Source organism: Ylistrum balloti, unplaced genomic scaffold, assembly GCF_031769215.1.
Source record: "Ylistrum balloti isolate Yb309-2 unplaced genomic scaffold, AGI_CSIRO_Ybal_v1 Utg371506, whole genome shotgun sequence".
In the NCBI taxonomy this organism is placed as follows: domain Eukaryota; kingdom Metazoa; phylum Mollusca; class Bivalvia; order Pectinida; family Pectinidae; genus Ylistrum; species Ylistrum balloti.
In genome coordinates, this window is record NW_026782778.1 from 515,571 (window position 1) to 582,500 (window position 66,930).

Sequence of the window (66,930 nt, forward strand, 5' to 3'; positions counted from 1 at the left end):
CAACGAAACGCAATAAATTTGATTTTTATATTGTGAAATTTTATTTTCTAGTTTCCACAGCCAAAGACGTTTATTCATTGGCTAGTTTCCAATATCTTTATTTTCGTGCTCGATGACAGCTGGCAGATCAAACCACGACACAGGGTTCCAATTGATACAGGTTGATGCAGGTTATTCGGAAATTTTCGGGTCGTTAAAGATATAACATTTGGGATTTTTTTCAGTGACCTGTGCAAAATTGTATTGGCCATGTATGATACTCTTTAGTATGTCTGATGATTTCATTGTTTCTAACCTTGTTCACGTTTGGAAACATGAAATAAATTGTTTGGATTTCCCAAGATTTATTATATAATATATAAATCAGAATACGCTCAACCATCCGGAACACCTGATCGTACTATTGTTATTCTTAAATGGTTTCCGGTGAACATTCTCTTCTCCAATTTCATCAGATTTGGGGTTGAATTAAAATCTTATTGGCATGTCGGTACTTTCGTCGTTGTCTTTAAGGCGAATTTATCAGGGGTCTGTAATTTAGGATCTTTGTTCTAATGTTATACTCGGTAATACACCGAATTTTTCGTGTGCTGTGAGGGTTATTGGTGGTGTCCACTAAAAATCCAAAGTCATTAAACAGGATAATCCGATAAAAACTGGTCCCATAGCCATACGGCTATATATTCTCTGATGGTGACTACGTGCTGGAACTAATTCTTGACTAAACAGAATCTTACAGAAAAACAGAAAATGATGTCAGCGTTGTTATGGCAAATAAATCTTGTGGATGATTACCGTTAAGTGGTGCCTTATTACTATTTAATCGCATCAGGCGATACCATTTATTCTGTGACATTTAATTATTTAATTACATTTGAATGTGAATGGATTAAGTGTCATTTATCTTATCTGCTAGGCTTGCATGCGTCTTCTCCAGTGCAAGTGAACCCATGTTACAAGTAAAAATTAACTCCGGTTTACTTAAGATGAAGTCAGTACCCGGTGACAAGAAGTATAGGAAACTGGCTAATTAAGGTGAGGCATTGTCCAAAAATGATTTGTTATTTTAATGGGTTAACGTTTTTGTAGGAGCTACGGTCACGAGGACAGTTGTCGTGACAACGAGAACCTGAGCCGACTTTCCGACGCTACCACACTATAGTATACTGCATAAGGCCTCTAACAGGATACCTTATTCTGACAACGAACAAATCAGTCGTTGCACTACCACGGTTCTAAACGTTAAGCAGGAGGTAGTAGTAGAAGACTGGTATTTCTCGGCCTGCCGAAAACCTTTTTCACAGGGGCGAACAGTCGACTAAAGCTCAAGAGATCTTAAGGAAAAAGTGAAAATACAAAAATACTAAGTTCAGTCACCTCATTTGATTAGAGACGAAACATATCCAGATTCACGTGTCGCTATTAGGGTAGCAGAATTTCATTGGTCTCTTCAATGTCCTCTCAATAGATGACCTCGAAGAAATCCTTCGACTCAAGGCTCCATCTCATACAGTGTTTGTCACTTGAGTCCCATTTTCCAATGACAAGGTCAAAAAACCAAATGTTTATCAGGGTCAAGTGTAGATCCCAAATAAGATAAAGTGCCCCGCCCCCGCCGTCATTAAATAACCTTGGAAGTAACGATCAAACAAATCTACAATCATAACAAAGGGACAACAGATATTCTTGTTCTGACGCTTGGGTCACTGTTAGAGAAGAAATTTGGTCTCATTTTACGATCGCACTCAGCGGGATACAACATGCCGATTCTTGGTTTCGGTGGTATCGTTTAGATTCTAATGCAGATCTCGCAAATAGTCTTCTCTTGAGAATACAATGATATGCAACAGATGCATCCTTTCCTTGATACTACACTGGTTCAACATTGCCTTCAATAGATCAATATAGAGATAATTTGGCATGTTAGACTGATATTACAAAACTTTGAGCCTTAACACGACCGCAAATATGCATTATGTTGAAAGCATTTTTTGTTTTTTTGTTTTTTTGAGAATTTAAACGGATAACGTCAAAAGTGAATCCGGAATTTACATTTTAGTTAAAATACTAGTTATCTGTCCTACATTTCAAAAAATGAATCTTGTTAGTAGCTTCTTTTCTATCAGTGTCCATCATTGTCATACTTGTTGTTCCTGTATGCGCTTTCTTTTACAACCTTAATCATTGCGACGCTTGCAGTCAAGTTCAATGTCTCGCCGCCGACAAATTCTGGTTTACACGAATCCAGGCTAGAGACATAGCATGACGTCACACATGATATAAAAATGCAATGATCAATTATTTCCTTTATTTACAATGATAATTTTATTTTTATAGAAAGTTTGTTGCCGTCATTCACAGCAGTTCTAGACTACCGCGTGAAATGATGACGATGTATGCACATTAACGGATTACTGTAGAGTAACTGCAATGTCACTGACAGAAGAATATTCTTCATAGATCAGTAACCATTTTCATCAAGATAAAGCGCTATATATAAAAGATGCTAGATTTTCATTTAGATAATCTGGATAATTCCTGCGGCGTTAATCCTGTTAATCCCCTTTACAGTAATTTTGTTCTTACCACAGGCATTGCTTTGGCCTTGTTGCTTCAGGTATCTCGACGCTACCTAAGAAGAAGCGAATTCATGTCGGTGTATTGGCGTAAAATTGTGTGAGGTATGTTATACGGCGTAGCAAAGATGTATGGGTTCTGCAATACAATGGTTTATAATGGTAAAAATTCGGTCAATACATCCAGGTCATTAAGTGTAAATATCAAACATTTAGCGATCTCCCCTGGATATATCATTATATGTGTATTGATCGGAGAAAGGGCTGCACATATAACTGTGTCTGAAGATAAGAGTCTTTATCTTACCGGGACACAACATCTGTTGTGTGGAAGGAAATAAATACTTGGTTATTAATCTAAAAATACATTTTCCAGTAAATATTATAGCGATAACACTTTACATCAATATCATATTAACATACAACTGTAGGATATAAATTTAGATACGGTCAGTCGTTAAAAATAAATAAAATTTAGAAGATATTGATTAGTTTGTGGTTTATCTACATATCCCGATAACCCGCAGATTATACTATCTGTTCCTCATTCTGAGTCTTCGTTATCTAAATTTGTATTAAATAATGCTTTCACTTGCATGTCTTTTGTACAATCTTCACGATAGCAGGTGGTAGACACTGCCGAAGGACTATTATGCCCCGCAGTTTTCGATAGCCTGTATAACACGTTTGAATTCATTCGGATAGTTCCATGGTTCAGAACATACGCATGGTCGATCATTACCATCATAGGTTTATAATTTAGGCGCTTAGCACTACTGATGAGTCCTAGGAGGACATAGCATCTTCTGTATGATATAGTTCAATTCATTGTTTGGAAATACTGTATCTTACGAGGGCTAATTGATGAGTTGTGAGCCTCATATTTAAGGATTTTACTTTGGCGGACATTCTGCGTTATTAACACAACCCCCTTCAGTATCTATATTGTCTGCCAGCGATATTTAAGGGCATCAATCCCACTTTTAAAGAAGTCCTTTTTTTGACTGTGCAGAAAGTCTTCCACTAAATGTTTGACGTCATCATTTGGTCTTTTTTCAATTTTGAGAATAGATGAAATTTTGATAAGGCAAGATCAGGCGAATAAAGTTAAGATAGTTCTCATTCTTTTTTATCGTCCTGTTTTCACTAACCAAAGACAATTCCTTTTTACTTCTCTTACTGATCTGAGAGATCGTATTCCTCGAAACATTTCTAATTAAATTAATATTTTCTCTTTTCCGCTTATGAAGTGATGCAAAATTTATGCCATTTATTGTTTGTCGCTTTTGCAGATAATCTACTTCAGAATACCATCAGCATCCAGGAAAACCGAGGCCATAACCTTTCCAGCTGACGGAACAGTCTTTTCCTTCTTTGCTATCAGGATCTGTCTCAACATGATTCAGATAAGCTTGCAACAAAGTCCGCCTGTGTACTTCTGAACAACTGTCAGTTGGTACCAAACGGGTTGAGAGCTTTCTCACTGCAAGATCTTCCGTAAGAATGGAATGTACTCTTTCCTGTAGAATCCCAACTATACTGGTTATATCTCTCTCTGTTACTCGCCTGTCAGCATTGACAATTAATTGATTTTATTTACCATTTCCGGAGTTGCAATAGGGACCGGCCTTCAAGGACGGGCGTCATCCCCAATGCTCTGTCTGCCTTGCATAAATTCTGCCACGTACCTTTTTCACTGTATCATATGAAGGGGCATTTTTTCCTATTGATGCTACCATATCAGTAAGGTGCTAGACCTTTCTGATGCAAATATGAATCACTGGTCTCTTTCAGCGTTTTTTTTTTTTTTGTTTTTTTTTTCCCATTTTGCAAAAGTCAATAGCCTTATTTATTTTAGAGTGCTGCTTCTTCGACATACCCTTAACCAAATAACACCTATTTTTGGATACAGAGCCTTTACTAGGTAGGGAATAATAGAGCTGAAACAGGACATCCGTGCTTAACTTCTTCAATACAAGACTCACAATTTATTAATCAGCCCTCGTATCTAAGTTTTCAGTAAACGATGGTATTCACTTGTGTGTCTTTTGTGCAATTTTCAGTGCAGTATATGAAAATGCCTTTTAATGTCGAGGTTTAATACTTGATAAACAAGATTACCTTCCTAACACGGTGCGAAATTATGATATTAAACAAGGAAGATTTTTACAGCACATAGCAGCATATAGGTTCAAGTAAGACCTGAATTGGTTTGATCGTTTGCTTTAATTGTATCATTCAAAGTACAAAAATACATCAGTAAATAGCTTCTTTCAATACAAATTTAGAAATGGACACAACAGCGATGTCATAATATAATTATTTTGACATGGAATTGCTGCGCTCACACATGTACTTTAAGAAAATGGGAAACTTGTCGCAACAGTACATATTTCCAAGGACATCAATTTCATCGTTTTTGTCGTATGTCAATAAGAAAACAATGCCAAACATTTCACATATTCACTTTGTTCGCCAAGATTGATATCTAGAGATACAGGAATGCATTAGACTCTTCTGATTGTAACCGTATAATCTTATCGGAGACGAGGCCATCGTAACCTGGCAACAAAATAAATACGATATAAAAATATATTTCTCACGATGTAGTGAAGTATAGAAGATTGTTTCACTATTGTGTGTTAAGTTAAGATACAATGATTTGAATATGACAAAACATTACATGAGGTTTGCTATCGAGAATAAAACCGAATGTTGAGTATCAATATACATTAAAGACTTAATATCATTGTCGTTACTTACGTTTTTCCTGTTCTTTTATAATTGCATTTCGTTTGTCAATAATGCCGTCCATTTTACAGAGTTGCGTAGAATATTGCCATTGCGTTGGATAAAGTGAACCATCCACTATAACTATACAAACACATAAAACAACAAAAGAAAATTCTATCATGTCAGTCATAAGCCAAACTCAAAAGATGAGACACATGATAAAGAAAAGGCAAAATAAGAGCAGGTGTTCCGGAATAGTAAGCGTAATCTGCTTCATCGGCGACACCAAGCATGCAAATCCTTCTAAATATAATTCCAAAGCGTCTGCATCAGTCAGTGGCATCGATCTTTCCCGATGGACGCATCAGAGATAATAAGCTCGAGCGAAAATTTAAGATAATTAAGATTTAAGATAATAATTGTCATATCGGATAATATCATATACTTCTGTATTGTTGAATGGCACATCTTAATAATATAGAGTAAGATACAATAGATCCACACAATGATATGAGCTGCATCATACCACTTCTTAGTCCTTACAGGGTTCATCAGGGATGCAAAGGACCTAAATTTTAAAGCCTATGAGACGACTAGGGAAAATCCAAAGTGATCGAACGAAATATCGAAATCTAGGTTTGGAGATTCACTAGCCCCATAATTCAATAACTTCGAAATTTCCATATATCTGATTATTTTTAATGAGGAGAACGTGGAGTACAATGTTTCTTCTGAACCGCTCCAAAATTCAAATGGACATATCGCAACACTTGCACTTACTCTGTACACATAGGAAGGCTGTCTTTAACTGATTATATCTGCTGATAAAACGTCAAACAAAGTACACCTACATAGCCAGGCGCCTGCACGTGGTCGCATTGCCTGTATTCAAATTGATCACAGACATTCTGACAACCTTTTATTCACTCAACTTTGTTCTTTTGGAATTACACGTCGGCCTCACGTTTCGAGGAAACCTATGATAAACCCGGATTATCGAAACGTCCGACCGGGGGACCTTGGTTTCATGGCGGCATTACCTCTGCGTCATCCGATCATGAAATGATAGACTCCAGAAAATTCCTTAGATAATTTGGCTAAAGTCAACAGCTTTTGGCATGTTGGGATGTCCCCCATATGTATGCGTGGTTAGTGTATGTGATGGGTCGTGTATTTTACGGAGGCTGCGATTATTTCGTATTAGTGCAGAACTTAAACTGACTTAATAGCGCTACCACATTTAAATATACTGCCGAAGGCATCAACAAGAGACCACACCCGGTCACATTACGATTGTTGTTGCGATTCCAGATTACTGATCGACTTAAAACCGATGGCAAACAGAGGTGCTTGAATACAGACTATGATACTCGCGGGATGCTAATAGATATGGATCTTGACTCTTTAAATAGCCATAACAGATTCATGAGCATTTATATGTAGATAAAATCTTTAATTGACGTATTTACTTAAACACTTAATTCTCTTTAGTTCCTAATTAATTCAGGAATGTTGCAATTTGTTCTACATTTTGATATATATTTGGTATTTAAGTTCAGGAGAAGAAAAGAGAAAAACGATTTATTGCAAAGAGTACAATACTGTTATTTAGGTCGTTTTTGTTTTGTCTCGGCTCAACGAGAGCCATGAAAGGCATAACAAACAGCGAAGACACTTACCTGAAGTGTCGTTATGAACCTTAAATTGATCATGTCCTCATGTTAAACAAAAGCAGTTTCCTGCTGGACAAGGGGAGCGACAAGTCTTAAATTTTCAATTAAACGTCTCATAATTGGTTTCAAATAAACTATGAAATATTATTTATCGTCTAATGTACCACGTCAGTAACAATTCCCAGAAGGACGAAACACCCGTATTATACAGTTTAATTCATTATTTGTCTATTTGTGTATGAATTGCCTTCTCATAAGGATTGCTACCGTCAAAATTACGCCAAGTCAAAAAACAAGAACCGTTCCCACTGGACAGTGCTGTCGTTGATTGGTAATCAGATTACCAGTAATTCGATCGTGTAATAACTTCCACTACCGGATTGTTAATTCTGTTAAAGATAAATTTATTCTTTGGTAGCTCAATTAAACTACTGTGTAAAGGAAAAAAAATTGTGGCCTCAAGATGATATAACTGAAAATAGAACTCAAACCCTTTGTCTAATATATTAGGCGCATTTCAATAGACTGGATCAGCAGTACGCAAACAACGTAACAACAAAGGGCACATTTTAAGGTGTGTATTGTTGATTTTAACGTTTCTGCTCGAATGGCTTTTAATGAGCAAAACTTCATACTTTGCTCAGGATGACACAAATAAAACAACAACCATCAGTAAAGGGTGGAAACATTGCCAAAGATTCAAAGTGTACTGCGATAGGTACTGCTGAATAATATCAGATGGTAATATCAAGGTAGACTATTCTAAAGATTGAACAAAAGACACATATGTGAGAAGGACCTTTTAGAATTATACAAACATTGCAAAACAATTAATTAAACTGCATCATACATCGGTTTCGTCCTTCTGAGACTCCTCAGTGATACTAAAAGCCTTAGGTTGACTTATATAATGCACGTCTTTAAATAATCTGAAACCGTTATCGTGAAAAAGTCTAGACCCGTTACTGTTAATGAAAGCATCGTTCTCATTCCTTCGGTCGTACATGATGAAATATGGTGCCACAAGTTTGTGTCAGTTACAGTATAGTCGCCGACTACGGTCTACATATACCTGCATAATTTGTTAAATATTTTATATATGATTATATTATATTGTTAATGTTGTGCACAGTTTAAGAATTCCAATTTTGAGATCTTGTTGGATAAATATGAGTGTATGTAACACCTAAAGAAGTATCTAACCCTTTCTAGACACGCCCTACATTGTGACTATTCAAACATCTTTTGCGTAATACCTCTCTTTTGGCCTTGTGATAAGGTTTGGCGAGGAGTTTTCGAGCTCTGTTCTGACAATTAAACCATCGTTTTAAAAAATCCACATGAGACCGTCTGTTTCAAGTGAAACGTTAATGAGTTAAACAGTAAGGACCGGTTAGCCCTTTATCAATATAAAGTGACACGACGTAATGTCACTCTCCTGTTTCGAGGTCATGACATTTAAGAATGATGGTGCTTTGATGTGACCTTTTCATGGCCACATCATCAATAGAAATCTTTAGGAACATGACCCACAAAGACACAAGCCTATTTCGCTACTTTTTATGTTCGTTTTATTTCGGAAGTTTTGTCTTCGATGTTCTATCGAAAATAAAAATATGGATGCAACATACTTGAAATAATAGTGAACATCCCTAGCAGAACAGCGAGGGACATCTTATATATAGCATACACATAGATACACTGTACAGATATAGATATATTCAAACGAGCATATCTTATCTTATAAATGCCAAAGATCAGTACTAATCATTTTTCCAACTGGAGGGTGGATTAATTGTTTTACATTGGTTGACGTCCTATCAACAGCTTTCGTCATTTAAGAATAGTCTCCCTGTGTTCGGATGTAGATGAGGTGAGTGAATATACTGAATGAACATGCTTGTCTCCTTGAGATAGTAGAGAACTGAAGCCAGTTTTATAGTGCTATCTCACTGACTCAAACTGTTGAAGGCCTTCAGCATTAGCGAACATTAAGTAGAGATACGTTTACGGGAATCAAGGAAACTAAATAAAGCACGTTGGGTTTATTTTGCATTTCACTTTATCTAATGACATGATGAAAGTTTTAAGTGGAAGACGAATTCTGCATATGGAAAGACATATACAATCGCTTTAAGCTCTGGTGATATGTGATGACTAATAACGGGAAAACCAAAAGATGACGATAAAGTACAATTGATTAGTTTGTTTGTATCATCTTCTCATTTTAGAGAAGACGATCTTCAACTCGATCCTGCGTTAATACTGATTGTTGTTTCTATTGAATTAGCCAAAAAACATACTAAAGTCATATTACATTTCTGTTTTGGTACGGTTTGCTGCCAATTCTAAGTGCAATACATTCCAACATACAACTTGCGGGGAAGGTTGTGTGACATTGAAACCAAATACTCATACATTGAAAATCCGTCTTATTTCAAATGCTTTGTTCATATCTTGTAATGCGTTTTTAAGCGAATATTGTTTACAATGTAAACTTTATAAGTTAAGATGTTTCTCACAACGGAATAAGTAACACACTCTAAACAATCGAACGACAAGTCAAAAATAAAAACAAACAAATCTGTTACATTAAGACAATCTATTATCGCTTAGATAGTAATACATCCGAATAATTCTAGCACATTTTAATAAAAAAACTTAATCTCATTACAAACAATTACTCCAAAAACAAAACCGGAAGTGATAAAAAGCGACGAATTATCACAAGTTCATAAATAATTCGAAAACATTTTTCCCACTATATATCAATTTCATCCTGTTATCGTGATGATGTGTTACAGAAGTGTAGACTAGTTGTCTGTTCCAAGTTACAAATTTTAGAGACAATTACAAAATTTATTACATGGCGTTAACTGCACCAATAACAGCCACCTAGATATCCAATTACAAAGGTTGAAACTGACACTATTGGGAGAGACTGGCCATGTCAGTGTAGAGCACAGCAGCATAACAGTATAAAAGTCAGTATTCTGATATCAACTATGGTATATATCCGAAATACACCTCTTAGTTATGATACCTGAGATTAATAATGAATATCGAAATTTCAAGTCTAATTGTTTTGTCTTTCTGAAATTTCGTTATGCTCTCGATTTTTGAACCGAAGATAGATTGTGATAAATTTATAGCACAGGTGTTTTTAAAGACGAAATACAACTGAAAGAAATTCAGTACATATAGAATTGACAGTCGCGAATGACGTGTACACCAGGTATGTATGTACATCTCAGTATTAAAACGTCCGGTGTTACTTGATAAATGGTCAGATTATTTGTTAAATATTGTGTAATATAAGGCTAGCTCTACACTCGGCAAGAAGGCGAATCTCTTGACCTCAAGTTACTAAATATGACGTCACGTTGATATCCATTAATCTCCCTAATTGAGCTTGCTCTGTCTTCCATCCTATTCCTTATATCAACATTTGTGCTCATCTGGTCTTCCTTTAATAGTTATTTTTCATTAGATCACTGCCGATAACTCATTCGTTTAGTCACTTGTATTCAAATTCTTTGCGTCTTCAACTTCATGTATTGATTCATTGTGAGCAACGTACACTAGGAATGGAAGATATTGGCTACGATAGCTTTGAGTGAAGCCCAATAATGCACTTTCTCTTTTTAGAAGATATCACTTTCTTGGATTGACAAGAACTACATTAGGATTTTGGTGATGATTTTCATGGGAACATCGATGATGAAACCTAATACCATCCAGAGCACGTGGTTGTATTCTTGAATGTTTTCAGATGCCAATGTGTAAATCTCTCTTGTCCTCAGTTCATTGATTTAATGTTAGTATTCAGCTATTGTCGATGTTTTCTTATTGTTTTCAACGGTGTACAGATCGTGTTTATTTGTATCAAGGCATTTTTTTTTACAAAACTTTAAACCATTTTCACGCCTAGTATTCCTAGACAAAAATATAAATAATAAAAGCGATTTGGTGCAATCTTTATTGATTAATCGGCATATTCTTATGGTGCAGATACATTAAGCAATCGATATCTTCTTCCTAAATTACTGAACATTTATATTTTCGAATTGGAAATCGGAATTTTGTTTCCACAAAAGTCACTTCATTACAAATAACGACAGTAAATTACAATTCCACAATAACGGTTACTGCACTAAGAACCTTGTTATGTTTTTTACTTTGCTTATAACACCAGTAATGTGCATCATTGTTCGGGAGATTTCAAAATAGCCATTATACTAATCAATTATACATTAACTGAAAGTATGTTCATTGTACAAAGTATGCCATACATATGATATTACTGCTTAATATATACATCCCATATATACATGGAAATGTCGTCATGTACAAATACTTATCTATATATATATATACTCATGAATAACATGAAGAATCCATCTTATATACAATGTATGCAGGACCTAATATATACCTGATGTGGAATGGCATCAATATGTCCGTAAGTAATATTTTTTCTGTAATATGTACAAATAACTTCTTCGGGTACATTTCATAGGTAAAATACGTCCCATTGCCGTCATAGCGTCCTTTTTCCAACACAGTTTTACACAATGGTAGGCCTCCAACGACCGTTCTAATAGGTTGGTAAGGCATGTTAGTATCATACTCAATTTAAAAAAAATAATTGCAAATCATGGAATCGTTTTCCAGATCATGCACCATATTTTCAATAAAAAACTTTATTCGAATTCTATATTTCAGTTCAAGGAAGCGGTTGCTATGACCAATCAAAACGTTGTCCAATCTGTTTGAAGAAAAGCTCATTTAATGGTCGGAAATGTCGCTTAAGTCTGGCTTTTACTTCCTCATCAACGACTATGTGTTGTCTCCCTTTGTTTTCTCGCAGACATTCCACCACTGAACTAGTGCGAAAACAAAAGAAGCCTTTAGTTGCGTTAAATACAAACTGTTCCCGTCTGACCTGGTGGGACAAACCTAAAAATTCTTCAACCTTGTATATTTCTTCATACGGGTTCCGCTTCAGGTTTTCACCGTCTACAATGTGTATCTGATTCAATGGAAAGTATTTAAGCCACCGTTTTAGATTTGTATGGTAAAGAGAAGGTCTTATACAGATATATTCGCGGTTTATCTCCCCTGTACGGAAGTTAAACACAGACTCCTCAAACTTTCGGCGGCTCCTGTTGTTAATGACACGTTGCGTGTAATCTGAAATGGCTCTCTCGACAGGTTCGCGAACAACAACGATTAGTTTTATGGTACTGTTGAAAGCAAATGTTCGCCCAGGGGCTTGTTCATGGTGAAAATTATTACTCGATTTTTCAATAGTTATCTGCCCTTCTGAAGAGTATGGCATCAAACTTTTATACCAGTCAAATCCATTTTCATACCGGAAGCTGAAAAAATTCGGCTCCTTGCTGGCAGTTATAACATCCGGATGTAGATCTAAAAAATGTCGTAATGCACCAGTACCCGCCTTTTTCACTCCGATGATGATACTTTGAGGTAGTCTACGTTTCCGGTTATCATTAGCCAGGTTATATTCAGAAGACGGAAACTTACATGTTCTTTCCGACCACCGCCGAGCAATGCAGGCCTTCGTTATAAAAAGAACCGACAATGTACATATAACACATATCCCAATCAGTTTTAACCTCGTGACCTTTCTGTGGCAACAGGTAACTTGTGACTTCATGTCGTCTGCTATCAAAGGCACGTGCGCTTCGTCCTCCATCGATCACTGACGGGGGTGAATCTGAAAGTACAAACAAACGGTTGATTGCGTGTTTAGATTTTATAATGGTTGTAATTAACTCCTAATGGTGATTAAAGTCATCATAACACAAAAAATGGTTTCTTGGCGATAGTTGTTTAGTTTTAAAACGTAAATATCTCTTGTGATTTAAAATTATCATCTGTTAAAACGCGACAGTTTCCAACTGTGCCTGCAGCACGTTCATTTTCCATTTTTCAAGTTTCAGTTTTCGTTGGTATTTTATCATTATTATGGTAATTTAGAATATAAAGATTTTGAGCGATATTTCCTGGCAGAAGAGACAGTGTGTTGCATGTAAGCCTCAAACGGCTGTGAAGATAATGTCAGATCGATATTCAATTAATCACATTAATTGTATTTTTTAAACTAATGAAGAAGAATGACGTGTAGATTAGTACATGTTGAAAAAATCATAAAAATGTTTATGAAACAATGTGAGAAATCCGCCGTGATATTTGTTGTCCAATTCTGTGTAAAAAGAACCTTGAGGCATTCCCGCATTCCTTGTATGGGAGATTCATAAAAGTGGAATGAAACACCTGGCTTCGTTTGATTTGTTTGAAATCCTGTTCCGATGATAGTAATCATTAACAACAGAAATTTAAACCATTTATTGCACTTAAAATATTAATTAAACTCGTTTACTATGAAACTTACTGATCAGTCTTAAAATATTGTGTCTATTCTAATGAAAGACAGGACTAGCTATTCACTAGACATGATGTTATTCTAAGACAAATCAAGGGGACATCAACAGACGGTGTTATAATGATAAGACATTGTGGGGACATCCACAGATGATGTTATAATGATATGACATTGTGGGGACATCCACAGACGGTGTTATAATCATGAGACATTGTGGGAATATCCACAGACGGTGTTATAATCATGAGACATTGTGGGGACATCCACAGATGATGTTAAAATCATGAGACATTGTGGGAATATCCACAGACGGTGTTATAATCATGAGACATTGTGGGGACATCCACAGACGGTGTTATAATCATGAGACATTGTGGGGACATCCACAGATGATGTTATAATGATATGACATTGTGGGGACATCCACAGACGGTGTTGTAATCATCAGATATTGTGAGGACATCCACATTTAGTGTCATAATGAAACACTGTTGGAGACATACAGAGACGACGTTATACTGTTTGGAGGATTTATGGATATCTAATGACGAGATATTGCGGAGGACATACATAGACAATGTCATACTGACCATAGAGTAAGTGATACTGACCATAACTTAAGTGATACTGACCATAACTTAAGTGATATTGAAGAAAAAGTAAGTAACACTGACCAAAGATTAATTGATTTTGGCGATAGATTGAGTGAGACGGACAGTAGATTTGGTGATGCTGATGACAGATTAAGTGGCCCTAGTGATAGATAAAGTGATATAGACGATAGGTTAAGTGATACGGACAATAGATTGTTGAAACATGATGCTGCAAACAATTGGGAACATGCCACGACAACGGCGAAATTAAACCAAGGTGAAAGTTTCCTTGCATACTAACCCATATCCTTGTGCAGCGCCGTTGTATTCTCTATGTACTCCTAATATCTGAAGTCTACTCCTAAACGCCCAGACGCATCGATTTTATAATTCTATATAAGTATTCCCCAGGAGAGGTAACATAAGTTATGACTACGTATTAATCGTATATAATTTCCAAAGTATATATAACGGTAACTTTCGACAAGAGTATAAACACCGATAGGTTCGCAAAGTCTTTGAAGAACAAAACAACTACCGTCACCCAATTCATATCTCTTGACTAACTTATTTCGATTTATGACGTTTTGAAGCCTGCGTTGACAAGTACAGATATACGGGTGACTGTTACACATCATACATAGATCACATTGCTTTCTATCTAGTGTCATCAACATCTAATATATTTATTGAATTCAAGTAAAATTAATTCTAAATTTTGATCCAGCGCGGTTGATATGAGAATAAATCAGTATCTTATATCTAAATGTAGGTTTGTCATATGAATATATTTTGTCCATCTGGTGATATCGATATGCAATCTAGGGACGGTCATGCAAAATACAGGCCTATTCCGTAATTTCGAGTCACGGCCTTCTCTACTTTGGTAATAAGTTTTACATGTAAATTTGCTAAGGGCATAAACTCCGATTGGCTAAAAACTGTCTCTCTGAAGATTTCCAATTAGAACAACATGCGTGTAAAAAGTTGTGAACTCGAAGTCCAATAAACCGAAGAAATGAACATAACCAAAGGTGAGCTAAATGAAAAAGACCCACTTTTCAACATACATGATAAGTTACAGGTGTTCCGGGAAAGTCGATGACACTTGCACGTAAATCAATGTCACACACCAAGTCACATCCTTCACATAAGAACCTGGTTAGGTGTCACTGAAATTACAAAGCAAAACTAAACAGCACAATATTACCCATCGATATCCCCTTGCAGGATCTGAACAGCCATAACTAGGTTACTGGGTCATATAGTTCTCGAATAATGGCCATCAACAGTCGATACTGGCAATTTTAGGCACGTCCATGAACACGGAATCAACTGCAACACGTTAATACTGCAAGTGGGGATAGATGAAATGTAACATTCTGGAAAAGACATGCAATTGTGTTTGAACCTTTATGCGCCTGTCGATACAAACGTCTTGTTCCAGACAAACCCTATTTAGACGGATTGCGTATTTATCTATTTCCGTGAGACTTAGTAGCAAACTTGTTTGCATTGGTCATCGATATATCTTATATGTTACGAGTTAACTGTCTGTACTTTAACATTTTATGGTCACACTGAAAGAGTTAAGTATGCCTGCGTGTGAGCACATGTGAGTTCAACCTCAAATCGATGAGAGGGGGAAATGCTATGAAAATGTTATTTCAAGGATACCCCTGGAATGGTGTTTCCAGAATTGCCTGTGTACGCGGTTCTTAAAGTCGGTTAATTTACATTGTCGTTACTTTATTGTAACATTCCTTATGTAAAATGGTGTTGGATCGTTTTGATAGGAATACCGCTGTTGAAAATAGCATGTTCTGCTGTTTATTCAAAGTGACAAAAACGTTTATTTACTTGTTTATTTTTTTTTTACTTATTTGTTCATTACAAAGGTTTCGTTTTTGAGAAAAAAAATTAATTTCGTCTATTTTTCATCCCTAATTTACATTTTCTGAATGCATCAAGTTCATTAATAACCTTGGAATTTATTAACAAAATCCTAATTAGTAACATATTACAGTTAATCGACTTTGCTCTTAATATTTAAGTTGGTTGTCTACGTATCTTATCTTTAACCTGAATTTAGTAGCAATGAGGAAGCACTCTCTTGATAATTCCGAAAAATAATTATTACCTGAGCTAGGCTAGTCTGGTAATATAGTAGACAGTCTAGTAATATGAAACATCTGAGGTAGGAAAACTCAGTTGAGAGACGCGCGACGTAAGGGACTTAACTCTCAATTCTGGCACAAAATGTCACTAATCTATCTACTGATATGACATTAACGAAAACGGGGTGTGCAACTTCATTGCACACAATTGAATACATTTCGTTGAAACAGTTACTCATCCAAAGCTATAAAACATAATGTACATCGTAAAACTAAATTTTGAACACCCAATACTATCATTAATTCTTGTTCCGATATGTCTCTCTCTCTCTATATATATATTTCTTAACCCGTTAATTTATCCAATAGCGTGAGTTATATTTACAATAAATTTCATGAACGCGCTGATGTGTTTTACTTTTTCGATATATCCAAATTCTCAAAGGTCATATTCTGTATTAAAATAAACTGCACAACACACTTTAATTCATTTAAATATCACGGTTCAAAGTTCACAAATGAACCTCCTCATTCATATTTGACATATCTTGGATTGACCAAGGTTTACATGGCGGTGCTGTTGACGAAGCAGTAGACGCTTACTCTTCTAGATCATCGGGTCTAATTCCCCTTGTACTTTTAATGAGTCTGTTGACAACTCTTAGTTAAAAAAAAAAATAAAAATAAAAACCTGCCATGTTTTGCTTCATTTAACACTGGAAGTTGTTACGCATTTTAACACGAGGTCAATAATACACTATCAATTAACAGTCAAAGACTATTGGTACAATTAGCTTAAAAGACCCAAGAAGCATTTTATTTTCTTACAGTCATAGTTTGACAATATTTTCATTTTTGCTTTTCAAATAGTTCGACTATCAGAATACAATTTATCATAAAGAGACCATCGTTTTATCAAACTGGTCCAGAATAAACTTTTTTTCATTAATTCAATTCAAACTCACAAAAATAGGGTAGAATATGAACAAAGACTTAAGGAAACTCCAGGAAGAGTACAAGGAGCATAAGACAAAGTGTTTCGGAGTAGAAAGCGTTTTCATCTTCATTGACGATATCCACTATATTAATCTTGAACAATTCAAGTGAGCAAGGCCACTTTCTTTAATATGAACAAGGTAAACAACAAACATCTTTTTTAATGAACGTCACATACTGTTGATGAAGTCCATTGTCTTCCTTACTTGGGCGGATGATCAAAATAGGCCGACAAGAAAGGTGATGTCAACAAAGACAAAGATACACACATTTGTCGCCTCTTGTGATCATGCTTGTGGTAGCAGTAGGTACAAAGATTATGCCTTAGCTGTAGGGCATTATGTTAATTGCATTGTAACTCACAAAGCCGTGCAAAGATAAGAAAAATGATCCCTTCTTTGTAATGACTTATGACAGATATGTTCACATACGACCTGCAGCCTGGATGTCGACCCTCGATACAGCCGAGCAAACAGATTTATTCTACAATAAACATTCCGTCGTGTAAACATACACTCATGTTTTATTTATGTTTGCTAAACACGTGTGCATGAATTTTAAAAAAAGTCAATGGCAGGATATGGCCAGTTTCTCTTTTTAAAAAAATCCAGAATCTCCGTTCGGCCATCTGCAGCAATACCAAACGCTACAATAACATGAAATATCACAACGCTAAGCGGTTGGTTAAATTGTCATGAAAAGACTAGAAAGTGCAATGTTGTCGTGTTCTACTATCGTCTTTGTGATGTATGTGATTTTAATGCACAGCCTTGTAAAACTCAAAGACATTTTCAAATTACAATCACACAAGTTGTTTGTAGGGACTCGAAAGCAGTGTACGACAATGCAATATGTAGTTATTTTAAAACTTTCGGCTTATTGAAACGAATGATTTGTCAACGTGATAGTGACATATACAGGCGCATTTCAAAATGTGAATGCCATCATATTCTTTCTTACTGGTAATATATTAGCATTATAAAAAACGCCACAGAGCGGGTCAAAATAGAATGTGTTTGTGCTGTAAGAAAAGATGCCGGTCTGATGCTAGAAAACTAAATGTCGACCACAAATTAAAGTCTTAACATGGCAAAATTCACATTTCAAGGGAGGACTGTATCGATATAACTGTCTTTTCCCCTTACACCATTACACGTTAAGGCTTGTAATGAGAGAAGAGTTAGAAAACGTAATAAGTACATTCGCCATTTATAACTGACGTGTATTCTATATATCACACAAGCCCAGCCAGAAATTAACGCCTACTGATTAATGAAACATCGGTATTCGCACAAGTCTGGAAATGTAAGAGAGATGGCACAAGTTACTACAGTCTTGGGAATCCGAGAGAGCCAAGTCTTACAAGATTAAGTCTTTTGTCCTCAAATTATGCATGTGAATTTTCATTCATCACACACATGATCATGTTAACCCTATCATTTCCATATCCATAGATAGGTAGCTGCAAACAGATAATGATCCTTCGATGATGTAAAAGGTATCGAACAACATCAACACACAAGTTTTTCACTTCTAGAGTGAACAGCAATGTCACCTCTTTGACTAAAATGAAATTAATGTATGGCCAAAACTCTTAGAGAAACATTTTAGCTATTGTGGCTTATTTTGAACAGTCATTTCTTTATATCATATTGCGCTGCTGCAAGCAGGGATGGTGCAAAATTGACATTTTCATATGACATCGAGTAAGTTATAGGAGTTTTATTCATAAAGGTATTTCTCTGAAGATACAACAATATAAGAATCGTTGATAACAGAGACATATTTCTGTCCAAATGAGTCATGAATATTCCATCCAATTAAACCCTTATGAAAACATAAACAATGACAATTGTGCATAATATGCCCTATTTATGTAGTCATTTAAGTTGCTTGTACGTCAATTTAGCCTAACCAGGAAATACGTTTTCGTGCAAGTTACTTTGTCCTCATTTGGAAACGCAAATGACGGGAGAGTTCGTTTAAGCAGAAATCGCTTTCTCTTCTGGAACATCTGGTAGTCGTAATATCCTTGTTTCTGGGGTTTGGTTATATATTGATAAAGTCCTTTTAAGAATCACCTCTTGATGTACGCGAGGTGACTTATTAACTGATAATAGATGTAGGAACATTTTTCATGAATTAAGAAACACTGAGTTAACCACATAATTCATGGGTTTATGAATCAAATAATTAACACCAGTAATCCTTTCCTCCCAAGACTTTAAGTAAGGTACTATTAGAGAATATTTACCGACCTGTGATGGTGATATGATCCCGTGATAGTTGAAGGTCAGTGTGACCTTCTGATCTTCATTGGGTAACAGTTTTTGCATCGAGAAGTCCATCTCTGTCAGTTTCATTCAAGATTTAATAAACACGCTTTGTGTATTGATACTGAAATCACCGACCATTGTTTATTTAATACCTTTCTATACCTACTATTGCATTCACTAATATCTTCCTAGGTGACATTTTTATAGCTCTGAGATATCTGCTGCACTCCATAATATGGATTTAAGGAACACGATTATGTCATAGAGCTATGAGCCACGAGTCTGACTTGCTAGTTTTATTTTCCATCTCTGATTATCTTCTATCCCTGGAGGTTAGCTTACTTGTCTAATGGAACCGACTGTGTGTCTATAATTATCATGTCACTCACGTGTAGAGCATGTTATATGCCCTTGTGATATTTCTGACATGAGTAGTATCTGTTCCATGTCTGATATGCTTGTAATGGCTGCTTCATTGACATTGATCAGACCATATACCAATTCAACTCATCGTTTTATTATGACAATATATCCTTATGTTTCCCACTTCATTCTTTCGTTCGTCTACTTAATCCTCCCTGAATTTTTAACCAACACTCTTTCCTTATTTTGCCAATGTATTCCATCAATCATGATTTCTGATCTGAAATTTTGCCCTCAAATTTTCTAAGGTATAGTTTCTCGCTTTTATATTTCGCTCATATTTTCAACTGCATCCATCTCTTCGTCACGTTGTGATAATGAGAACTCAGTGTCTGTTCTCTCCTCTTTCCAATTTGATATTGTGTCTCCAATCAACCTGCTGTCCCCATGGCAACACTTGGGATCTTAGTATTTTCCTCTCTTTCCGGTTTTTCCCCCTACACATTGATTTCTGTTATTTGTGGCTTTCTTTAAAGTCGTCCTTGAATGTGGCGAAGACAAAACAAAGCAGACATATCCTTCCTTAATAAAGGTTCTCCATAACAATCTTTCTGTTTCTACCTAATCATTTCTCTGGCTGAGAATTTCCTCTCCATTTTCGCGCCGTTGTTTCAGCGTTCTCAAATTTGTGAAATCGTTAGATAACATAAAAGAATAATGCAATACAAAGGCCATTATGCGTGCAACATGTGTTGATGCATGACTACAGAACAGCTGATAATGTTCTAGCGTGTATAGCGCAATGGAAAAGTCAAATTGTCACCTAGAATCATCCACTGGTATCATATCTCATGCATGACTTTCTAAAATGGTATACACTAATCGTACGTGGCTCAGGCGTAACGACGAAACGAAAGGGGTTAATGAAAGAGAACCCGTAAATATTTAATAGATAGATGATATATCCTTTAATACAAAGTATCTGATAACAAGCTTGCTATAAGCATCTGGGTTCGCGATAACAAGCTTGCTATAAACATCTGGGTTCGCGATAACAAGCTTGCTATAAACATCTGGGTTCGCGATAACAAGCTTGCTATAAACATCTGGGTTCGCGATAACAAGCTTGCTATAAACATCTATCGAGTTCGCGATAACAAGCTTGCTATAAACATCTGGGTTCGCGATAACAAGCTTGCTATTAACATCTATCGAGTTCGCGATAACAAGCTTGCTATTAACATCTATCGAGTTCGCGATAACAAGCTTGCTATAAACATCTATCGAGTTTGCGATAACAAGCTTGCTATTAACATCTATCGAGTTCGCGATAACAAGCTTGCTATAAACATCTATCGAGTTTGCGATAACAAGCTTGCTATAAACATCTGGGTTCGCGATAAAGATTGCTATAAACATCTGGGTTCGCGATAACAAGCTTGCTATAAACATCTATTTGATTCGCGATAAAAAGCTTGCTATAAACATCTACTTGGTTCGCGATAACAAACTTGCTTTTAACATCTGGGTTCGCGATAACAAGCTTGTTATAAACATCTACTTTGGTTCGCGATCACAAGCTTGTTATAAACATCTGGGTTCGCGATAACAAGCTTGCTATAAACATCTATTTGATTCGCGATAAAAAGCTTGCTATAAACATCTACTTGGTTCGCGATAACAAACTTGCTATAAACATCTATTTAATTCGCGATAAAAAGCTTGCTATAAACATCTACTTGGTTCGCAAGAACAAGCTTGCTATAAACATCTACCGAGTTCGCGATAACAAGCTTGCTATAAACATGTACTAGGTTCGCGATAACAAGCTTGCTATAAACATGTACTAGGTTCGCGATAACAAGCTTGCTATAAACATCTGGGTCCGCGATAACAAGCTTGCTATAAACATGTTCTAGGTCCGCGATAACAAGCTTGCTATAAACATGTACTAGGTTCGCGATAACAAGCTTGCTATAAACATGTACTAGGTTCGCGATAACAAGTTTGCAATAAACACGTACTAGGTTCGCGATAACAAGCTTGCTATAAACATGTACTAGGTCCGCCAAGTACGTGGCAATGTTGTATTTCCCCAGAGCACAGTTGATAATATAATGAATACGAATGACACTTAAAACATGATTTAATTGATTGGAATAGAGAGTCAAATGCATATTATAACAATTCTATAGAGATTTGAACACATTTTACAACAGATCATTAAAGAACTACATACATTGAGAGTATCGCACTAATTAACCTCGACTTCAATAACAATGAAAACGCCAACATAAGAATAATAACGAGAGTTTCCCGGAGTGGAACAGTATACGTCCGTTCCATGTGAAGGAAATATTCAGTATTAGAAAAGAATATGAACATGGAAAGAAGTATAAGAACTTAAATATAAAGAAGGAAAATGTGTTATATGCTTTAATGATAAATTAAAACATACAGGGTTTAAAAGATATATGTGGAAAACTGACAGAAACCTCAGTACAGGATTAAAATAATGAAAAGAAAAACAGGCCAGTTACATATGTTTTTGATTTTTAAAAAAATGTCATTCATAAGAATACAATCTCCTTTTGTAGTTTTCAGGACTACCAAGTTTTAAAGAAATTGGTTGAAAACTAGTGTAGGCGACATCTTGACAAAATAAAACTGCTTAAAAAACAAAGGGCAATAACTCTTCCCAAATTCGTAAACTCACAGAGCCAAACTGGAAATCACTATTTTAGGTATTGGATATAAAGCCTACCAAGTTTCCGAAAAATATGTTTAAAAATGGGGAAGAAGATTTCCATGCAAATTAAAATGCGAAAAAAAACAACTGTAAATTACATTTAGCAAAACTGCTGAATCAACTAGCTGGGTTGGAAAACACAACTTCATGTCATAAGTTTGAAAGATGTCGACAGAACTCTGAGAGACATAACACAAACGTTTAAAAAGGAGACTTCAGAAAAAAAAAGTACAAAAATGATAATATCAGCATATTCTGTTTCATCGACGGCACTCGCCTTGTAAACCTTCGTCAATCCTAGCAAGTAACGTCACGTTCTCAAATGCGAACAAGGTATACATCAACGGTACCAACAGGCAAACTAACGACCATCAGACACGTACAGCTTCATATCGCACAAAGAATATTTCTCAGTGAGATTAATTATGACGACCGTAAAACGTTCCCGAAAACTCCCAACACCATGCATCTTTTGAAACACTGTTTTAAGGGTTTGTTAGTCAACGACTTCACGAGCATAAATTGCAATAATGAGAACAGGCCAAGGAAATTTAATCGACTGCGACATGTAAACATCATACGTTGTGGATGCAGGAATAATGCTATCCAGAAAAAGAAAATTCACAATGGGGAAACTGAAATCAACAAGATTGTCATACAGCTTAGTAAAAAGCTGTCCATGTTGATTTCTTTGTAGGAAAAGATTGAGATGAGTGCCTAATGTAGAAGATTGTTAATATCATTTGGATGTCTTACAAGTAGACGAGATATCATTTTTTAAACAAATATTGTTTTACCTAGTTTGTATCCTTTTAGCCAAAATAATCACTTTCCACGAAATAAAACACTTTTTTCATCAATCAGAATGGCACTTACCAATATGAAATAGAAAATAAGAACGATAGCAATATATATATGTATTGCTGTGTAATATCATCATAACCAGGAAATTCTGTTCCAGTGGGCATTGATAACAAAGATGAATACAGCGGGGCCCAGCACCAGGAACAGATTTACACTCATGAGGGAAATTAATGTAGAAAAACGCAACATTATGAATGAGATTCAGCAACAAAACTCAGATTTTGATAAATGATAAAATTCGCAGACAAAATTCATTTTTGAACGATTTTTACGAAACCTAGGGAAGTACTTTTTTTCCACGGACAAAAAACATCGGTACGCAAATGTCAAAATAAGCTTTATATCAAATTATTATACAGGCATGAGCAAAAATAACAACAAGGAAATGTTAACATAATCATAATTCAAACTCGAATTCAATAAAACTAAAGAAAAAATATGAACAAAAGCAAGATTTGAACGGAGATTCCTGAAAACGTACTAAGAGAATAAGGCCATGTGTTCCAGAAGTAAATGCCTTCTGCTTCGTAAAAGAAATCAAAGTAAGTCAGGACCTCAGATGATAACAAGGTAAACGACTGTGGAACCAGCCGGCAAACTAATGAGCATCAGAAACGTACAGCTTCATATTATAAACTAATATCCTAATGACAAAAGGATTGACTAGAGATAATGATCGGATATGAAGATCAAGCTTACAATCAACTGCAACATAGAACAGAGCAGCGCCTTGGAAAAGTACAAGGCAGAAAATGTTATTTCGGTGGAAATGTTGTAGGTTGTTGTCCGGATCTTTGCAGTAACAAATAGGATGATGAGGTAATTTGTGAAAAAACGGATCTCTAGATGTTACCTTTACGCTTTGAATAACTTTGTACAATTAAGGTAGGCTAAGAATGAATTAAAGTTTATACTGAAAATGACATGTCGCTCATCAGCGAACAAGCACGAGCTGATGTAAAATACAGATGAACTATATCATAGGATTTGAAGTACATCCTAATGGTACACCCAACCCTTAGAAAATTACACAACTAGGATCAATTATAGATTATAGCTTGACATTTATACAGCATTTACTCGGATAAAAAGTACACAATATACGTACTGAATACCTACAAAAATCTATGGAAACCCTAATCACATTTTACTTTAAAAGGATGCGCATATTAGGAAACTGAATTACGCATATAAAAGTAGCTTTCGCAGATAACTCGTAAGCAATTCAATTAAGGAGAATGATATAGCCTGATGGTCAAAATTGTAACCAATGAGTGAGTCAGGAACGTCCCTTTACTGACAGCATTAGCCCTGTTAGTGATGCCTGGGCTACATAATTAGATAGAACTAACCCTTATCTGTATTAACAAGGCTTCTATTCTTAAGCATGTCAAGTACACAAGTACAATAAGTGACCTAATAGAATTACGTTTAGCTTGGTACTTGCTGTTATACTGTAGGTAGTGCCATTTTCGTGAAACTATCAACCTTCTTTGGTTTTTGTTTTATTTTTCATACAAAGAAGAGTGCAGGGAAAAATCAAATATTCTATTTCACTTCGTTTAATCGTTCAGATATCATAATGCCTTTCTTCTTTTTTTTTTCTTTCTTATTTTCCGTACTACCGATGAAATAAACAACTTGAAATATAATATGTATTATGATTCATCAGAGTTAAACCTAAAACTTCCGCCTTTACTGTATTTTACGGACACTAGTATTTTAGGTTACTTATAAGATAGATAGATCTCTAAATCGAGACCGGTTCTTCTTTCGTCACTATTGCTGACAAACTCAACTACTGTTGTTGTTATTTAAGAGATTAGGACAAAACAAATATATACTATCGCGAAATGACGAGAAATACTCACATACCATATGAATTCGAAATACTTGACTATTGTACAATGCCTACAACTATGCCTATATCTAAATTTGGACGTTTTCGTTCACAACAAGCAACATTAAAAATGTACTGCAAGTAATAATCAACAGCGCGACAGTTCTTTAAACACTGTTACTGTAAATAAATGCACAATGCAATCTTATCAGCTTTTGTGCAATCAAACAACACACAGGGGACAAGACTAAATTCAAATCAAAATCCATAGAGCGCTAAGAGAGAAACTTTTACAAGTAAAGGAACGAAAAATTTTGAGGACAGGTTCAATGGGTTTGTTTGTGGTATTATAGGAAGATATCTAAATAAGGGTATGACGCCGAGTTATCTCTCGGTTATTCCAGTACATATTATCAATCAACCTTTGATGCGAAATTATGACAGATAATAGGATTTTAACATGCTCATTCAGCTGCATATGGCATTATGCAATGTATGATTATATCAGTACCTTGTTCAGTGCTCTGTAGCTCAGAGGTATTATATTTTCTATTGTTGCATGTACAGCCGTTTGAAGTGATTTTTTGACAGTGAAGTATACAGCTCGTGTCAGCAAGATCAGATTGGCGCCATCTTAAACTGGATGAGGTCACGTGTGACGCGTTTTCCTGGTTATTCCCCATTGATGCCCACATTATATGGAAATTATCACAGAAATGTCACTCCTTGAACACCATTGTAAAACAAATATGTCCAACAGAGCAGATCCTTGGAGACGAGATGTCAAGTAAAACTGATAGTGTCACTGTGAATACATGAATCACTCTTGCTGTATGCTTTCGAAAGATATCTTTCCGGAAACGTTTTCTTCGGAAAATTAAATACAGAATATTTTGGAGTTAAAAAATATTGCTTTGACACGTCAGCAACGCATGTTCTTTTGAATTTACACTTTCTCACCGATTTAAAAACGCATCACTTCTTGAAAAGCCAGATGAAATGGCAAAATTGTTTTTATTAGAATGACATCACATGCAATTAAGATTGGAAAATAATTAAATCACTCGGGTACGCCAGAAAGCAATGGATAGTGCAAAAGATCTATCCTATGTTGTCTTCCTGTTAAAAGGGCCAAGCAGATCAGTTATGGGATTGCAAAATACAGCAAAATACAAAAAAAATCTATATAATGGTTGTGGATATTCACTGATTAAAGATCAGTATAGTGGTAGAGTAACTATTGGTTTTGCCCTTTGCTAATATAGTACGACAGGAACAGCAGAATGAATACGTTAGTGGGTAACACCACAAGGATGCTCACACAACGGTATCCTAGCCTCTAAAACACATTCACTCAGCGTGGGTACTAACCTCGTATACAAAGGGACATTATATGACCGTTGTTGAAAGTACTTTCAGCAATATAATCACCCAAAACCCATTTGCGAGTCGACTTCTTCAAAATTGCGTATTCGGCCGAATATATAACTTATGAATATATCTAAATGTTATGTAGAGTAGTTTTTCAGCGTAAATTCTTGATTCATAAAAATAGTATCAAAAGGAGGATAGTGTTAGACTGAAATGATGGTAATGCTATGGTCAAATATTTTCAAAATGCTATGACATTAAAGGACAGCAGCATATGATCAAGCTTGAACAGACAGAAAGTATATACTTTCAGTCCATTAGTATGTCGTTTGTATAGATCATTCATGCGCATCGCTATGTGGTAATGGTTTTCCAGTCACGTGACTGTCACCACGCCAAATGTCCGTCTGTTCCATCTGTCGCATCAATACGTCTCGTATTATCAACTTGTGCCAATGCTAAAGTAGAGGCACATGACTGCATTCTAATGACAAAAAATGTTCAACCAAATTTCAACTACAAATGTCAAGTTCAAGGACAATATTGCTGGAAAGCAAAAATCAGCTTTATTGAAAGTTTCCTCCAGTCAATTGGCGATACTATAAGGACCACGTCTTTGAAGATGGACCGTGGGAAATTTCAATTGTGATAACGTCTCATTAGAGAAAGATGACTTTACATTATACAGAGTGAACTAAACGATACTCATTAGTCATTACTACGGAAATGTTGCTTACTTGTCGCAAAGTAATAACCATACGTAAATATTTACAAAGCAGATGATTCACAAATACGACACTGACTAATAATCCAAACGGTACAAACACGCGTCTACTGTTGATGTTTGAAACATTGCTCGATATATTTGTTATCTAAACAATAAAAAGGAGCAAGTTATATCGTACCACCTAACCGATCAACAACGACGAAGCCTATTGTACCACCTTCCTGTCAGAACCGACAAGGTGTGTCATACCACCTATCACGTTAACAATGATAAGACCTATCGCACCACTTACCACCCCGTCAACAACGACAAAATCTATTAAAACAACGACAACAAGATATATCGCATCATCTACCCAATCGCAACAACAAAGTGCATCGCACCACCTTATTCCACCTACAGGGACTAAATCTATCGCACCTCCTTATTCCATCTATACGGACTAGATCTATCGCACCATCCTATTCCACCTACACGGACTAAATCTATCGCACCACCTTATTCCACCTACAGGGACTAGATCTATCGCACCACCTTATTCCACCTACAGGGACTAGATCTATCGCACCTCCTTATTCCATCTACAGGGACTCGATCTATCACACCACCTTATTCCATCTACAGGGACTAGATCTAGCACATCACCTTATTCCACCTACAGGGACTCGATCTATCTCACCAACTCTTTCACTGACAGGGACTAGATCTATCGCACCACCTACCCCCATCAACAGGGTTCCCTTGAATAAGATTCATGATCGAATGTTTTTGACTTCCAACCTAATCCTTATCAATCATATTTTTAATGAATTAAGTGTGCAATTTGCATGGGTGTATTTCGCAAAAATGACCCATCTGATTCATAACAATTTTCTTTCTCTCCCAATAGACACCAGATTACGTAATTTGTCTCGGATGAGTACATATATGACATCGTCTCGGTCTGGTAAGCTTGAGACAAATGTTGGCGCTGTGTCGATTTCATGTTAGTGGACAGTGTATATTGGTTTGGCATAAATAAAGATAACTTTTTTTACTTTTCCTTTTTTATGTGATGTATTTACAAAGCAGAAGCAATTCGCGTCTCTTGTGGTTTAAGTATGAATATAATATGTTATAATAACAAGGAGTAATTGAACAATACCACAGGAAATTATATCGTTCTGCAATGGAGTAATTCTATCCAGTTGTAATACAAGTAATAATGCTATATTACAAAATTAATGGAGTCATCTTCTTTGTGTCTACTTTTATGTGTAAAAGTAATGGAGTAATTTCATTCTATTGTAATCTGAATAGCAATGACGATGTTATACAAATAAATGTTCAATGCTTTTCTGTATAATATTTAATAAGTGAAACAAAAATATGGTTTAAGTAACAATGCTTCTGATATAAGTAAGGAACAATTCTTTCTGTTGTGGTATAAGTAAGGAGAAATGCTGTCTAATTTGGTATAAGTAAGATCATTGCTTTCTGATTTGGTATAAGTCAGGAAGAACAATGCTGTCTTATCTGGTATAAGTAAGGAACAATTCATTCTGATTTGGTATAAGTAAGGAACAATTCTTTCTGTTGTGGTATAAGTAAGGAGAAATGCTGTCTAATTTGGTATAAGTAAGATCATTGCTTTCTGATTTGGTATAAGTCAGGAAGAACAATGCTGTCTTATCTGGTATAAGTAAGGAACAATTCATTCTGATTTGGTATAAGTAAGGAGTAATGCTTTCTGATGTGGTGTAAGTAAAGAGAAATGCTTTTCTGATTTGGTATTAGTAAGGAGCAATGCTTTCTGATGTTGTATAAGTAAGGAGCAATGCTGTCTGTTGTGGTATAAGTCAAAAACAATGTTTTCTGGTGTTGTATAAATAAGGAGCAAATGCCTTCTGATTTGGTATCAGTAAAGAGCAATGTTTTCTGATTGGTATAAGTAAGGAGCAATGCTTTTCTGATTTGGTATTAGTAAGGAACTATAGAGTTCTGTTGATGCTTCGAGTACATGAAGCGTATTTTAAAATCAATATCTTACACCTTACTGCCAGCCTGATTTTATAAACCAACCTTTTTCGTCATTCGCTGACACTAAACAAGATAACTCGCATATTCATATATGTGTGAGTGTGAAAGATTGGTTTTAAGCAATGACACAGTCAGAATACAAAACAATTGAAATCCTTTTACATATAATTACTGTTAAGTTGTATAAATGCCGAAATTAAGTGGGTTTTTGTATCAATTACAGCAAACTCATACGGTAGAAGTGTTATTCTTCATCTCCCTAAACCGTAGGTAAATCTATTTCAATTTAACCTACCGACTACTTTTATGTGTACACCAAATTAGATTACACGACTTGATGACCGTAACATGTAGACGATGATCTGGTTTTGCACGTCAGCAGAAGAATCTACAAAGATTGTGTATATGAGATTGTTTTTCTTGTCGTTACCGACTTGAGGAATTTCCATATGGCAGAACTACAGAATGCTGATTAGTTAATTGTGGCATTCACGTGTCATATTAACAGATTAAGAAGAAGCAATACAAGACAAACTTTTACGGTCAAAGTTCTTCCAGATTCTCACATATTTCCAGTTCAGCATCTGCCATATTGGATTGCTCTTTCGATTCTAAGTGTAGTAGTTTACGGCGATTTTATGACAATCAACACATTTTTTGTCTCGCTCTGAATTGGTTGTCATAACAATGTGCATTGGTCATCCATAATGGTCGGCTGGGTCAGACTAATTTGTCACATCTGGTGAGCATGGGAATTCAAGACAATGTGATCTGTGGCTTCCTTGTTATGTAGTGTAAAGAGGTCGTGTAAGATATAGGATAAATGGTACAGATATAACCATGTCAGTTTTTTTTATTTTCTTAATAACCTGCACTTAATAGACTGCCGAGCGACAATTAATCGAAACATAAGCAATGAATATTTCAACAGTTATATCATCGCCTATACTTATGTCTACCAAATCGTCTTACTTTAGCACCCTATGAAGTGAACACATTTTATTGTCATGAACTTTCTTAAAGAGTTACCACAATGTTTCAAAACTGATCACAACATAAATACCATCTCACATACCATAACCGATTAATGTTGTCGCTTAATGTAAGTAGCTCAAATTGTTCTTTTGTTTCATTTGTATATATTGGGGTGACCTCCTTGTGTACACAGGGTGATTATATGTTCACGTAAGACTCCTTGTGATAATGATGAACTGAACTTTCTGAAGCCAACTGCAAAGAAGCATATTGCCAAAAGCCTCAAACAGGTTTACGACCAGCCCCGTTACATCATACTGACAACGGGCAAGCCAGTTTTTATTCTTCCAAAAAGTTGAACATTAAGCAAGAGTAGTTTCTACCATTTCAAAGACTATGGCATGTCTTGGCTAGGGGACAGAACCGAAACGTCTCGTCGGCGATTGCTGAACAGAAAGCCAGATAATATCAGAAAGAAGCACTATTTCAGGGAAACAGAGAACATATAAAGATATGTTTAGTTGCCTTTTACAATCATATTAGGCAGCAGGTACAATCGATATTGAAACATTTGAATGTGACACTTTTGAAAAATTGCTTCTTTACATCCAATCTTTACGACTACCTGTTCAAGGTCGACCGATGTCATCATTCATCATTGTCTATATCGGCAACATCATTCTTTATAACAACTCATCATAGCTAGCTTGTAACCAAGAAAAAATATTTTTATATTGTGAAAATCATCGATGAAAAATAGAAGCAAACAAAAAAATCTGTTAGGCAGTTAGGCGGCATGGCAAATAATTTTACTTAATTACAGCATTGAGATAAACTTAAGTGTTAGATGATAAATTGCGACAATGTCCTATCGACTCCAGGATATCTCGACATGTTCATCAATAGTTTTCTGTGTCCCATTGCTTATCAGAGACAACGCGACGTCAACAACCTTTTCCAGCCGAGGAAAGTAAAGTGTTTTCCTATCGGGACAGAACATCTGTGCATGAAAGTAGTTTAACGTATGGACAAAGATTGGCGTTAATTCCAAGTGTCTTCATTATCACATAATGGTTAATCATATGAGATAGTCAATGTTTTGTTTACTCGAAATTTGTTTCAAATCACATATTTGTAAACATTATTATTTTTCTTGTCATATTTCATTTTCAAATCTAAATATTTTGACAGTAACCCTTCTCTTTACTCTGTAGTATTAACATTTCGCTTTTGATCACTTGATATTTGAGATTTGTTACAATCACTAAAGCTTCAATAAGGAAAGGTTATAATTTTGTTAATACGTGTTTATTCTTGCATTGTTTTTTGGAGTAGTATAACACACGGCAGAATTCCAAAACTATCCAACCCACGCAAATAAACACTCTGTGAAAGTTATTTTCAAGTTCATCAAATCAACTGTTGATGGTTGTCGGAAAGCATTTATTTACGGATTCATTCTAATACAGTTAACATAAATGTTATAATTGTACAACCTGTTCGTGTTTATGATGAACTAATGAACAACAAACTCCATATAACATACATTGTGTAACCAATCCAGGATTTTATATCTATATATACATATATAAATAACTGTACACAAATTAAAAATGATAAATCTGTAAACAGGAGACAAGGTTGTCTGGAGATAAGAAGCCAATCTGGAGCGATGGTGGTTTCCGGTATAGTAATAACTGATTGATGTAGTGAATATAACCCTTCTTGACATTATCTTTGACCTTCAAAGCTATCTTATGTGCTTGCCATGTAGAACCTGGTAATCTTAAAGATTTTGTGCCGTGTACAATCTTCATAAAGATATATACAATATAGCAGTGTATGTATAGGGAGTTTTCACACTCCGAATATAATTTCACTATCAAGAAAATGGATCACGTGATGTCTTACCTTTTACACTGATATCCAAAATATATTTACCATAGATCATACAGAGTGTTATTAAGATGACATTATTATCTAATCAGGTTGTAAGTGATATAGGAGAAATTGCTGACACAATATCTTCCTTTTTTATAATCTTTTTTTAACCGAGTAACATCAATTTTGATAATCCTTGACAGTCCCCTTTATTGGGGATCCCAGTTCATATACTGCATGTGTGAAATCATATATTTTCGTTGGGTGTTATTTTCACTGTTTTTAATGGATACCTGAATTCGTATGTCCACGAACTATGAAAAATAATGTAAGTATACTCAGCTATAATTACCAACAGAATAAGGCGTCGTCGAAATATTGTGTTTTTCAAAAACCGCGAAAACTGAGTATCCACAGCTTTCATAACGTTATGTAATACACAGACTAGTAATGGTTAGTGCGCAACGTTTTGATGTTAAAATTTGAACATTACATTTGGAAAGGCGGTCACTAATTACACAATATGAGATCTAAAACAATCTTAAGAAAGGGATAAAACAAATATACTTGGAGGATTCGGAAATATACCGTATGATTGCCGTGTACATTGAATATCGCTGCCAAATCTTTAAACGTAATGCGTCATGTTATATTATATACGTTATACAAATTTAACTTATTAAAAGTATCGTTAATCAAGTTTTGTATATGCAGCAAATGTCATTTATTACTAGAGTTGGATTTGGTTTAATTTCCCATCAACGAATTTTACAAAGATTAGAAATTTCCTCCAGGATTCCTTAAAATGTCTATAAATAGCTTAATCCCAATACCTAAACCACCAGTACTGTGGCAGTAAAATGGGGGATTCGGGAAAAAACAGACATCATTAAACTTCTGTGAATAGCTACATTCCCTGCTTGATGGCTATTGTATGTACTTCAGAAGTATTGATATACTTTGTTGTATATTCATACCTAACACAAGAGAGTACTTTCCTTAGGAAGTTAGTGTAGCCTGCTTATCAGTTATCAGGGTATGTGAATTAACCCTTCGTAAATAAAGCATGAAGCATGTGTCTAGCACACATCCGATGTATCGTATGCTTATATTAGAAGTAGAACTATGATTAGCACCTCCTGGCAAACATTTTATAGATTGTACACCCAAGACAGTAAACAATTACTGCGTTTTACGTTCAAAATACTAACCCTAAAATCGCCAGTTAGTCGTTCATGAAAGCCTTTTGGACTAATTGATACATTTTAATGTTAGACGTTTATCCAATGCACATTACGAATATACATATTTAAAACAAAATTGGAAAATATTCTAATTTGGAATATTATTTCAATATTAGTACATCATCCGGAATCTATGTACACCGCAGTGTGTTTTCATAAATATTAACAGAGAATTCTTCTTCTGAATTTTCCAGGTAATGTTTTAGGTAAATGTCAGTTCAGTTTACTATCTATATGCAGATCATCGATCTTATAGTCTTACATAAATCTACAATTTATTAACTTAGAACCATTTCCCCGTCATATTCGTCAAAAGATTTTCGTTTGTCCTTTACAAAAGCCATAACAATGGATTATATAATTATCGCTGTGGAACATGAGGATTCCATCAACTAGGGGATATGTTAAAGGTTACTGATGACATACGTCGTTATTGCAAAATGTCTCTTCTCGAGTATAAGCGTCTGGGTCAGAAATCAAATCAGAAAATTAATTAAACCCTAATCCCAAAAGAATCGAATAGATGAAACATCGCTTTCGAAAGCTTTAAAGTTAGGACTTGCAATATTATTTTTGTCGTAAATCGCAGAAATAAATTTAACTCTGTGGTCGTAGGTGGTGCGATGCAGTCATGCGGATGGTTATCTGGAAAATATTGATAGCATAAAAAATTGAAAATCCTGTTCTAGATAATCAAAAGATCGTTTAACATTGCATTCGCTTCAGATGCAATTTATTTTCAATATCGGGCTTTTAAAACAGGCGGTAACATAAATGCAGTGCTTGGAATTAATATTTTGAAAGAAAGCTGGATAATACTTCGCATTTTCAGTTAAAAGCTTTATTTGTGTATTAATTGATTTGTTATTGAATTTATTACATTATAAAGAAAGTTAATTTCAAATGTTCACCAAGCATCCAAAACGACATAATGGGTTAGCTTCAGAGCCGCCGACTTATGTGGCAAATAGGTAGTGATAGATCGCTCTCATACATGTAACAAGCGTCATGACGGTCTATGACAATGGTGTAACACTACAAAGCAAACTCTTACCATGGCATTGACACATGAATGCATTTAATCCAGTTGCTTAGAACACTAAAAGTAATTATCTTATACCAAATCAAAGCGTTTTATCGCAACCACAGGTGAAATGGTACGATGGTAAGCGGTAAAGTATTTACGAGTACATTTATCCAAATTTCCAAGAACGCTGAACAGTACCAGTTATACTCTAAATCACTGCGTTTTACCGTGTAAAAAAGTAAAAAGAAATGTACGATTGTAAGCAATCAAGCTTTGTTACAAAATTCATAGTTTATATTTCTGATATATGTTTATAGATATGCCAGGGCATTGGGTGTCTAGAAAACATGTTTGCTTTTCAAAGTTTATTCGATATAACATAGATATGAAACTATTTGCAACCATGATGTCAAATATTAATTATTGAACAAAGGACTTAATACACGTGAAAATCTAAAAAATTATAACTTTATATTGAATTGACGGAAAATAGAACATTAAAGACGGAATACAAAGAAAAGACATTAACTTTCATTTCGTTTTATCCTAAATGTGTGCCGAGATGCCGACAGAGTGTGGCCTATTTTTTATTTTTAGAAACTCAACCATACAATACAGAATCCTGAAAGCTTTAAACAAATAAAGTACCTAAAAAAACATAACATTCGAACTGGGATGCCTTGCATGATATTTTAACGCAATGCCACTCGGGCGAAAGTTCCTTGATACGACAACTCTATTGGTACAAACCTTGCCGGGGTTTAGTTATTTTTAAGTCATAAGGTATTTTATCACATTCAAAAATGGTTCACAAATTCAAGTATCTTTTGCGTCAAATTCTAAATCATTCGGAAGATAAATTTTGATTAGTGTGGGACGCGTTTCACTTGAAGTGAATGATTTATCATAAGTACGCTCTCGTGCTAAGGTCAAATTTAAAGTCCCTTTTCTGTACACGTGCATTCAATTTTGTGGTGGTCAGGAAGACATAATCTGCATATACCCACTTAAGCATAACATCTATGACCCAGAAATTTCGGTATATCAAGAAAGTAAGTAAAATTAAATGAATAACCATTATCAGTTACAGACTTGCAATTATCCACATAGTTAATAGTTTAATATAAGGGTTTATGCGACATCACCGTTGCAGTATAATTAGAATGTAATTATCAACTTATTATTGGTTTCTAAATCATAACGCCCTAATATCGATTAAAACTTTCATGTGCTAGACAATTTCTATAGCTCAATTTCACTTAATATTTCTTTCTGATTTAGAGCCTCGATTAATAATAGATGACAAACAAAAAACTAATAAGGATGTTGTTACTTACTTACCAGTATCTTCTTTACCATCTAGCTTAAACAACAACAGTTCTATCATGAATATAATCTGGTTTCAGGGAGAAACAATCGATGTTTAATATTTTACTACATCTAGTTCTTGGAGCAGTGTAAGTCCATACAACTTTGTCATGTAGAATCGAACGTTATTTCTTCGTATTCTACAGTACATTATTTCTATTAAAACAAAAATTAAAATGTCAATGAATCATTCGATAACGATAGAAGACAACTGATGGCCTATCAGGTACAATCGAACCTAATATTGATGAAACTGTCAGCAATATTTTTGCAGCAATGTTGGTGGATGAGAACGGTTGCTAGTTAAGGCTCAGAAATGGATATAATTGTTTGGAACAATTCAAACGCTATGCTATTATAAAAATAAACGATTTTGTGTGGTCTTTATGGAGATTTAACAATGCAAAATTTAAATACCATTTATTGCAGAAAGTACACAATAAAGAAATTACGCACGACCTGACATTAACAGGGGAGGTAATAAAACGTTTATTCAACATAAATAATCTTAAATTGAGAAAACAAAGAGAAGATTATTTTTCTCGTCGAAAAGTCTGGTATTTCCATGGGTAGAATTACAGCTAGAGGGGCACGCCTATATCCTACCTGATCTAATTAATTTGATAAATGCAACTTAATGATAATGACGTTATGAATACACACTATCTAGTAGAGTATCATGACATGATATTTTGATATTACCACCAACAAGGAACTTAGACATAAGAAGGGGACACAACCCAGAAAATGTTAAAATGAGGGACTTCTATGTTAACACGTAGTTCAAGTATATCGAATATATTTTCATGAACATGCATCTTTTGAAAACTTGTGTTTTGAGTTTTTTCCGTCAGAAGACCTTTTCTTGCACGAAAAATCGTGATGCTAGGAACATGCCCTTAAATATCGAATTAACTGTGACATGAACTATCATAGGTTTTAGATGCAGGCATGTTGCTATCCAGATACGCAAGATTATAAAACAAAGGGATTGAAATCATCACGCTTATCATACAGCTTGTTGATGGAAAGCTGTCCATGTTGGTTTCGTTGTAGAACAGATCGAAATAAGGGGTCGATGTAGAAGAGTCTGTCTTATCTTTGATTTCCGATTCTGGTGTTCTGGTATATATGATGGGCGTGGTCTATAAATGTCTTGTTATTTGAAGACATGACGACAACAATATGTCGAAAGTTAAATTACGAAAAAACACCTCAGCCAGTCAACAAAGGAACAGTTTGTTCTAACAGGTATTTCATTGGTCTGTTGAGAGATCCTATCACTATACTCCATGAAGATGTTATCATTTCTATGATTTTTTCCTCCGAAAATTTCTCCTATGTTAACACTGCTTTATTAGACAACCTGTCAGTAAATACAGCATGATTTTCTACCCATGTATGGGTAAATGATGAAGTCAATATTAGTCCAGCTACTTACGATATGTTTTGTGTTTCAATATCATCTGAATGTCTCTCCAAATTCGGAAGAAAATGTGAAAGTTATGTCCTATCAACACATTTCGATGTGTTTTGAATGGGACCGTTTTTAATGCATCTGTGAAATTTATGATTCTACAGTGTTGCAGCTTCGTAGAGCAAAGAACGTGTAATGAAAAGCAAATAAGCTACCTATTGTTACAGACGTGTTATCTCCGTACATTAGTTATCTACAATTAAAAGGGATGGTTTACACGGCGAGATAATAGAATGACAAACAGTATTTTGTCTAGACTTAACCTATCACTAGACTCTCAAGGTTATATAGGTCCCCACGTAAATAGGGCCATTACGTCCTGTCCAGGCGGTGCCAAAGGCCATCTATGTCATGTAACGTAAGTTACAGGACAAGATAAAATATCTATTGGATTCATAAATCATTTCTGAAAGGAACCATATTCATGCACATATACTCGTGATGTGATTACAATAGCCAGCCTCTTTACACGTCCTCAAGACGATAACGGTAGTAATATAATGTATAACAACAGTATTTTACTGGACGTTGCGAGTCATGTGAAATAAATGTTGGTAGAATTACTTTGGTTTTGAAAATGCCAGTTATTCGTTCATCGACAACTAACAGAAGAAAAAACCGGATAACACAATATTTCGAGAAGTGCTGGTTGGTGAAAGTATAGGGAAGTTATATGGTTGTCATAATGATCTGATCGCGAAATATTTTAGTTCATTGTGCGATATGAAGTGGGATGTGTTTAATGTTCCATAGTATATCTGATGCTTCAGTTGTTCCAGTATAGGAACAAGACATTACTTGGACTGACCAAGATTTACATGACAGGAGTATCTAATAATGCAAACGATGCTTATCTTGTGAAACAAAAGCTCGTAATTGTGTTGTGTTCCGGGTTGGAAAGCTCACTTAAAGTGTAGGAGCAGCAATGAACAAGCCATACTGCTAACCATGTACAAATATAGATTATCAATCACTCCAGACTTCCTATCACATTAGGAGAAAAAATGTTTCTCGATCTAATCAAGATGACGATTACATAATCTTCAACCTTTATGTTTCAAAATTCATCCTGTGTTTTACGTTTTTTTCTAAAATCAGATACCAATTATATAAAAATTATAAAAAATATCTTCCCTATTAAGTGTTCATATTTGCAAAGCTTCTTATCAAATGACGTCCAAAATGACCGTCATAAGGCTACGAGTGTAGTAGAACAGGAAAGAAATCCTCCACATCGACAATACCACAGGATATTATTCAGAATAAATGCCTATGGAAATTGGAAACTTACCAATTAGGGGTAAGCACTACGGAAATACACCATATCAGCAGAAAGAACATAGGAATACTTAACATCTACTTATAAGGTGAAGGACCACAATTATGGTTGTCTCCGACAATTGTAGGGGATTCATGTGTCTATCGGAGGCAACGTCTGACAAAAGCAGGCATAACGAACAAGAGATCGTATACAACAATAACCCTCCATGACTTCTAAGGTTAGATATATCTAACTACAGATCGCTTACAAAAATAACCCTCCATGACTTCTAAGGTTAGATATATCTAACTAGAGATCGCTTACAAAAATAACCCTCCATGACTTCTAAGGTTAGATATATCTAACTAGAGATCGCTTACAAGAATAACCCTTCATGACTTCTAAGGTTAGATATATCTAACTAGAGATCGCTTACAAGAATAACCCTCCATGACTTCTAAGGTTAGATATATCTAGCTACACAATAACACGCTATACATATTTTTCGATGTCTATAAGTCTGCACTTTGATATCCTTGTGTTTTATGTCGTTGAGACAGTCGGAGTTGTATAGAAGGAGAATGATGGCTTCTGGGAAAGTATGCATACTTCATTTCTATATTACGCCACATTGATTCGTTTGTGAAACAAACAGATTGGTATCCTGGTGCATAAATGATGTATAAACGGTTATATCTGATTGGCCGCCATACATCGTAGACGGCTGACAAATGGGGCAAATTAGAGGGAAAGCAAAACACAAGAATGTGCGGACTTTTCAGATAAGTCTTTTCTATGTTTGACCGAAATCACAATTGAATAAAACAATAGACACAACACATATATACATGTAACACCACGTGGATTTCTGATTACTTGCAATCTGTGGGATATATCGTTTCTTATAACTGTCAGCTATGGAATATATACTTTCACATTGAGTGATTAGAAAACGGTACACGTAAATGTTGTATGCAAATAGTCTTAATTATCAATACGGTCCAGGAAATGGAAATGTATTTTATACAATATATTCATTGAAAGTCACAACCCTAAAGCTAATCAGAATCAGAGATAGCAAAATATCTCACCGTTTCCCCAATGAACATCAATTTAAATTCATATTCGTTTATATCCATGTGACTATTCCAGAACAGAACCCGCTCCAATAGCAAAATGCATTATAAATGCATTAAAGATTTTGGAATGAAAAACATACGAGCAGCAAGTCGATTAATCTTTACGAACCCCTGGTATTGTATCATGATACCCTTACATTTCGATGTATAAATTTAACACCACCAAAGCTCGGTAGTCTTTAGTCTACAGTGCGTTTTAATTATCTATTCCTATATTTGAGGATCTTGAAAGGTTGAAAACGTTTCATATTTACATATATGTACATTGGTAATGCAATCTCCGTACCAACAGAGAAGTGTCAAGCTATAGTTTGGCGGTTTCAGCTGTGTGGAGGTAGCGGTACGGTAATGATGACGGGCTACAATATTGTGGGTGGTGCTGGCTGATGATGTGTCACTTCATTAATGATTCTGTCTGCCCACGGTATGGTGGATGGTGCTGTCTGGAGGGCGTACCACTAAAGTAGTGATGGTGTCTGTCCACGTTATGGTGGGTGGTGCTAGCTTGAGGATGTACTGATACAGTAACGGTAATGTCTGTCTACGGTATGATGGGTAGTGCTAGTTGGAGGATGTACTGATACAGTAAGGGTAGTGTCTGTCTACGGTATGATGGGTGGTGCTAGCTTGAGGATGTACTGATACAGTAACGGTAGTGTCTGCCTAAGGTATGATGGGTGGTGCTAGCTGGAGGATGTATAATACAATAACGGTAGTGTCTGTCTACGGCATGATGGGTGGTGCTAGCTGGAGGATGTGTTAATACAATAACGGTAGTATCTATATACGGTATGATGGGTGGTGCTAGCTGGAGGATGTACTGATACAGTAAGGGTAGTGGCTGTCTACGGTATGATGGGTGGTGCTATCTGGAGGATGTACTGATACAGTAAGGGTAGTGTCTGTCTACGGTATGATGGGTGGTGCTAGCTCGAGGATGTACTAATACAATAACGGTAGTGTCTGTCTACGGCATGATGGGTGGTGCTAGCTGGAGGATGTACTGATACAGTAACGGTAGTGTCGGTCTACGGTATGATGGGTGGTGCTAGCTGGAGGATGTACTGATACAGTAAGGGTAGTGTCTGTCTACGGTATGATGGGTGGTGTTATCTGGAGGATGTACTGATACAGTAACGGTAGTGTCTGTCTACGGTATGATGGGTGGTGCTAGCTGGAGGATGTACTAATACAGTAACGGCAGTGTCTGTCTACGGTATGATGGGTGGTGCTAGCTGGAGGATGTACTGATACAGTAACGGTAGTGTCTGTCTACGGTATGATGGGTGGTACTAACTGGCTTACAATATGTCTGCTCATTCAATGCACATTGACCAGATGTAATAGCAAACTGATACCTTTCACGTTAATTTGCAATCAGGTCTTTTGGCATGATTACGAATTCTAATTCATCATTCATGCCTACATTCGAAATCGGAGCAGAAAAACACGCGCACCATATGTTTAATACAACTGATACCATCTGAGAGATATAGCAAAAATCCTATCCAAGGTATTTTAATGAAGCTTTTCTGGCAAGCCACGGGCGATTTATTCAATGATGGATTGCTATTTGGCACTTTCATATGTTTGTATTTTCCTATAACATGTTTAAATGAATTTTAATATCCTTCACGCACCATGAGTAATAATAATACAAAAATAATTAGAAATCCTTTGCTGGAAATAGAACGTTGAAGCACATCTGTAATGAAATTGTGTAATATACTGAACTCCGTGTAATACGGTAATGGTGTTAAGTAACCTACTTACGTTGACTCGCATGACGGTAAAGTACAATAACTGGTAGATTTGGAATAGTATCACGTGTGCGTATGCAAGAACATTATAAAAGACAAACACGTGAATTTCACCTTTAAAGTAGCATACATGGTTAGGTATAGCATATACTGTGTTTTTCCTAAAACTGCGTCATACAGCTGTTTCGTCCTTCAAGGCTGTATGTATTGATACTAGGGAGTATAAGTTTGGGTTCAAGAGAGTTAAAGAAATATAGTTCATCATAAGTGATAATGCAGAATTATATTCTGTGAAATATCAACTCGTGTTTTTATTTCTTACACTTTGGCATGTCACTATCAAACAAGAGTACATAACACAGTGATTGTACCGTGTGGATTCATCACCTTTCAAATGAAGTTTTCATCCATTTCTTTCTCATACCCTACTTACTGGTGTCAACAATCAGCAGAAACTACAGAGGATGTCATCATATATAGTATAAGTCCATTAATTAACGCAATCGTTCATTTATTTATATATTGGTAGTTTGATATTCAAGTTTATATATATTCATACATTTTTTATCAATGCTTATACCTGTACATAATAGAAGCATTTATATTTTTTATGAAAGCATAACCTACCGACCAGATACAGAAATACACAACACCCTCTCCCCGCCTACATACACACTTAACGACCAGATAAAGACACACAACACGATCCCCCTCCCCCTCCTACATACACACCTCACTTACAGACCAGACAAAGACACACAGAACCCCTCACCCCTCCTACATAGACACGCCTACTGACCACCAGATAAAGACACACAGACCCCCTCACCCCTCCTTTATAGACATGCCTACTGACCACCAGACAAAGACACACACAATCCCTCTTCCCTCCTACATAGACACGCCTACTGACCACCAGATAAAGACACACACAATCCCTCTTCCCTCCTACATAGACACGCCTACTGACCACCAGACAAAGACACACACAATCCCTCTTCCCTCCTACATACACAAACTTACCGACCAGATAAAGTCACACGACCCCTCTTCCTTCCTACATAGACACACCTCACTTACCGACCAGATTAAGACACACAAACCCTCTTTCCTCCTACAGAGACACGCTTACTGACAACCAGATAAAGACACACAGAACCCCTCACCCCTCCTTTATAGACACGCCTACTAACCACCAGATAAAGACACACACAGTCCCCTTGTTCATTCTACATGTACATATGCACGTTCCTATTTTGTTGAATGCTTGATTTACCTAATTAGACCACAGCATACGTTAATCCAGAACTAATCTAATCAGACAGCCAGATAACACATAACACCTCCGCGACATTTCGGGAGATAGCACACACCATTCCAGATATAACAAACAGAACCCTCTTTTATTTGTTATTTCCGGTTTTTTTTTTTTTTTTTGTTTACCTCGTTCCCATTTGAGAACGTTAAACTACTTATTTTTATTGGCCAAGTTTAACAATGTTGGTGTCATCTATTAAGCAGAAAATGGTAACCCTTCCGGAACATCTTACTCTTCTTGTAATTTTCTAATAAGTGTCAGTGTATTTCTTTTTTCTTTTTTTTTCACATTTTGCACTAATTCATTATCATTATTTGTTTTTTTTTAATAAGATTGCGTTAGAATGTCGGTGATTTCTTGGTTGTTTTCAATTTACGCTACCTACTTATTGCAAGTTTCTATTCTTGAATCGACAAAAACGAAAGGTGTGTTATCCAATTAAAAGTTACGGTTATAGTTCTCCGTTTGGGAACACATTGTAAATGAAATATCGATTCTAGAAGCAACTCATCGCAGAGTAACATACCAAGGACCTCTGCAGTACAATGTAACTACGCTATCGTCTAACCACGGACTTACAACAATGTAGCTACACTATTGTCTAACCATGGACTTACATCAATGTAACTACACTACATCCTTACCACGGACTTACAACAATGTAGCTACACTATCGTCTTACCACGGACTTACAACAATGTAACTACGCTATCGTCTAACCACGGACTTACAACAGTGTAACTACACTACCTTCTTACCACGGACTTACAACAATGTAGCTACGCTATCGTCTAACCACGGACTTACATCAATGTAGCTACGCTATCGTCTAACCACTGACTTACAACAATGTAACTACACTACCTTCTTACCACGGACTTACACCAATGTTACTACACTATCGTCTTACCACAGGACTTACAACAATGTAACTACGCTATCGTCTAACCACGGACTTACAACAGTGTAACTACACTACCTTCTTACCACGGACTTACAACAATGTAACTATACTACCGTCAAACCACGGACTTACAACAATGTAGCTACACTATCGTCTTACCACAGGACTTACAACAGTATAACTACACTACCTTCTTACCACGGACTTACATCAATGTAGCCACGCTATCGTCTAACCACAGACTTACAACAGTGTAACTACAATACCTCCTTACCACGGACTTACATCAATGTAGCTACACTATCGTCTTACCACGGACTTACAACAGCGTAACTACACTACCTTCTTACCACTGTCTTACAACAATGTAGCTACGCTATCGTCTAACCACGGACTTACAACAATGTAACTACACTACCGTCTTACCACAGGACTTACAACAGTGTAACTACACTACCTTCTTACCACGGACTTACATCAATGTAGCTACACTATCGTCTTACCACAGGACTTACAACAATGTAACTACACTACCTTCTTACCACGGACTTACAACAATGTAACTATACTACCGTCAAACCACGGACTTACAACAATGTAACTACACTACCGTCTTACCACAGGACTTACAACAGTGTAACTACACTACCTCCTTACCACGGACTTACATCAATGAAGCTACGCTATCGTCTAACCACGGACTTACAACAATGTAACTACACTACCGTCTTACCACAGGACTTACAACAGTGTAACTACACTACCTTCTTACCACGGACATACATCAATGAAGCTACGCTATCGTCTAACCACGGACTTACAACAATGTAACTACACTACCGTCTTACCAAAGGACTTACAACAGTATAACTACACTACCTTCTTACCACGGACTTACATCAATGTAGCTACACTATCGTCTTACCACAGGACTTACAACAATGTAACTACACTACCGTCTTACCACAGGACTTACAACAGTGTAACTACACTATCGTCTAACCACGGACTTACATCAATGTAGCTACGCTATCGTCTAACCACGGACTTACAACAATGTAACTACACTACCTTCTTACCACGGACTTACACCAATGTTACTACACTATCGTCTTACCACAGGACTTACAACAGTGTAACTACACTATCGTCTAACCACGGACTTACAACAATGTAACTACACTACCTCCTTACCACGGACTTACATCAATGTAACTACACTATCGTCTAACCACGGACTTACAACAATGTAACTATTCTACCGTCTTACCACGGACTTACATCAATGTAACTACACTATAGTCTAACTACGGACTTATATCAATGTAACTACACTATCGTCTAACCACGGACTTACAACAGTGTAACTACACTACCATCTTACCACGGACTTATATCAATGTAACTACAGTATCGTCTAACCACGGACTTACAACAATGTAACTACACTATCGTCTAACCACGGACTTACAACAATGTAACTATTCTACCGTCTTACCACGGACTTACATCAATGTAACTACACTATAGTCTAACCACGGACTTATATCAATGTAACTACACTATCGTCTAACCACGGACTTACAACAGTGTAACTACACTACCATCTTACCACGGACTTATATCAATGTAACTACACTATCGTCTAACCACGGACTTACATCAATGTAACTACACTACCTCCTTACCACGGACTTACACCAATGTAACTACACTATCGTCTAACCACGGACTTACACCAATGTAGCTACACTATCGTCTAACCACGGACTTAGAATAGATCTATTCGTAGACCGTAGATACAATGTAACTACACTAAAATACTTTATTATTTTACATTTGTTTAGTGGGAAGGATTAACTTTCCCGGAAGCAAACAATAATTCATCATTCCTAAACCACATCGAATCAACGATCATATCTCGTATAACGTTCTGTACTCTTGGAACACCGTGCAATGCTGTTACCTACAGAACAGATCTCTAAAAAGCTTTTTACTGTCAACATTGTTGGATATTTTGCTAAATTGACAAGTTAATTCATATCATCATTTGTGATAAAGACGTATTATTTCCTCACTGCCTGAAAGCCGTATTTGGGTGATTAGGGACGTTATTCTGATATCGTCATTTTACAACCTGCGGCCCATTTTAAAAACACGTAACTTCAATTGATTTGGTTTTTTTTCTGTCAACATCACAATATATGATGCGGAGATTGGACGGAAGCTGGCCACAGAAACAGAGAACTATTTCATCTGATCCTGTTCGTTACTGGTATTTTTTGTTCATCAGTTATTTATCAAAGACAGACAATTCTTCATTCAGTTAATAGTGCTTGTCATTTTTTTTAACATTTCGATGAATCAAAATCCAGCAATAAAGGCCATATTTTTTCAGCCGGCAGTAGAGAAATGATTCATGATGTCCACGAGGAAAACTGAAGTATATTATATTACATGTATCGATGTAAATGATCAATGAGCATTGTAATAGGTCTTTGTTATATCTTCAGCTTTTGATATTATTGTAGAGCTTAATACGATTCTGGATTGTTGTTTAAAATATTCTAGATCCTTTAAACTTTTTATCTATTGACGAGCCAAGTAAAAAACATATAACTTTTACCTACAGTTTTTTTTTACTACAACGTAAGTGTAACTGCAAAATCAACAAGAAAAATACTAACATGTGAACATAATTCAAACTCAACTTAAAACAAAATAGGGCAAAAGATGAACAAAATAAAGCTTTACAAGGAGATCCCTGATATAAAGCGTCTTCTGCTTCATCAACAACACCCGTCGTGTAAACCTTTGTCAACCCTAAGTAAGTACCATTTTCAGATGAGAAAAATGTATACAACAACAGAACCAATAGAATCAAATACATCTAGGTTCATATCGTACAGAGAAATTACATTTTACAGACATTACATTATAAACAGACGCTAAATCATATATTATTCAATACATGCAACATATCATATGTGCCAAAAGCCATTTCAGAGGGCAGCGTATATGATATATATACGGGATGATATTTAATGGATCCACGTTTAATCCAAAATCTATTTCACGAGTATAGCAAAACATCACTCGAGTGAACAATACATATATATATATTCTGACATAGAAATTTATTTAACGGTTTTACCGTCCACTATTACGGCCTTCCGGGATTTCAGCGAACGAGTTCATAGAAATCAGTCAAGTGTGATATTTTCAAAGTGGTACCATTAGATTTTCTTCAGTAAATTTTCAGGGGAAAATTTAAAAAAAAAAGAAACAAATCCCGATCTAAGCATAAATTTACCTGGCAATCAATACTGTTTGGAAAATGCAAACATGTTTATTTTTATTTTGTTTTGTTTTTTGTTTTTTGTTGTTGTTTTTTTTTTTTTTTTTTGTGACGCTGTGAAACAAATTACTATAAATCTTATTCTATTCATGAAGTTTTATCACAATGAATAGACGGTCACCATTGTCCATTTGCATCTGCATATACCATATAGAAATACTACTTACAAGAATGAATCCCTATCACACGTCGTCACTATAGTAACACACCGCTAATGATGTATACAAGAACACACTTTTTACTATTGCTAGGACTGGACTAGTTATCTATCCTCTCTTATATACCTGTGGCCATGAGAGCTGACGTACACCTTCCAAAGCACGTTCTGATCCAATATTAATATCTATTATCTTAAACATATTCTTTATGCACTTTTTAAAGATAAACATCTGTTACCTATACCCATAACGGACCATTGGCGGCATCATTTCACACGCCGTTAATCAATAGGGGCTAATGCTGCGGGACAACACGCGAATTGCACAGACATATCAACGCCTTTGATCTTGAAAAGCTGATCTGGCCTTGGCTTCACGAGAGTCAGAATATGGTTAATGTTTTACAGAGTGTATCTGATTCAAAATCCATTGGGATAACAGATCACTTTAATTCCTGTAAGGTTTTGGCATTTTTCCAATAAAGTTTAAATCAGTATTTTTACTTTAACCATATAAAAAAACGACGGACTCTCTTATCGTTCATGAAAATAATCATTTACCTCATTTAGAAAACGAAATGTCGCATGCAACTTTCCAGTAAATTTCTCTAAAAGCGAAATTGTTTCGTACATTTTTATCTTTTTTGTTCTTTTTTATCAGCATTGGGAGAAACTTACCATCCCTTTAAAGGCAAAGTTTACCAATGCAACTCACTTTTACAAAAACGGTACAAAAACGTGTACAGTCTGTACTTTTTATATCCTCTACAATGCAGACATTGAAAACACGTTGCTTAATTATTATCCCAATTGGAAACTTCATTCTTTTGAAGAAATATACTTCATGATCATCATTTTTTAAACTACAACACCCACGATGAACATGCCAGTATACTTGTAGAACGAGTTAAATAGTAACAATGGATGTCTTATCAGTGTCTTTATACTTTACCATTTCATAACATGATAAATGTAAGAAGTATGTCGTTCCGCAGTGAAGATATATCGCACTTCCCAAAATTGATCAGGGGTTTATCCTACACGAGTTTCCCAATATCCTTAAATCTTAAACCTCAAAAAACAGTAAACCGTATTTCTGTGATCGATTATATTCACGATTTTGTTTTGTTTTTATAACTCAGATAATTTTTATTCTGCCGTGTCTACTACAAAGAGGGTATTTCAGAGACCGAAATAGATATTCTGCCCCATTGCAACAATTTGAAATTTGGGATTTGCCTTTTATTTCTTTCTGATCCTTTCTTTCTCTGAATTGTTTTCCGCTCTCGGACTTCCTCATGCATCATCGTCGCTATTGCGAGGACGATGAACACATAAAAACTAAATAAATCCTAAATTTTCTGCGGAAATGAACATGAACATACTGTATACTGCTTCATTTACGGAAATTATTCTAGTTTGTAACAATAGGTTTGGCTCCACATGTCTAGCATCAACAAAATAGCCCTATCCCTTGGCTCCGATAATACACTGTATCACAATAGGGGTTCTTTTGCCTGTAAACGTGTAAGTTAATCAGACTGTTTCCGAATCATTTTTCGATGGAACTGAAGCACTGTCGATAGCTGATGTAATATTGCTGCTTGTAGAAGCACAAGGTGCTTTATTTACCGACAATAAAACATTGTTATGTGAAAGACATCGTGCATAGAATCGCATTTGGCAGTGTAGTCGATGTTTTCCATTTGGTACCAAGTTAATCATTCATCCATGTGTTTTATATTTTACTGTACAAAATCTATTGAAGCTTTTTATATATTCTGTATCGTTGATTCGTTATGTTGACATTTTTTGGTAATCGAAAATAAATAAACAAAACAACACGATGTTGGTATCTCTAGCATTTAGACAACTAAATAAGGAAACAACTGGTTGTCCTTAAGTCACCAGAAAATAACATAATTGGGCTGTGTCACACATTAACAACTTTCGTTGATCAGAAATCATATTTAATTTGTAATCCGCTTTTATCGTTGGTTATTCGTATTATAAGAACCAAACTGCTACTAATCAACGGTGAAGAATGAAGAAAAATCGTTTTGACTTAAACATTCTGTGCATGAACGTACATGTGTTAATTATCGTTTAAGTTGTAAAATAGATTTTTAAAGACAAAATGTTATTATACTTATCTTTCTTTCCAGGTTTTAATTTGTTGCTAACTATCTCGAAACAACTGAGGTTATATGGAGACGAGGCCATCAGATTTAAGTGTTATGTATCGATGTTCTTGATATCAATTCTTGTTAGTATTATCAAGGTCAAATTACGGCTGTAAATGCATCATTGTTTCAACAGTTAGTAACCGCATTAATCATTGTTCTCCTGTGGATTTTCAGATTTAAGACCAGGAAGTTAGTTTAACAAAAATTAGTTTAACTTTCTGAACTAGAAAAAAAACAAGAATAATGAATACAACGTTTCAACCATTGGTTCCTTTTGAATCTAATAGAATTGAAAAAAGACCCTGTCTTAGCTACATCAGATACTAGTAAATACAACTGTCATTTCCCGAATATGTGGCTACACCAAGATTGGAAAAGAGTAGAGAACTATTAGAGAAGCAGAGCACCAACTAAAAGACATTCCAAGTTGCAAGAAGAAGAGCAGTTTGAGTTTGGTCTCTTCTACATCTTTTAAATTGAAGCACTTATTTTCGTATTTGACTATTTTGATTTTTTTTTCAAATTGCCAACGATATCCAAATATGCATTAGAGATCATCTTTACCTATTTCTTCACTGGCAGATAGATTGAAGCACACAACAAATGTGAATATATCTCGTGTTTAAACATTTTTTTCATTACGTGACTATCTCATCTACAAACCTAACTGATATATGAAAGTCAAGCCCGACTCAACACAAAAATGACAGGTTTGCTTCCTGTTAATGTCTAACATAATAACATTTATCGCCTTTTTCATTTATGTGATGTCACACTATGTATAAAAACAAGAAATGAACACAACTTGAATTCCAGGAAGTGAAGGCAAATTATGGATAAGATTAATGCGACCGTCCATGCAAAAATGAACAAAAATCATGGCTCTTATACAAGAAACAATTCCATCACTCCAGCGCTGGCTTACGGTGGTTAATATGCAATCTATCTGAATATCATTAAATAATCTAAAGGAATTTCGTACAGACTTTATTCAAGTGAAAATAATTATTTTCAACGTTTTTTATCATTATTATTCTTTTCACAACTATTTCATGAATTAATCAAATGTATTATGATTCAGTATCTTTCTGAAATATTACAGCTGAAGTAACCCACAATACGTAGTCGTTCTTAATAACTAATGCTTAAGACTGGCGATAGAATTATAACTCACAAATAACACAATTACATGACATAACATTGTGTAATCATCACACTCACTATAGTGTATTCTTTTTTACAAAAATAGTATCATTACATTAACACTGTCAAATGTAAGAGTACAGCTAACATCGGCTACGTCCCTTTCTTACTGACATAAGGTTTAAGTTGGTTTGTTTGCATTGAAGTGGCTCAGGACAGTAATTGGCATGCTTCGTTATATGCCCAATCGTTGTTATCTGACGTTTCTCGCGCGTTTGAATTCCCCTTTGAACGATGATTGATGTAAGAATATGCTATCGATGCTATAATGTTTTATGGTACGTCATTAAGCCTTCATTCAAAGCAATTCATTAATATTACAGCAATATCTATTTCATTGCTTTTTCATTTACCGATATGACGTAATATTGCAAATGATATCATTACATATAATATACTAATTCTGTTTGAAAATAGAGATCAAAGTATCACACAATCATTTAAAACATATGAAAGAATCGGTGGTGTGTTTGATATCATTTTGCCAAAGCAAGTATTAAATATCAGTTAATATCCTTCAGACTACTTACACAGATTATATTCATAAACCCAAAGTGGCCTCTTTTATACAAAAGACTACAATGGAATTTCAAAGTTAAAACAGTCTCATCCTGCTTGCTAGGAGTTCTATACTTTCAAACATGTTAGTATCACATGGAAAGGACGTTTTGTTGATGTAATAAATTCTGATTACAATCTTCCCATCACAGGAGTGTTAGGCGCATGTATAATATATCTAAATGACAATTGCATTTCTGTAAATCTTTCAAATGACTATAATGTATTCATGAAAACGTCAAACCAGATAAAAAAAAACTTTAACAGATTTCAAATCCTCGTTTGTAAATGTATATAGAAGCATGTGAATTTCCATCTAGCAAAGAAATTATTTCACAGCAATAGACATAGGTTTTCAGTCAATATTAATGTACAATAGCATTATAAAAAATATGTCTTGAGGGGAGTGTGCCGCTATATGATCGACCTGGGCTTACAGAGCTTACAATATATAACCGCCGTTGTAAAGAAATTGCATCGAATGCATTATCTTTCTCAGATCCTGTCCAATCGATTACTGAAGAACTGTGCGTCTCACCAATAACTGCATCTATATACAATACTAATTCTAACCAGACATGCAAGGCCAAACGTGACCTTCACATTAACGAGAAACAAAATAGAATTCACAACAGTTCCTAGAAATTCATTAGAAAACTTCATTCCATACCGGCCTTGAATAACATTTATGATGTCAATCACATAAATACTATCCATTTGAGCTACTCTCAAAACCATCACGGTAAGGAACAATCAATCCGTTTTTTGTATTTTTAGAAAGATTGTGAAAAAAAAATTTTTCATTTTTTTTAATTATACAACAGTTAGTGTTGTTATAATGATGTTACACAGTTTGGTGGCTAGAATTTTAACACATTAAGGTTTTATGTGAAAATGTTCCGCGATAGATAGTAACGCTTGAGGAGTAGTGTTATTATTGCCCGCACAGCAACGTGACCCAGATCATATTTCCCGGTCTTGCTTCTCCTTTTTTTGCGATAACTATATAACTTAATAAATACCATCATAAACAATACCGTGACCTTGAAAGGTCAATGAAAATCCATTTAGTTTTAAATATTATAAGCCTGAGTAAGCCTTGGTAGTGACCCAGATTTCTAATAGAAATCAACAACAAAAACACTAACAACAAAAAATCTCGTCGGTTTTTCTTTTTAAATGTTAGAACGGGCACAATGAAGCCATATTGTGTTTTGAAATTCGATAATTAATTTGTGTGCTATTCGAATTCGAATTTTCTGACGAGTCTCAAAAAATGAACATGCACACGAGAGATATTTCGTAACAATAACACTGATGCACTTCCTTATTCAGATTACCCAATCAGACCAAACATTCACCATGCACATCGTAGCAGTCTGTGTCTGGTTACTTAACAAGATTTTATAAAGCTTTCAGAGAAACCAAATATTCGTCTTACTACATTTGAACTGCATAGCTTCTTTAACGGGCAAACCATATTGAAGCCTAAAAGACTAGTACATGAAATTACGGTAAATTTGAAATTATTCTTGTTTATTGAATTTTGAAAATTTTATTATTTTTCCCATGACAAATTATTCCTACTGGGTAATTTTATTTCGGTCCAATAAACAAATTCAATTTATCTTCAATATCCATTAAACGTTGAAAATCCGACACTTCGTCTAATTTTCGTAAAATCAAATCGAGTTACAGATTTTTATTCTCTTATACAGTCGAAATATCAAATTATGTTCACTAAATTCATAACTTGACGTATTAGCGAGGGACAAAACTGTGCTTTAGAAATACATTATAACACAATTGTAGTTTAGAAATATTTCACTAAGTTGAAATCTAAAGGTAACAGATGGTGATATTACAACTTTGACCGAGATCTACCAATATTTATATCAGTTTGTTTATGTCATCACAAAATATATTCATAATATAATTCTCTAACACTTCGTCGTGGTTTACGCATTTCCAATTTAAGTACAGTCAAACCTCGTTGTCTCAACTCGTATAGCCCGCAGATCCTGTTTTATTCGAAGCATTTCGTCGGTCCCTGCCTAACTTTACATAAAACATTCTAACTCACTTAAATCGATTACTCGGTTATCTCGAGGTTTAACTATGGCCCTGCCGAGATAACGAAGTTCGATTGTATGTTAAGAAATTACTAAAACAAATTTTGTTTTATTTTTTTTACTTCCAGACTATTTGCGTTAAAAGAAATCAGGACAATCGCTTACAATTCCAGTCTTTTTTCCCTTGATATTTCTAATGCAGATGTTGGTATTTTCTAATTAAAAGTAACAGATGTTGTCATATCTGATGTCATCTTATACTCGGTTAACAGGAGGTAACTGATGTTCTTTAATATATTACTTGGCTATACTGCATATGTTTTCGAATTCGAACTGGAAAATGCTATTAAACTGCGTGCTGTTTCTGTAACCGCAAAACTGGCGATTGCCCTTTGGTCTGTATTTTAGAACTTGGCATATGAAATGATACATCTGCTGCACATTTAGACGGATTCGGGGTTCATTATAGATCTTTTGTTATACTCCCAAACAGTATATTGTCTGACGCCCGATTTTACAACATCTCGCTTCTTCCCTTAATCTGGAGCGTTCCACAAGCAAGTGAGGCATTCGCCCTTGACCTCCGATATAAAATAAAGCAAGAAACTTGAAATTGTAGCAGTGGGAAATGGTTAGCTAGTTGTTAGATTGAATTGATCAGGTGGTTGACGGTAAGGACAAATTATCCAGCTAACGGTACATATCACCAGGTAGGTAGTGATAAGAAGTAACTACCGCGTTTTCAGAATAATGTGTCCGGGTGTGTCACGATAACAACTCGAACAGCTACCATATTGATGGTATAACGTAAATGTGGTAGGTGATGTTAAGCCCGTTGTCAGTGCACTGTGACTGGATGCGTAACGACTGGTACTTTTTAGCTCATTCGCAGTCTAATACGAACGGTTGGATGTAATACCGTCGTATCTCAAATAAGGCATTAAGACGTGAGCACAATTTACCTAGGATGATCCTGTATGTCGGATCTTCCTATGTCCTTTGCTATTGAAAGAACATCACAAATAAAGACGTTCAGCATAGTTTATGTAGATAAGTCAACTGATCATGCTGGATGAGAGTACCATGTCTTCATTTTATCATGGACTTTTTGTAATGGTCGTAATTGTGTCTTTGATCAAAGTTATATACAGCTCTGTGGAGATAGGCATTGAATCAATGTATATGTTGTTCACAGTTCGAACCACATTTGGGGACAAATTCAAAATCGATAAAACTGTAGACGTTAAAAACAATAGTAATTGCTTAATTGCGGTACATGGATCTATATTAGGGTTTTGTATTTAACTGTGTCGGTGAACTTCCGGAATGTCTACAGATATTGACTTGTGTTACAGTAAACATATGCTTGTCTCAATTTTGGTTTTCGAAGTACCCATCGAAACAAGCAACAATCTTGTCAAACCTTTCAAGTTCAATATTAGATGCTTCTAAAACCTTTACTGTGTACACACTGCAGTTTGTTCGATATCCATTAGCTTGATCCTAATATCAAGATTTCCGTTTAAGATGTAGAATGCTGACAGAAAATCATACAAATGTATTGGGGTGAACAAAATCTATATTGGATTTGGTTGGGTTCATTCAAAAGTAGTTTATATCCATGTGAGATGTCAACTTACAAGTAGATATTTTCATCGATCTTTAGCGTCTCTGGTGTCGGTGTTCTTGTCAAACATGTCCCTATTTCATATCCTTCTTTCAGAAACATGGCATAACGTACTTGAATTGACATAGATTTTCGTAGCGAATGTCGTCAATGAAGCAGGAGACGCTTACATTTCCAGAACACCTGGTCCTTTTCTCATTCTACTTTTTTCGGGAGATAAAATATCTCGATATCTGCTTATGTTTACACTTTGGTCTTGTTTAACAATTTCGACTTTTTGCTGCATTTTTTCTGCTCTTTTTGCTTGGATCTATCGCCATGTGAATTGTAACTAGAAAAATTGTACACCTATGTTACGGTGATCCGAACACTACAAAAACCACACATGTGAATAGCGATGATACCACCTTATAACTAGATACAGCAGAGCGGTATACTCCTAGCACATTCCAATGGTCGAAATAAGAGTTGAAGCAAATCTTGTAATTTTCTTTATCAAATGATTTTAAATGAATGTCAAAAACGTGTATCGTATGAACGTTGTCGCTATCGTATAAATTACAACGTGACGAATTGTAACAAGTTACGGCAAACCCTAGGGTCAAAAAGTCAATCAGGAGTGTCTACTACCTGTATTCTCGATGTAACACAGAATATCACAGTGACTTCATATGATCACCTAAGTGTTGGTAATGGGACATTAAGCACACAGTAAGCGTTCCCTACATTCCGGGAGTTCTTCCGAATACCTTGTAGAATGTGCATATATTGTAAGAATGAAGGTAATATGTTGTAGTAACACGCCGTCTACACTGTTATTAAAAGTACTTCAATTAATACAAAACTTTGTGTCCTCTTTCCTATTTATCCGAAATTAATGGTACATATCCGGTTCAATAACAAATATCGATCTGTCATAATAATTAATTCATACCTGGTCTTTTTAATTTAGTATAACATTGATGACAAGAGATCCTGGCAGGCATATCAGATGAAATGCCGAACAACATCTCTTATAACAACACAATCAAACATTACATATATACCACGTACATGCTGTTTTCCTCAAGAATGAATAGTATACTTCTATATATAACACACAGACAGTATCCCTATAGAGCGGTCGTATCTCTATATCAACGTTTTAGATTAATTAGTTTCCGTTGCCATAGAAATACCACATAACTATATACATAGAGAAATTTATTGAATTTGGGTAAAACTCATATGTAATGCGAATGAGGTGGTGATTTGATAATGCTTAATAACTTCCTTTTTTTTGTCTGAATTTGATTAGTTCACTTAAATAGCATTTTATTTAGCTCGCTCCTTCAATTTTTACTCGCCGAGATACCGTTTTCACAAACTTATCAAAACTGTAGAATCAAGAAGTATGATGTAAACAATTCATGAAGCATCTTAATTTAATGGACTCTTTAAGGAATAACCAAACATGGACAGAATTTCAATGCGGCTTTTCGTATAGTTGGTGTCTAGAGTAATTCCATTTAAAATTCATCATACATTTCTTGCCTAAAGGAACATCATTTGTATGCTAGCCTTTAACACATTACAATGGAAACTTGTACACTGAAATAGTGTTCATGAGTTATCTCAGTACATATGCTGGAAAATGTTTTGTTATTTTGAAAATATGATTTTCTAGGTATTGCCACGGCATGTGATTTTGTCTTTTACTTCCGCCGTTCAAGTAAACATGAAATGAAATCCGTTTGCGCCAGTCTGTGAAAAGCGTATTCAATTTACATCACGACATGGGGAAACAGCTACCTGTTCTGAGTCATACACCTGAGAAAGTGTTTACGTTAGAGTTATTACCTGAGAAAATAAATTCCTGATTACTAACTGTTGTAGTCAGCACAGCCGTTTCAAATGTAATTCAAACGTCCATTACAAAAGATTAGTGATCAGATCGGACTTCGATATTTTTCTAGATATTAGGGTACGCGATTCTGTAGACGATACAAACCGATACTTGTTTACAAGTGTGTTATACATAGTAATTATTTATCAATAAAGTAATATATTACAACACAGTGTGATATAAAGTGGACTTTTAGTGACGCGATGATAGATATTCATCAACAGTGATTATAATTTACAACACAATGTGATATAAACAGGAGTTTTAGGAACGCAATTACAGATATTAATCACCATAGGTTATGTTTTATAACACATTGTGATATAAACAGGACTTCAGTAACGTGAAGACAGATATTAATAAACATTTGTTATGTTTTCTAACACAACATAATATAAATAGGACTGTTAGTAATGTGAAGACAGATATTAATCAACAGTGATTATGTTTAATAACACAATGTGATATAAACAGGACTTTTAGTGACATCATGATAGATATCAATCAATAGTTATTACGCTTTATAAAACAATGTGTCCAGCACCTAGTAGATATTTATCAGAAGATCTCGATACAGTATTCAGGTGTATTACTATAAGAGTAATGACCTCTGCCTAGGTCGTCTATATTCTGACAACTTAAACTGGTGACATTCATAGCAATAGTTATCACAAGGAGCCGACACGGTAGTAACCGAGAGTGTGTACCATATACATATACAAACACAATCCTTTGAATTATTCATTAAGCTGATATTGTCTCCAAGGTGTGATATTGTAGGGGAGATATGTTCTAAAGGCCAAATATATATAATGTTACGTTTCCTTTTTATAATAATCAGCTATATACTTGTATACAATGTAATATGCATTTAATATAAAAATCAATAAAGATCGATACTGATATATTTTTTTATATATTGATAGAAGACAATTGCGTTAGGATGAGCGGACATAATCAAAAACACCATATTTAGACAAAGCCAGATAAAAGAATGGCTCGATATTATTTATATGAACATTTCAACTGCCTATAAAGACATTTAAGCGCCCATTACAGAAGATGTGTGATAAAACTCCGCCATTATCAGTGTTAACATTGATACAATAAAACTCATATCGTGATTGTAATAGTCAGTTTGGTGTCATGAAATAGATAAAACACAAACACAAAACAATGCTATCGATTAAAAGCTGGTTTTGTACCGAGGAGAGACTTGATAATACATTGTGTACATTAGCGCTGTACACAGAAAGCAATGAACACTAGAATTAAATTAGAGAGGGAAAGGAATATAGGTCAGAAAAATGGATGATATCACAGCTATATAGAGGTAAATATAGGTAAGAAAATCGCTGTAATATACAGGTCTGAAAACTGGACGATATCACTATTATATACAGGTATATAGGGTCCAGAAAGCTGGACGATATCACTGTTATATACAGGTATATAGGGCCAGAAATCTGAACGATATCACTATTGTAAACAGGTCAGAAAGCAGGACGATATCACTGTTATACACAGGTATATAGGGGCCAGTGACCTAGACGATATCACTGTTATATACAGGTATATAGGGGGTCAGAAAGCTGTACGGTATCTCTGTTATATACAGGTATATAGGGACCAGAGACCTGGACGATATCACTGTTGTAAACAGGTCAGAAAGCAGGACGATATCACTGTTATATACAGGTATATAGGGCCAGAAATCTGAACGATATCACTATTGTAAACAGGTATATAGGGGCCAGAGAGCTGGATGATATCACTGTTATATACAGGTATATAGGGGCCAGAGAGCTGGACGATATCACTGTTGTAAACAGGTCAGAAAGCAGGACGATGTCACTGTTGTATACAGGTATATAGGGGCCAGAGAGCTGGACGATATCACTGTTGTAAACAGGTATATAGGGGCCAGAGAGCTGGATGATATCACTGTTATATACAGGTATATAGGGGCCAGAGAGCTGGACGATATCACTGTTGTAAACAGGTCAGAAAGCAGGACGATGTCACTGTTGTATACAGGTATATAGGGGCCAGAGAGCTGGACGATATCACTGTTGTAAACAGGTCAGAAAGAAGGACGATGTCACTGTTATATACAGGTATATAGGGGCCAGAGAGCTGGATGATATCACTGTTATATACAGGCATATAGGGGCCAGAAAGCTGGACGATATCACTGTTGTAAACAGGTCAGAAAGCAGGACGATGTCACTGTTGTATACAGGTATATAGGGGCCAGAGAGTTGGACGATATCACTGCTATATACAGGTATATAGGGGCCAGAGACCTGGACGATATCACTGTTATATACAGGTATATAGGGGGTCAGAAAGCTGGACGATATCACTGTTATACACAGGTATTTAGGGGCCAGAAAGCTGGACGATATCACTGTTATACACAGGTATATAGGGGCCAGAAAACTGTACGATATCACTGTTATATATTGCTTTGTTTGGTGTTATTATGTATACTATTAACATCGTTCAGAAAGCCTATATATACCGTCGTTTTGTATCTTTTATAAGTAAAGTGAAAGTAGAAAGACACTGAAAAACATTTATGAAAAATCATGATAAACAAACGTATATTTCGTGTAAAACATCGCAATGATAACACACTTAATAAATATACATACAACGTACTTATACTACAGTCAGACAGCGATAGGTACACACACACACTTACCATCACGTAGTCGACGTAAAGGCGTGTGATCCGTGAGAGAGAAGCGTGGAAGGCTCCGGTCCTAAATGCTACTACGAACGTAAACAGCTAATAGTGGAAAACAACAATTCCCATTGATCAGCAGGGTTCACCACCATCCAACACAGGCAGTCGGTGACGTAATGGATCTATCCCCTCCCTTCCTGTACAGGTTGGGAAGACATTGATTTAGTCCACTTTTACATGTACACACCGTAATGTCCACACACACTATACCGTACTCTACAGTCTCGCAACAACATGTGCTACACCGATACTTCTTCCGGTTTCTTTTAATCTGAATGTATGCTATCGATAGCTGGTACGGAATGTCGGACTGTAAACAGCTCCAGTCAATATCGTTATCTCCGGCCGTTCCCCTTTATTTGCTTATCAACAATGTGGTCGATATGCTAGGCCCGTTTTTTTTAAAATAATTCAAATGTCCACGGTGTTTGTATGGGTAATATAATCACGCACCATTTTCAAGTCATACAGCATCAAAAACTGTACTCGGATAGTGTTGATAGAATGATGTTGGTGATTAACAGATGTAGGCGGACCAACATCCCTTGTACAGCATCATCTCACCAGGTCGATGTTCTCCAGCTGATCAGTATGTTAGCAAGTAAATATCTGTAGCGCGCTTGGAATTAATTCTGACAGACGTCGTATATAACACGACAAATAAAAAAAATCCAACCCATTCAACTCACCAGTCACAATACTACTTACTCTGTTTCAGTTTACAGCTGGCCTTCTGTACACTTACCTTCTATAAATAGATTTTACCGGCTTGGGGTTTTATATCAAACAAGACCAAAGCTCGTGCCTCTGTATTATATATGTAAATATTTGACAATAAATGGTTAAAGAGATGTCCTGGACACGTTTGCAATTTGTTTGATGTTTTTGTACCCTTTTTTTTATCTCATTCTTGTGACATCTTAACGTATTGTCTTCCTGAAGATCACGGGCGAAATTTGTTGAAATACCCCCTGCCAATATAGAATTAGATTGTCTAAATATAGCTCATTGGGGATCCTGAACTCATTCACTGACGGAATCATTTCTTGCGAAATATTGGGTGCTTAAAATTTCTGCTGAGATCGGTATGAAATTGCTTTGTTTGGCTTATTTCTTGTCGATTTTAAAATATACACAAACTTTTACACAGTTCTACATATAAAAAGCAAGTACCTGTTGTGATTCAATCATAGTCGAGCTGATGTTTGTACAGCTAATTACCCACCTTGAATATCGTACATACAGGTATGTTTATAGATGAATTGAGGCATACAAAGACTTGAAGAACATAGGTAGATTCTTTTGAGATAAAATCATATGAAATCGTTACGCGTACTGAATATTCCTATAATGTGACTTTTACTCGTGTGAAAGTGTGAGCAACAGTCTTCGATTTATCCAGTAGTGATGTAAACATTTATTGGCGGGTCATTAATGTCTGCCTTTGTAGCTAAGGAAGATGTGTTAATTGCCGCATTATATATCAAATTACACACCTTGATCTGGTTTGTACCGATGTTTTAGGACGTGCATGCTGTCTTTCCTACATTCGTTTTCAGTAGTGGATGTCAGCCCCTGATGACAAAAAATTCAGTAGGGTTCAAAGAAATGTAACTTGCAGGGTATTTTTTCAGTAATAAGACCACATCGTGGTTTTCTGTTCGATATTACACCAGGTGTGTTCAGTGATACTGATTAAGATGTCTAGTGATTTAGATGTAAGTTACCTGTAAGAGATTACACCAGGTGTGTTCAGTGATACTTATTGGTCATTTTATAGTGCTATCACACTGAAGCATACTAACGAATAACCTTAGCAGGACACCCAGCATACCGCTCCTGACAAGAGCGACCAACATGTAGCATTAGACAGGGAGCAGTAATTAGCATTGCATAGGCTTAATATCTCGGTTATGGGTCATAACAGGGATGAACGCTCAACTAGAGACCGAATATAAGGCAATATCAAGGGAAACAGTAAAGATGAGAAAAATAAGATAAAAAAAACAACACACACAAGTGTATAGCACCTTCCAGTTAAGAAATTCATGGAATATGTTGCTTTGGCCTCATGGGTTTATGGATGTTAAGATAAATATTCCTGATCTTGACAATATGTGTTGGTATTTTTTTTTCTAAGTCACACATGATATTTCCTGATGGAGACAGCCAAGACATGTAGAAAGACTCTTAATTAAGATACTAAAAATCGATTAAAGAAAGTATTAATAAGTTTGTATGAACGACTCAGTGATTTACACAGATTTTCAAGGAGGCTTCTCAACACGTAGTGTCTTTCGCTTCATTAACCACACCTATTTTGCTTAATCCAAGTCAGAAATGTCATCTTTCCGGATGGATGCAATGTTATTAACAAAAGGAAATTGAAAAAAAATGCCCACTATAACAACTTGAATACTTACTTAACTTTCATCAAACTACAGTTCTCGGAACCGTATACTGTTAGTCTGTCAACTGGCAACATTTTACAGGGATACAAATCATGAAAATTACTGAATGTTACATTTTTTTTATATATATTCTTACAATTTGCCGTTTTTAGATTGTATATCTATTCCAATATCATACTTCTCTGCTATCAAGGAAGTCAACATAGATTGAATATTGAAACTGACAAGAAATTCAAAGGAACATTATCTTTCCAGATGAATTAAAATAAAGAAACATAGCTCATACAACATGGTTAGGATAATACTTCAGGCGCTTTGCAGGTCACGAATTCGTCGCCATTCAGGCTATTGGATCTGTCAGCTCAATGACATGTCATAATTAAACGTCAGGAACTTAGGATTAAAAGTAAGGAACTCAACACAATCGAGAACCAAGGAGAATAATAAATAAGGATGGAAAAAAACACCATTCATGTATAGAGAATGAAATTGGAAAATTGGAAATTCTTAAAAAATAGATATCAAATTAATGTAGGAAGATAATGCATATCAGTATTTACAAAGGTTGGAGTTGAATTTGTTATCCTATTAGTAGCTAGTGACTCCCTGACTAACGTCACTGGGTAACAAATCTATTAAATCTATATCAAACCAAATTAATTGGCGAGAAGATTTTTGATACATAAATAAGAAAACACAACATACACACCAATGATATGTTGGCTGTGAAAGGGAAAGTTAGAGAAAAGAAATTCTATACTGTAACTGATATGATTTCGATGTTTCAACGTTTCTCTTCTACTAGTTATCACGTTAAATGTTTAACAAAGCTGTTGATATCGACTATTTAACAGACTCTTGATTTTTTAGATAACAAATTTTAAAATTCTCTGCGATCCAATATTATAGATTGTACAAAGGACACACAAGAAAATAGAATATTTTAATGATTTAGAGTTAGATACAGTTGAGCCAAACAATGGCGTTAACTGCATCATGCAGCTGTTCCGTCTTTCTTGGGCTCATCCGTGATGCCAAGGACATACATTGTGTAGCCTAGCGGAGGCGACTAAGGAAACTCCAAAGTGGTCAAAAGAAAAGTAAAAATCTCGACGGGGAAATACATCAAACTCCATAATTAGATAAATTTCGTTATTTTCATATATCAGATAATTTCAGAGCAAGTACATGTATATTCTGAACCGCGCCTCTGTTCGAACGAATTAACACGTGGTATGCAGGTTACGATAAACCTCGCGGATTTTGTTCTCAATATCATGATTGTCATAACAGATGTTGACAACTGAGAGGTAAACGTACCATACAGGGATTTGAGAGATGCAGGTTAATAAAGACTCGGGTACTGTTTAACAGTCACCACCATGATCTGATTGGTAAATATATTTCCTTGTGCGAAATGGAGTTAGATGTTTTCAATACACGCAAGGAGGATAAATTTTCATTAACCTTGTGCTCAATCGGGAACATGAAGTTACTTGACGAGATATGCGGGTTAAAGAAGATAATTTGGGAGTACATATAACCTTAATCTTGTTATCTCTCGGGAAACCTGATATAACTTTACTTGGACCTGAAAGGTGGTGCCGTTATTGGCATAGAAAACGCCTCCCCTTCCGGAACACCTGGTCTTATTCTCATTGTATTAGATCCAATCGCTGTGTCTAAATCTTTTTGACGTTTTTGATGCGAAACCAAGATGCATGGTGATCATGATGATTTTAATTTCTGTATGGTACATGTTTCCAATGTAAATAGTGCCCAAGTCAATTGTGTTTACGTGTCATATCTAATTCAATAACCAAGGGCTTGATCCAAACATCACGATTTCTGTGCAACATTTCGACAGCTGTTTGTCTTCGGGAACACTTAGTCTTATTATCATTGTGCATCTTAAGAGATCTGTTTCTTTCGTTCACATTTTGCTCTAGTTTCATAGATGTTTTTAGATAACGTAAACATGTTAAACTCGATAGCCTAAATATGTTTTTATAGAACACAGAATAGAATATATTACCCTCTCTCCATGTGGTACAGGTAATATATTAGATCTTGTTTGTATATTAGAAAATACAATATACCTTCGATATATACATAGTACACAGGAGAGGTTAGACCCTATTAATTACATAAGAAAATCTCAGCTTTTTTCATGTATATAACACACAGAATACGCTAGATCCCGTATTTCGAATATCAATTGACATATAGCCTCTCAATATATGTATTGTATGATTTTCGTGTATACAATAAAAAAACATGGTAGATACTGTATGTGTATTGAGTACACAGTACATTTTGGACCTAATAATTCCTATTAAAACACACTATATAAATGCCCTGCATATACATCTGATATCCCTTCTACATGTATGTTTGTATATATATATATGTATATGTATGTATGTTTAAGTGTGTGTTGCTATAAAACACATTACGCACAGGTCTCGTGCTGTTACTTGAAACACGCCATGTACTCTATATATACAACGCACGCAGAACACGTGGAAATATCTCAATAGACACTGTTGATTCCCGTGAGCTAAGCTACAGTATGGGGAACTGTTCACACAATTTTGCATGTCGCCTGAGATCTCATTTGTACATTGCTTTCTTGTTTCCTTTTTAGTTTAAACATATTTATTGCCAAAAGATAGACAATAGATTAGGCACAAGTCATTCCATCTTATCAACGTCTTCTCCATTACATTACAGACAATACAAATATACAGTTATTGTTCCAATTTTAAATTAAAATCTCTTGCTGGATTCAATGCAATTTTGCACAGATCTAAAAATGTTTGAATTAAGATCCACGGAAACCAAGAATTGCCAAACAAAAGAATTTTTATATCTAACTCGACTTTTCAGTTATTTACAGCTAAAATACGTCTTTCGTTTGAGAAGCATTGGAATTCAATAAAATAGTGAAAGCTATTCTCAAAAGGATGCATTCTCAACGAGGTTGACTCTGAAAATGTCATACTTAATGGAATTGTACTGGTGTCAGGGCTTAGTATGCAATATATTAAGTTTGTGATCTCCAATTTTATAGTAAATTGGTGGACTTTACCGAAAATTTGATGTTAAACAGGATTTGAATGAATTAATAGAGGGTTGGGATCGGACCGAATTTTCTAAGTTATTCCAACAGTAAAGAGTAGAAAGTAAAAAGAAAAGTTAGAAAAAGACAATCTAAAAGGAAAAATAGTTATTATTGTTACGTACTTCGAAACGATTATTTTCGCCAGATATTGGGGGCAAAAGATTATTGAGGTTTTCAGGAGTTAATTATGCATGTTAAGCATTAGTTTAAATTTTCTCATTTTTCTGTGATTAAATAAGGGTTTAAGATCAGTTTCTTGGTATAATGTATCAACAGAGGTATATGAAGGCAGTCATGATATAATGCGAGCGGCTTCAATTTGACTTTTCTGATTAAAACATAGTGCAACCGTCCCATAACGCAAAAGCATATTTTAAAACAGGTGAAATATTAGTCTTGTAAATCTTTAAAAGAGCATCCATACTGAATAATTGTTTCAATTTCCGTGATTTTTCATAATCAAAGTGTAAATTCCATACGATACATCTGGGTTTTTTCATGTTTAAAATTAGCCAAACAAGTTTCAGACCGACAAAGTATTGTGCCTTTTCTTTGTGATTTTTCTTTTCAGCGTCCCAATGGAATCACAGCTAGTTTTCATCGTTTGTCTTCTTGACTCAATGTGACCTTAAAGTTGTTCTAATGTTTTGGAAATGAACCAAAAGAGGTTAAACAAGATTTTATATAGCATCAGTTTGGATAAGTGAGGATATTACCTCATTCAGGACTTCTCATCTTGTTGAATGAAATGGTAGCTGCAAATATCAGAGTCCCGCTGGGATATGTAAGAAAATATCAAGGAATTTTGATAGTTGCTTATTCTCAGAGTTGTTCAAATGGTGCGTTCCTGAAATAGAAATTCAATTCCTAGTAACCCTTTAATACTTTCCGTAAGATCAATACACAGCGTTTGGCAATAAAGGTGATGTATACATAGTCGTCCTAGAGGCAGTAAAACATAAAGATAATATTCACTGTTTGAAAATTGTACTACAAATTGTGTAGCAAATCATATATAAATGTTGGTCTGTGCTGAACTGAGGCCAAATCAATCTGATTTAGGAAGTTCATCATCTTTTTATTGAATTTTGCAATACTGTTTTCTTTTGCGCACGAATAACCATAAATAAAGGAAAAAGAAGGAAAATGTCTCATTCTCCGTGTACTTTTCCGGGAATCTTCGTGTATATCTTTCTTTTTTCCATATTTTGTCGTAGTTTTATTGAATTTGAGATTGGATTATGATTATGTTGACATTATGGTATTTTCCGTTATTTTGCTACCTCCGTCATTTTCTGTTATTTTGCTACCTCCGTCATTTTCTGTTATTTTGCTACCTCCGTCATTTTCTGTTATTTTGCTACCTACGTCATCGTAATATTTTGTACAGGAGGGGCATAGAAATAGTGTCTGCTTTTTTCTGATCATCAGAGGTTACTTTACATAAGGTTTTTATTTCCCTTCTCTAAATAACCTTGTCTTTTCTTCCCAATAAAAATATTGAAGTTTTATGGTTGAAGATTTACGCACGACTACCAACAAAGCATGATAAGACCATTTTAGCTTTTACAATAATTGCGAAACAAACTGTCCTGTATTAATCACCTTTGTTGACCCGGATTGAAGCGCTCGATGGGTATTACTGGGGAGGAAATGGAGTTCTCGTTGGGCTGGTGACCAATATACCTTTTTCACGTCCACTTAGGGGAATCGAACCTTGGACGTCTCGGTGAAAGGTGAAAGGTGGTATGGTTTTTTTTTTTTTTTTTTTTTTTGTTTTTTGCTTTGTTTTTTTTCCATTTTCTAAGCGATACATCGTTTTTTGAGATAGTTGTCGTTATCAGTCTCCTGATAGAACGGATATAAGGAATTACTTTGAATTGACTGAGATGCGTGACGAGTGTCGTGTTGACGAACAATACAAGTACTCTCTTCCT

General features: G+C 35.5%; 1 protein-coding gene across 2 annotated transcripts; it reads right to left on the reverse strand.

Moving 5' to 3' along the window:
• Window positions 1–10,763: 10,763 nt before the first annotated feature.
• LOC132562766 (heparan sulfate glucosamine 3-O-sulfotransferase 1-like) lies at window positions 10,764–59,622 on the reverse strand. 2 transcript variants are annotated; one of them, XM_060227529.1, is made up of 3 exons: window positions 59,414–59,622; window positions 15,055–15,156; window positions 10,764–12,722 (listed from the first exon to the last, which is right to left on the reverse strand). In XM_060227529.1, exon 3 carries the CDS (start codon window positions 12,699–12,701, stop codon window positions 11,724–11,726), a length of 978 nt encoding a protein of 325 aa, XP_060083512.1. In that variant the 5' UTR covers window positions 12,702–12,722; window positions 15,055–15,156; window positions 59,414–59,622; the 3' UTR covers window positions 10,764–11,723. The 2 variants fall into 2 exon arrangements, with proteins under 2 accessions (XP_060083512.1, XP_060083511.1); XM_060227528.1 differs by lacking the exon at window positions 15,055–15,156.
• Window positions 59,623–66,930: the final 7,308 nt, after the last annotated feature.

Excerpts from the sequence above, each read along its gene's own strand:
- LOC132562766 (XM_060227528.1), bottom strand. The coding sequence starts at position 12,701 with ATGGAGGACGAAGCGCACGTGCCTTTGATAGCAGACGACATGAAGTCA.